This window comes from Gymnoscopelus microlampas, assembly GCF_963454915.1.
Source record: "Gymnoscopelus microlampas genome assembly, chromosome: 2".
NCBI classification, from domain to species: Eukaryota; Metazoa; Chordata; class Actinopteri; order Myctophiformes; family Myctophidae; genus Gymnoscopelus; species Gymnoscopelus microlampas.
Genome location: NC_139939.1, coordinates 41019845 through 41075371, shown reverse-complemented (window position 1 = coordinate 41075371; position 55527 = coordinate 41019845). Strand labels below are relative to the sequence as shown.

At 43.1% G+C, this 55527-nt stretch overlaps 2 protein-coding genes and 1 long non-coding RNA gene across 11 annotated transcripts in view; 2 read left to right on the top strand and 1 right to left on the bottom strand.

The window, feature by feature from the left end:
- The window catches only part of LOC311060530 (calcium uptake protein 3, mitochondrial-like), a gene marked incomplete at its 3' end in the record, with an annotated part of 48748 nt that extends 46585 nt beyond the window's left edge, over positions 1 to 2163 (top strand). For 3 of the 5 annotated variants that reach the window (XM_084078762.1, XM_084078761.1, XM_084078759.1), the window contains one exon: positions 432 to 2163. In XM_084078762.1, the coding sequence (XP_083934888.1) occupies positions 432 to 524 (93 nt within the window). Of the gene's footprint in view, positions 59 to 428 lie in introns of those variants that run through there. The other 2 variants (XM_084078760.1, XM_084078763.1) reach the window with 2 other exon arrangements.
- Positions 2164 to 12664: 10501 nt separating this feature from the next.
- On the top strand, positions 12665 to 50949 carry herc3 (HECT and RLD domain containing E3 ubiquitin protein ligase 3). 5 transcript variants are annotated; one of them, XM_084041866.1, is made up of 25 exons: positions 12665 to 12743; positions 14038 to 14381; positions 17029 to 17188; positions 18891 to 18967; positions 19438 to 19659; positions 20531 to 20622; positions 20940 to 21070; positions 28475 to 28626; positions 28927 to 28994; positions 29920 to 30044; positions 30355 to 30414; positions 34251 to 34362; positions 37232 to 37421; positions 38420 to 38583; positions 40376 to 40489; positions 41857 to 41880; positions 41986 to 42075; positions 42262 to 42432; positions 42960 to 43103; positions 44058 to 44224; positions 46571 to 46637; positions 47197 to 47279; positions 48549 to 48732; positions 49121 to 49223; positions 49808 to 50949. In XM_084041866.1, exons 2-25 carry the CDS (start codon positions 14159 to 14161, stop codon positions 50014 to 50016), a joined length of 3132 nt encoding a protein of 1043 aa, XP_083897992.1. In that variant the 5' UTR covers positions 12665 to 12743; positions 14038 to 14158; the 3' UTR covers positions 50017 to 50949. The 5 variants fall into 5 exon arrangements, with proteins under 5 accessions (XP_083897992.1, XP_083897993.1, XP_083897995.1 ...); XM_084041867.1 differs by lacking the exon at positions 12665 to 12743 and adding an exon at positions 12814 to 12970; XM_084041868.1 differs by lacking the exons at positions 12665 to 12743; positions 14038 to 14381 and adding an exon at positions 16592 to 16682.
- Positions 50950 to 51088: 139 nt separating this feature from the next.
- LOC311034155 lies at positions 51089 to 54898 on the bottom strand. The gene is made up of 2 exons (XR_014599565.1): positions 54653 to 54898; positions 51089 to 54614 (listed from the first exon to the last, which is right to left on the bottom strand). It is a non-coding gene; the product is annotated as an uncharacterized lncRNA (long non-coding RNA).
- Positions 54899 to 55527: the final 629 nt, after the last annotated feature.

Sequence of the window (55527 nt, the reverse complement as noted above, 5' to 3'; positions counted from 1 at the left end):
TGTGGAGCGCTTCACTTCCTTTAGGTCCTGTCTGAAGAAGGAGCTGGCTAGCAGATAAGTACAAACATGAACAACACCAGCAGCGGTTCCGGTAGGAGACACAAAGAGTCTCCTTTGTGTATCCTACCGGAACCGCTGCCTACCAGTCCTCAAATTATTTGCTTAGGAATGTGACAAAAACAAAAACAAATCCATGACTTCAAGTCTCTATGGGGTGACTAATTGATAGAAACAATTATATTTATTTGGGTGAACTATCCCTTTAAGCCAATTTCTTTTATTTGGTGTGAAGAATGATCGCATAAAAGAACAGGAGAATGAGACATTAGAGTTGAGGACTGAGGTACACAAATGTTTTCCCAGGACCTCTGAAAAATTAAGTTTATTGGTTCCCAGCATAACTTTGCTTGTCTTTGCTCTTTTTTTACCAGGTGAACGAGCGCCACCATGCCTCCTTCTCCGGCTGTGTTCGCACTGAGGCTGGGAGACATGTCCGCAAGCTCTGGAGAAGGTTCAAGGAGTAGGCCTAGAGAACCGGAAGAGAGAGACAACAGCAGTGGAGATGGAGAGCCAGGGGTGATGATGATGGAAAAAGAAGAAGCAGAATGGAAAGGGATGGGGAAATTAAGTCTGATGAAGTGTAAACTTGGACTATTTACTAGTCCTGAGCCCTGGCCAGAGCCCTCTGTTTTCAAGATTCAAGAGTTTATGTTTGTTTCACTAGTCATCATCGTCTAATTCAGTTTCACCCTGTACTTAAGCTCACATGACATACTGTGTATTCTTTGCCTCATCAGAATATAATACAATAACTTGGAAATGAACTTTGCAATCCTCACCACCTTGTTTACTTCAGCCACAGCACAGGTCCATAACACAAACTAAAACCAATGCAAATACCATATCAGTGAAACATGTTTAAAATAATATCTTTGATGTTATGATCTTCACATTATCTTAATCATCTCAGACATTTATTTTGTATCACTGCAATTTACTCTGTACAGTTTTGTAAAGATGTCAGATTATATGAACTTAAAACTGCTTGTTTGGTCGTGGCAGATTACATTGGAACATTACATTATACCAAATTTTATACATTTTGCATACTATTGCGGGGAGAGCAATAATAGAGAAAGCGGGAGGGAGGGAAAGACAGAGAGAAAGGGAAAAATGTAAATATGTTTTATAATTTCAATATTTTTTATAATAAGATGGAATCCTTAATATCTTATCTCTGTTTTGTGTGTGAGTGTTTGACATTGTTAGTTGCATGAGAGAATCTGAATGACATGAATATTCTGTTCCGCCTTCCGTAGCAACCAAAATTGTTTTTCAGCACTGTGGATTGAGACAACTACAATTATTTTATTTGTGTATTAATACCTAAAAACTATAGTTGATAATCCTACAACACTACAATATATTATAATATATAATGGAATATATAATGTATAGTGTTGCTTACACTATTATATGTAATTATATTATATACAGGATGAAATCTTTTTTTATAAGCTGCCTCAAAACTGGTTCTAGCTTATATTAAAGTATTTACTGAACATGGGCAAAGATGGCAGTCCTGAAGATTAATCACAAACAATCAAAATGATTATTGACTTTTGATAGGAAAATAACTTGTTTTCTCATCACTACGTTTTATAGCCTATATATGACATATATGTAATGAATGACAATAAGGTAATTCGTCTTCATAAAAAGATACATTTCAAACTGTTGTAATGATTGTGTGAGTGAGTGAATAGACTGCTTTGGGGTTGTGGTGAATGGTAATGGGAATACATTTGATCACTATCCTGTTAACAAGCATGAACCCTAGTGAGCCTATTCTGACCTGGGTGTGTCTTAATTGGCAAAAATTCTGCGCAAATCGGCGAACATTCCACGAAAATAACAGATCTACAAGCTCACAACAGGAAACGCTGTGAGCTTGTCAATCGTCTATTTTTGTTGAAGGGATTTGGTTTAGAGGGAAAACATTTGCCGGCCAACGATAGACGTCTGGGGGACACCAAGGTCCCCCAAAGTATAGGGTTTAGTGGTTAAGTGACTCTTTTTACTTTGTACATTATAATGTTTCTTTTGCACTCATGTGGAATTATGTAAAGCAATACCAATGCATGAATAAACTAATTTGGAAAACTTTAAATGTTTTGGTGCTGATGTGACCATGTACGGTGCATGTAGCTAAAAGGGGTTGTTGTCAGGGCATTTGTCCCTAGTCAAAAAATCCTATAGGATTAACAAATGACAAATGAAACCGATTTACAATTTAGGCATTTAGCAGATGCTCTTAATCCAGAGCGATTTACAGTAATCAAGGTAAACACAAGGTAATACGTCAAATGCATAGACATAGTAATCTAGGATCATAGCGGTAAATCAAGAACAAACAGTATAATATAAAAGAATGTGTACGTTGAAACTATACGCACTATAGGATGCCAGGTCTACAAATGAATATGTCTACATAACATGCTATCTAAATTACATTTTAGCCTTTGCATAAGCCTGCAAGGTTGTCAAGGCTAGGGCAGGTGCTACGCTTGTTCAACAACTCTTATGAACGTGTAGTGTGGTGAGGTAAGTAGGTATGTGCATTTTATTTGTATGGCACTTCTCAGAGAGAACTCAAAAAGTGCTTTACAACAGAAATAAGGACACAGCACGAAGCATTCAAATGATTAAAAACAACAATAACAAAATCTAAGACATTCCACAAATGTTTGTTTAAATAGTAGTGTTCTTAAAAATGTCCACAAAAATGTCCTGCAGCTCTCAAGACCTGTGGAAGGACTTTCCATACCTTTTTGTTTTTGGGAGCAGTTAGGGGTTAAGTATCTTGCTCAGGGACACTTCGAACCTTAGGCTTCCCAGGCGGGCCCACTAACCATTCAACTTACAACAACAAAATCTAAGACATTCTACAAATGCTTATTTAAACAGTAGTGTTTTTAAGCGGTTCTTATAAATGTCCACAGAGGCTGCAGCTCTCAAAACCTGTGGAAGGGCATTCCACCTTTTTGTTTTTGGGAGCAGTTGGGGCAAGTATCTTGCTCAGGGACACTTCGAACCTCAGGCTTCCCAGGCGGGCTCACTAACCATTCAACTATTGTATCCCAACCTGGTAAGAGGAATGACCAATAGACCCTGGTCAGCTGACCTTAGGGTCCTGCTGGGCATGTATCGTTGTAGCAGGTCAGTGAAGGGTCCTGGACATCACTATATGCTTCAAAGTGAGGCTCTACTCGCAACACTGGTGGACCGTAAGTACTCTACCCCAGTACTTGAATCAAAGTATATAATAGATACTCCGGGTGAAACATTACTCAACTACAAATGAAAGTTGCTCAGTCAAATGTGTTTCCAGTTAAAGTATTAACTGGAAGTAGGTGCTTTAAAAAAAGTACATTTTCTTTTTAATATCAAAGCATGCTGTATTAAAATGTAGACACTTTCCAAAACTTTTTCAGAAATTTGAATAAAATATAAATAATAGTGAAGATAGCAGCTCTGCAAGCTTAACTATGATGCGTTGTGAGTTTGTAGATCTTCCATTTTCACATTTAAAAAAAAATAGGGCTTAAGAGTCGAAATGTCCCTGAGCAAACACTTAACCCCTAACCTCCGTGCTCCTCTGTGGGCAGCACTCAGCTGGGTGAAGCTGAAAACTGAAGTTCCCCCGTGGGACAAAAAAAAAGGTCAAAAACAAAAAGGTATGGAATGCCCTTCCACAGGTCTTGAGAGCTGCAGCCTCAGTGGATTTCTTTTAGAACCACTTAAAAACACATACTGTTTAAACAAGCATTTGTGGAATGTTTTTAATCATTTTAATGCTTGGTGCTGTGTCTTTATTTCTGTATGTAAAGCACTGTGAGTCCTCTCTGTGAGAAGTGCCATACAAATACTGTAAACATACTTACTTCACCACACTACACGTTCGTAAGAGTTGTTGAATGTGTTTCACCAGGCAGGTCATGTCATTTGTTAATGAGTAATCAAATAAATGTGACACTGCACTAGCTTTGACAACATCAAAGATGATGGTGCTGTTGTTCCCCAAATGGAAGGAAAGTTTTAAGCCTAAATACACACTCCAAGGATTATGAGAAAATAGTAGGCAAGAAAACAATCAACAACAAATATTTAGTAAAAAAGAGAAATATAGATGTTATCTGAATGTAATCTGAATAGTTTTTTGCTATTTTTGCCCTGACATAGAGTCAAGATATGCTTGAATCTTAATAATACCAATTTTACTGAAGTCAGTGAGTCTAAATTGTATGGAAAATGTATGTTGTATACTTCCAAAGATTTGCTATAATGCTATTGTTTCCATTTTGGGGTTTGGGTACGATATGTGTAACATAGGGTTATTTCAGTCTGGTACCTGGCATAATCTTAAAATACACTTCAAGGTTTAAGAAAATTCAGTTGGTGAGAAAAAGTATTTAGTAAAAGCTGAACTATATATATGTGATATGAACATTTTATTTTGTGCTGTTTTTGTCCTGTAATGAGTCAAGATGTGCTTGAATTTGAATAATAACCACTTTAATGAGTGATTCGTTTTTTTGTCTCTATAGGTTGTTATGCTCTTTTTATTTAGCGGCGCTAGCCGCTCTATACCTTTAGGATCCTGCTCTATACCTGACTTTGTCCGTGTTCACTGTCAACGCTCTGATTGGTCAGACCCGTCAACGTTCTGATTGGTCAGACCCGTCAACGCTCTGATTGGTCAGACCCGTCAACGCTCTGATTGGTCAGACCCGTCAACGCTCTGATTGGTCAGACCCGTCAACAAAGTGATTGGTCAAGCTTCACGTGACACATGGCTATAAACACATTATAAACACATATCGATGACAAAATGTATCAAGGCGCCGCTACCTTCACACAGGGTGTGATTTTTAATCCATTTTCGGGTTTAAATTCAGGATATGTGTAATAAAGGATTCAAAATGAACCCCGTGGGACATCATTTCAGCCTGTTACCTGGCAGAATCTTAAAATACACATTTCAAGGATTAAGAAAAAATCACACCCTGTGTGAAGAGAGTGGTGCCTTTGATGAGCCCCGTATTGATGTTGTCATCAATATTTGTTTATTGGACATACACCCGGACACACAGACAAAGTCAGATATAGGAGTGGTTGGCACCACTCAAAAACAGATGGTGGGAAAAAAATCCACCCTATGCGCGTGGACCCCACTTTCATTACATTACATTACAGTCATTTAGCAGACGCTTTTATCCAAAGTGACTTACAATAAGTGCATTCAACATACAGTAGGTAGGCAAGAAAACTACTAATCACCAGAAGTCTTAAGTGCATTCTCTTCTAAAACAAGCAACTAAGAGTATACCTAGCACTATGGTAAAAGTGCAATACCGGTATATCAGCTACCTACTTTCTTTAAACAGATGAGACAAATAGGAAAATCAAATGAGCAACTTTCCATCTAGACTACTGCCAGACAGACTAATAGGATAGGATATACTGTATATAATATATACATTGAAGATACTTACAGAGTACAGACGTACTGTATAGATCTCTGATGCGTCTGGCCATTTAAGACTTTCCTACAATTACATAACAAAGAGTTCTACAAGCAACCTATGAGTCAGACAAAACATATAAAAAAAAATCTCAATCATACCGTCCCCACAGCCCCACCTCACCCAGCTCAGGTGACAAAAAAAAGGGGAAAAAAAGAAAAGACAGGGTTAAAAAAAGACAGGGTTGAAAAGTGAATTAAGAATATTTTTTTTAAAGAGTGTTAAATAAAGACAGGATTAAGAAAAAAAAACATGCTGTGGCATCTGATTGCTCAGCATACTGATCTGGTGCCGCACAGTTCATTTTCATTAGAATTTCACAAAATGTGAAAAATATTCACACAAAGACTATTCACAATATGTGAAAAATATTCAGCTGATCGTTTACTTCCTTGGCCCTAATGGCAGCATGTACAAGAAATTTGATGGGGATCTCAGACATCATGTGGCCAGTCTATGACGTCAGTCACCTACGTATCTATGACATATGACTCCATTATGGACTTCCATTATCCAACTATAAATGCACGCCCCAGAACCGACATTATAAACTGGCCTCCAAGTAGCACTCCAAGCACTGTGATGAGCTTTGTTCACAAATATCTAAGGCATGAGCTTCTTTTCCATTCTCACTCATGGGTCTGGTTGGGGGAAAAAATACGGGGTATAATAACGCTGTGGCTTCTCTGTGAATCTGACGTAAGGATGGATCAAGTCATGGTAATGGCTATTACATCTTTTCGGGTTAAAAGTAACATGTGTTTATTCTGGTTTTCCTGAGGCATTGCAGCAATAAAAACAAGCAACAGTCAATAATAAGAGATAAAAAAGAAAAGAGAAAACAGTCTGTGTGTATATATACAGGATATACTAAACATTACATCATCTATATACTATATAATATAAATATTTCTATAAATCTATAAATGCAGAACCCCAAATCTCTGTCAGTGTCCCACTTATGCCCATATATGGAGATACCTGAAGTCATCTATATGACATCATAGAACTGACATGATAACCTGGCCTCCAAGTACTAAGTATTCTGACATTGGGGCAATGGGTACTGTAGAATCGGAGGGGAATGTGTTCCAATGGTCATTCTTCTAGTCATAAATAAATAAACAGCAGCATTTAAAAGTTCTAAAGAGATAGAAAGATAGATTGTCATTCAACAATACATGAAATGCATAATTGAACAAAATTCTGTTCCACTGGCTTACTCTAATCTAAAACTACTGCTAGTTAAAAGAATACTAAAATACTACAATAATAAAATCAATCAGTTCATAATAAGACAGAAATATTGCACAGCAAGGAGTCCTCGGCACCATTTGTCCTGCAGCATTGTTCGACCCCTCAGCATCTTTCGACAAGTGAAAAATATTCACACAAAAAAATCACATAATGTGAGCCTACTTGGCAAGTGTGCACAAGGCATGAATGGACAGACGGACGGATGGGCGCAAAAAGTGCTTTAGGTGTTCTTTGGTGTGGTAGTTTTCTTATTTCCCTTGGGACCAGCCTGCTGCCATGAATTTGGTGATCTCCGATTCCTTTTTGGGGAAGTTCATTCTCTTGTCTTGGCGTTCTGTGTCAATCAGTAGCGTGGTTAAACTGCCTATCCTATGGCTCGCTAACTGTGGGTATTCGTATTTCGGAAGACTTTCAGGCACGACAAAACCGAGACCTGATATATCAACATCAACAGCAGTACGATCGGCCCTTTCAACCTTTTTCCTTTCACCTTTCTCAAAGACAGGTTCATAAAATACAGGTATTCCACCAAGAATGGGTCCATGCCCATCAATTCCTTCACCTGCTGCTCTGATTAGTGGAAGGAGATTCAGCTTGGATTCCGCTGCTGAGCTGATCACACTCTCTGTATATTTTTGGAATTCTTTTTGTGCAGCCCCTTCACGATTCCTTTGCAACTCTTCCTTTTCCAGAAAGTCACTTTCAACGTCGTTTATTTTTTGCTTCATTTCAAGCTGTGCTTCCCTCTCCTTCAGAACTTCAGCCAACATGAGTGCACTATGAAATCTTCGGACGCTTTCAGTTTCACAAAATAGCTGATTCTTTGCAGTGGCTATATACTGTGATTCCAGCTGGTTTCTTGCTTTTTTCTCATCAGCCTTTTCTTTCTTTTGTAGTTGTTCTGCACTGGTCCCCTCTGACCTCTTTGCCTTGCCTTTAATTCTCTCCCAATCGGCATTGGATAAAATGGTGACCTGAGGAAGATATTGTACTTCCTTTTCCCTTACTCCTTTACGTGAACCTTCTGTTCTCATGCCAGAGAAACGCCTTAACGATGCCATAATGGCTCTTATTATATCCTGCTGTATTACTTTCTCACGTATATACATGTTGTTATCTACAGTAAGCCTTTATAAAATGCCACAATGACGTCACCGTGTGACGTCACCATCCTTGCCCAAATCCGGTGTCAACCAAGCCCCCAGCACTGCGGGGGATCGCAAAATAGACACTACTGTGCACGCCTGAAACCATAGTGCTTCAGTGCTCAAGTCTTCAGTGTCCCATGAGGTCTTGCATGAATTATGGGCATCACTTCCTGTTGTCAGTCATTCAATTCATTTTAGTGATCCGTGTCAGTCAATAATGAAGTGGGAACACAACCTGACATAAATCACTCAGAAAGGGTCATATTAGTCTGCCTACAAGATCTCCCTCCTAACACCTGATTCAAATTAATGATCAATGGCTCTTGACACTTGCTCTTAGCTGTAGCCTATCATAGGTTTCTTACTGTCTGCTGTTACTGCTGTAACACCTGAATCTCTGCATGGGGATTAAATGGTGCTTGTTAAGTGACTTCAGCGCTTGATAATAATCATTGATCATTAATTTGAATCAGCTGTGTGGAGGGAGATCTTGTAGTGTAGGTAGCAGTAGATTACGACTCTCATAGATGTATTTTATCGATTCTGACATTTTCAATCTACGAGAGTCGTAGCGACCATCCCCCCATATCGCACTGGATTGTAAGCTCCAAAGCCCGTAGTTCTCCAAACATGTACAAATGCATTATATAAGGTGCTTACTCTTGTGCCCCAAATGTTAACTCACTCTATGACGTATAGTAGTGCAATGTAATAATCAATATTTTTCAATAAATTTCATAGCCCTGTTGAAACCCAACAAACCCCCGGATGACCCCAAGTCCTACAGGCCAATCTCGCTGCTCTGCGTCCCTTTTAAAATCTTGGAGAGGATGATCCACAGCCGCATTGAACCTGTAGTAGACCCACAGCTTCCGAGGGAACAGGCTGGTTTCCGTCGGGGCAGGTCAACGGTGGACCAAGTAACCCTGCTCACGCAAGACCTTGAGGAAAGCTTCCAGGCCAAAGCAAAAGCAGGGGTTGTCCTACTGGACCTGACCGCCGCCTATGACACCGTGTGGCACCGCGGACTCCACTTGAAGCTGTTGAGAACCATCCCGGACCGTCATATGGTCAATTTCATCATGGAGACGCTGTTAAACCGCAGCTTCATCCTCCAGACCAGTGACGGCCAGCGTAGCAGGCTCAGGAGGCTGAGAAACGGGGTGCCACAAGGGTCTGTTCTTTCACCAATGCTCTTCAATATATACATCCTTGACCTACCTGCAACAACATCCAGAAGGTACGGGTACGCAGACGACCTAGCCATCATGCTGCAACAACCAACATGGAAGGCGGTGGAAGAGGGCCTAAACCAGGACATGGGCATCTTGGCTGCCTACCTTCGCAGCTGGCGCCTGCAGCTCAGCATTGGGAAGACGGTGTCCGCAGCATTCCACCTCTGCAACAAGGAAGCGACAAGGGAGTTGGAGATTTCCGTGAACAGCAAACCCCTGGAGTTCCAACAGGCCCCAAAGTACCTTGGCGTACGCCTGGACAGGACTCTGTCATATAAACAACACCTCGAGGAAGTGAGGGCCAAAGTAACCTCAAGGGTCTCACTCATCCGTCGCCTCGCTGGTACGACCTGGGGTGCCTCCGCAAAGGTACTACGTATCTCCACACAAGCCCTCGTCTTTTCTGCTGCAGAGTACTGTGCCCCAACATGGAGCAGAAGCCCACACACCAAGAAGGTGGATGCGGCCATTAACAACGCCCTGAGGATTATAACTGGCTGCCTGAAACCCACCCCTGTGGTCTACCTGCCAGTCCTAGCAGGAATTGCGCCAGCCAGCCTACGGCGAGAGGCTGCCACCCTCGCCCTAGCAAGGAAAGCCCAGGAACACGATTGGCACCTCCTCCATGACACCACAACCATGGCAACACCTCCAAGCAGACTCAAGTCCCGCCACCCATACAACTTGGCGGCCCAAGAGATGCTCACTTCCATCCCGGAGGACCTGTCAACTAAAGCCTGGCTGTCGGCGGCATGGAAGCAGGAGTGGGAGTCGGCAGGACAGACACGCATACACCACTATATCCGGGACCCTGGAGATGGCGCTGAAGGAGAAGACCTACCTCGCCGGCAATGGACCCTCCTGAACCGCCTACGCACCGGGGTTGGCTGCTTCAAAGCACCTATGAAGAAGTGGGGCCTAACAGACAGTGCAGCATGTGAGTGCGGGGAGCCTGAGCAGACTGCCAACCACATCATCACCGCTTGTCCCCTACATAGACCACCTTCAGAGGAGGGCCTCTTCAGAGTGGGACCTGAGACGAGGACATGGCTACACGACACAAAGCTGGACATATGATGACGATACACGAAAGAAGAAGAAGAATAAATAAATGTTTTAATCCCGTTTTAGTGTAATTCCGGATGCGCTTCGTCCCTACCGCCCGTTGGGAATTTCCGACAGAATCGGCCACAGACGGGATTGAAACACTTATTTATAGAAAAATATGGATTATTACATTGCACTACCACGCCGTAGAGTGAGTTAACATTTGGGGCACAAGGGTAAACACCTTATATTTTGCATTTGTACATGTTTGGAGTACTACAGGCTTTGGAGCTGACAATCCAGTGGGAAATGGGGGGATGGTCGCTACGACTCATGTAGATTGAAAATGTCAGAATCTACTCTGTGTGGAGTTTGCATGTTCACCCCGTGTCTCACAGGGTAGTTAATACCCTCACAAAAACATGTAGTAATCCTGGTCGCTATACCGCCTCCCCCATGACAGCCGGGGCGCCTGATGGAGGGGAAGGGAACTGGTTGGAATAACGTGTTCCTTCCACGCGCTACGTCCTACCAGGGAAACTCCCCCCTGTCAGGTGACAAGAAGGTCCGTTGGCTCTCATGCACTGAAGGAAGCATGAGCTCGGCCCTGGCCTCCCCAGGCTGTGGGGGACTGGTGTAGCGCTGGTGTAGGGCTGGTGTAGCACCCAGCATCAATTAGGAAATTGGCACCGGGTGAAAAAAATTGCGAGATAAAAATTTAGTTAAAAAAAAAAAAAAAATGTCAGAATCGATAAAATATATATACGAGAGTCGTAATCTACGTCTATAGGGTATAGGCAGACTAATATGACCCTTTCTGATTTCTGTCAGGATGTGTTCCAGGATGTGTTTCCACCTGATTGTTGATCCCTCAAATTAATTGAATGACTCACAACAGGACATGATGCCCCTTTTCCCTAGTAAGCTCTGTGGATAGAGCACATGGGCTAAAGCACTTTCACTTCTGCCCATAGGGGGTGCCACAAATGTGAAAAGTTGCACTGTATGTTATTTCCCCCTGTAGTTTCTTGGGTCCTGATGGACAAATTAGTGGAAATAAGCATGTCATAAATTAAATTTACTACATTTTGAATGTTAATGTTTTACTTTACGATGGCCAGTTTATTAACCTCTCTCTATTTTGTAACCCATTTTTTCACTCAGTGCCAATTGCCTATGTAATCCTGGGCGCTACTCTCCCTCTGCCAGCCTAGGGAGAGCCCAGAACTGAGCATGAGGAGCTAGCAAGCCGCTTCTTATCACCTGCCAGGGGGGAGTTTCCACGGTAGGACGTAGCGTGGAAGGAACACGTTATTCCAACCAGTTCCTTTCCCCTCCATCAGGCGCCCCGGCTGACCAGGGGGAGACGGTAGAGACCAGGATTACAGCATGTTTTTTGTGAGGGTACCTACCCGCTAGGGGTCGGGGAGAACATGCACACTCCACAGGAAGGCCCTTTCGCCAACCCCACCTAGGGTATGGGCACTGATGACGTGGAGGAGAGAACACGCCCCCAGTTTCAATCAATTTTTGCTTCGGATATATTTTTGTATTGTGTATATTTAATTGGATAATTTGCATATTAGAACACATTTGTGGAAATGGGTGTATATATATATATATATATATATATATATATATATATATATATATATATATATATATATACATACATACATACATACATACACACACACACACACACACACACACACACACACACACACACACACACACACACACACACACATTTTTCCCCCTTTCAGATGAGATATCAATTAGGAAAATTAGGAAAATCTTTACATGTATATCATTAATGGATGACTACGGTAGTTGTATTTCTTTGGGAAGGTGTTGTTTTATGTCTTATCACGTATTCAACGTTGTCACGTGTCAAGTGTGTCACGTAACTTAAACACATGTTAAATGACGTTGCCATCTGAACCAGTGTTGCCGTATTTAGTGAGAGAAATAAGCAACCAGGTCTAGGAAAACAAGTCCAAGAGAAGGCCACATGAGCACATTAAACTTAAATGCATCAGCCGATCTACAATTAAGCTCACAACGCGTCGTGATGCGAAGCGTTGTGAGCTTGTAGATCTGCTCTTTTTGAAAAACTCTTGCAATGTTTTGAAACATTCTAACAACAACACAAATGCTCCCTATACCACAACACATTTTCAAGAAAATATTTGAAACCCACCGGTTTAAATAACAATTAAAACATTTGAAGCAATTAAGCCTAAAAAAAAGCAAGTACACTTTAGAAACAACTCACTTTAGATCAAGCCCCAAAAAAAACGCAAACCCGAAAAAAAGCCCAAATTCGCTTATAATAAGCCGCCATGGCAACGCTGATCTGAATCACTTCCTTGTTATTGCCAAGGCTCTACTCTGTTGTTAGCGGACGAGTCCTTTAACGGAGGAACGCCCCTCGGTTGGAAGAAGAAGCTCGAAATGCACTTCCTCAGGTAAAAAAAAAGTGCTTTTCAATGCAGCGAAAACAAAACGTCAACAGCTAACATTCCTCTTTTTGCAATAAAGAAAAACAGTGGCTTGATTTGCGGCTGTATTAGGTTTGTGAAGACCGTGGGCAACTGGCTAACGTTAGCTATACTGGTGGTGGCCGTCGAGCAGAATGCATTTGTGTGTGTGTGGCTAGCTAAGTGAGATCGGTAACAACACTGACTATACTGGGGTACGTTTTACTTCCGCACGATGAATTGAGTGCAAAGGCTTTCTCGGGGTTTAAAATCCTCTTGGCAGATCTTGTATTGACCTGTACTTTCCTGTGTGTTTTTTTTGTGTTGGAAACTGTTAGTAAAGTATTCAATCGACTAATCAATGCTTCTAGCAACACCTCAGTGGTGGAAAAAGTACTACATTTCGAAAGTATTAATACTGCAATGTAGATATACTCTCTTACAAGAAGTCCAGTTCTCAAAATGTACTTGAGTAAAGAATGGTACAAATGTAAAAGTACTCTTGTGCAGAATGTCCCATTTCACAAGTTCAAAATGTATGATGTAAAACAAATGTATGTATTTGTAGATTTGCTATTTTCAAACGGCCGAAATCTATATAGGGCTGAAGTGGTTACTGTGTTTTGTAATAATAATAGACATCTTCAAAGTAACTACTAACTATTGTTTTCAAATAATTGTAGTGTAGTAAAAGTACAATATTTGCCTTGTAGATGTAGTGGAGTAGAAGTAAAACTACAGAAAACTGGAAATACTCCAGTAAAGTAAAAAAAATACCTTCAAATTGGCAGGACTGCTGTGCCCCCCATCTCTTTCGATATGGTCCATGTCTCCTCTTATCTATCTTTTGTTATTATATTATTGTTTGTCTTTAAATGTTTTGATGAATTGAATATGCAGGACCCCAATGGAAACAAGCCATAGTGCTTTCTTGTTTAACCTTTTAGCATCCTTTTGTATGGAACTGTACCTCTGTGCTTTTCTTGCAAACTGTCAATAAAGTATTCAATCAATCAATCAATTGTTGATGTAACCATCACCTTGGCCAGCTGTCAAGTGGCACACACAGGGTGAGAGTGGGCCGTCTCTACCCTGCTTAAGCAGGGATTACTGTGACAGGGTTTAACATGTTCCTTATCACCACACGTAGCTTACGTCACTCTCATACATACACCTGAAACACAACCCGTTATCCCAGGGTTTGTAAACACAGTGCTTCACAATGCGCTCTCCTTTCTGTGAAGATGGTGATGTTTTCTCTTTGCTTCCGTGTCTCTTCTAGGTTTGGAATTTACGCAGAGGGGAGAAAGCAGGGCTTGTCTCAAGCCTAAACATTCCTCTGTTCCTCTCTCTCCATTTGGCTCTCTCTCTTTTCGACTTCTCTCCCCCTCCCTGTTGCCATCATGCTATGCTGGGGAAACGCAGTGGATGGACAGTTGGGGATCGGTGCGGTGCCAAACCCAGTGTTTGAGCCAAGGAACTATAAGGTGTTCAATAGTAGGGAACTTAAAGAAGTATCCTGTGGAGGGCAACACACACTGTTTCTGCTTCACAATGGGAGCGTGTACACGTGTGGCTCCAACAGCTGTGGGCAGCTGGGACACGACAAGGCAGGCACTTATCCAGGTAGGTAAGCTTTCAGTCTCCCTATCTTGGAAAACATGTTAAAATAGTGAAAATAACCGATCTACATCGACACGTTGCGAGCTTGTAGAACGGCTATTTGAACCATTTTAAAATATTTTTCAAAATAGTAAAAAATGCCAAGGCATATGGGGTAAGTTGGTGCGGAAGATAGGGCCCTTGGTCTCTACCCCCTAATAGTCACTGGACATCCGCGCGCAAAGCCCATACTTCTCTGTGCATGTACAAAAAAAAATCTTCGGCGCCTGTGTGCACTGTATTAGTCCTTATTTTTCAATTAAATAGATATGCGTTTTAATCCCTTTGTTGAAAGCGAATGTCTAGCCATATTTTTAGCACCACACTAGTAGCCTGTCTGTGCGGTGTGGATGGAGCTGCATTCAGCAACTTTTTCACACCTTTCAACAGACTTGTCTCCCGACTAAATTCGACTTAAAGTCCGTAGTAGTCAGGAAAACAAAGTTTGGCATGTAATGTCAACAACACTTTGACACGCAGCCAGGAGAAGCCAGGGATTAAACCAGGGAGTTCCAGGAACCTTACGATTCCAAGAGGAATCGTAACTCCTGAGCAACTACCCCAATAGAACATGGTTTCTCTGAACCTCTGTCTTTGCGATCAGCCTGTCTGCCAAGCAGACATATGAGCCATACAAACAAATGCAACAATTTCTTTTTTTGAATTGCACAAGGTATACAGGAATTACATGGATGTAATGTAACAACACAATGTAAGCAAGGTGTTCAAACATAAGCCAACTGTTACAAACTGGTTATTACTGTAAGGACATTATGTATTAGGGAAAGTTTAAACCTTTTTTTATTGGATACACAAGGGGAATCTGCTGTACCTGCCAGAAAGTACCATGATCTGGTCTTATGTTCATATTGTCACTGTGTCGGGTAGAACCTTGTATCTCCACATTTAAACTTTTATTTTTTTCATAAATGAATGCCTTATTTTATTCTTCACTGTATGACAGTGTCTCGCAAAAGTACAGAATGTAGCCGATCCACAAGCTCTCAATGCGTGCACAGGGAGCTTGTAGATCTGCTGTTTTCACAATTTATGAAAAACTACAAATACTTAACCAATGAAACATATTAACAGGATCTTGTGCTGTGACTAAATAAATAATAATTACATTGGATCCATTGGAACACAGTTTCTTTTTTTCTATTTGCTGAAAAGTAACAGTTTTGGACAATGGACATACAAGGTCCCCGCCCAACAGCGATGATATCTTGCATGTGAAATTGTGCATTTAGCTGAAGGTCCTGCAGGCTAATCTGTGGAAAGTTAAGTCAAGAGACTGAAGGTCCAGCGTTGCTGTAGCTATTTCAAGGAGAGTGGAGGCTCTCTTATAGCTGCTAATGAGATTCCAGACACCGTTGATGGTCTGTTTGTATCACGTGGGTGGGCAGAGGTTTTAATGTATTTGTTACCTTGTACAGCAAAGTAGGAGAATCAGAAACTAAAAGGACCATGCAATTAGGCCTTTGGAAATGTATGGATGATAATATTTTGGTGCATTTTGTTTTAGAAATGAAAAGTTTCAACTACCAACACAATAATATTCCTGACCTATGATTACACCTATGACCCGATATTATTATAATAATAATAATAATGTGTCAGTTGAAAAATGCACAGGAAAGATGAATCATTATGCTGCTTTATTTGCCAAAGCCGCAAGCTACTGTGAACAGGAAACCAGTTGGAGCAGAAGTTCACACTGTGGCTGTGGCTTTACCGTGCATTGCCCTCTTTCTTATGCAGCTGACAGCTGTACAATGCTACAATGAGTTTCACAGCCAAATCATTTCACCATGTCTGAAGCAGAGCAGAAAATATAGCGGAGTTGTCTTTCTTTTTTATATTCCATGTGTTTTTGTTTAGTTTTGATCTCACCTGAACATCATTGTCTCCGCCAGGCCGAAGGCTTGGCCGAGACTGTTTTGTAAACGGTGACCCCATGGCCTTTCCTCTAGTGCCACCCTCAGGCCAACTGTCAACTTGGCATACAAGATTTTTCATTATAATGTGATGAACCATAACAAGCTACACAGCGTCTCTGGGATGCTAGCGGGGCTTTTAAATTAGTCTTGTTTAAACATAATTCATCTCGTTCTGCATATTAATCTCAGGTATTTTGTTTTCTACAATTACAATTCTGACCCAGTTTCCATGTCTTCCCATCACATTCCTGGCTGAGAGAATGAAAGAGAAAGTATTTATTTCCATGAAGTCACTGAACTTGCCAAAAAGATTGTTGACCAGATAGTAAGTACATACTAAATAGCTAATGTGGGTTTGGTTTGTGAGGACTGTGTCCATGAGATGATTTTAATGTTTTGTTGATGCATTATATTTGAGTTTTGGGTATCATGCTGGGTGGATTGTTAAGGCATTGTTGTAGGATAAAATGGAAAACAACAAGCCACTCCTCCCCCCAAAAAGACACAAAACGGATGTTAACTTACAATGACATGAAAAAGTAAACATTTGAGCCTTCTCAGTGTAAGATGAAGACTGTACTAACTTGATGTAACTTTCCATTATGATGTTAGTGTGCATGGAGTACTTTTTGATGCACTCTGAGAAGCCTTTTCCGCATCTTATCTTACAGAGCTAGTTCAGGCTCTGGACACTCAGAAGATGGCGGTGGTGTCATGTGGTAGGGCCCACTCCATGGCGGTGAATGAGCAGGGCCAGGTGTTCGCTTGGGGGGCCGGTGAAGGGGGCCAGCTGGGCCTTGGGACCGCAGAGGAGGCTGTTCGAGTTCCCAGGTGAGCCAGTAGCACACTGCTCAGACAAAGGAGAGGGACACAGTTTTTGAATGGAAAAGTGAAAATGACCAGAGAAGACCATTGTCTGTCTTTGCTTTAACTGGAAATGTGTGGAAATAAATGTCAAACTCTCATTTAAAGCTTTGACATGTAATGTTTCATATGGAAACATGTACTTTATGTACATGTACTGTATCTCATCAACACTACAGCCTAGTGGAATAGTGGAGCTGGATGCAAAGAGTACTGTACTGTAGTGTAGTTGTGCGCTTGCAAAACTATGGTCTGTCTAAGGAATGGGAAGTAAACAGTAGGTTGAAGATAATTGGAGTATGCAAATTTTCCCTGATTTTTTTCAAGATTTCAAGATCTATTTTTTCCTTCCAATATGACCCCTTTTAACCCATTAAGACCTGAGGCCGATTAAAAAAATGTTTTCTAAATCCTAACGCTTTGAAAAAAATATATATATTCAAAGATTTGCACAAATGTTCACGATTTTACAAAAATAGCAGATCTACAAGCTCGTAGCGTGGCACTCGGTGCCGAGCTATGAGCTTGTAGATCCGCTATTTTTGAATATCCTAAAGAAATCTAAAAAGTGACACAGATGCGTTCCCGGTCTTAATGGGTTAAGGTTTTGGAATTGTCAGGCAATGTAGATTTAACAATACTATGAGTCCTATTGTATTGTTTAGCCTTGCCGGGCCCATGGCCAACTAGGCCCTTGAGGTAAAAACAAACCTTGAAATGCAATTGTGACCCCAGAGAGAATCATATTTTGGCTTTAGAGAAAACCATTTTGTCACCACAAAGTACTGGTCTTAACCATGTGACATCACAAAATGATTACTTCGCTTAGAACCTTTAGACTTTAAATAGTAACCAGTACGGCAGCTTGAGATACAGTTGTGTTCGGGTAGCTCAGTTAGTAGAGCACTTGCCTTTGGAGTTTGGACCACATGGTTCTGGGTTCCATATGATTATCACAGCTTGGGTAAACTAAGACATGTGGTAAGTACTGGGAACTGATGGTAGGTGTAGAGCAGGTAGCTGCTCTAGCTCAGCAATCCATCTCCCAGGGATCTAGCACATTGTGAAGGGGATAGATGCCATGGTTGCTTGGCTGATGCCGACATAAGCCACGTACTTACTTACTGACACTGTCATCTGCCGCAGGGTGGTAATTGTGGCTCTGACTTGTCAAAAGAGAGCTTCTGTTCTTTCTTATCTCCCTTATTTTTCTCACAATGTAGGACAGGTGGGATGTGATTGCTACTGTAGATTGCTTTTGCTTATCACACACACAAACAATTCTCTTATAATCCCAGTACAAAATACCTTCACTCACAGATAATGTTGACAATGATTGCCTTTAACCACTTAAGCCCTTTATACTTTGTTGTACAATGAATAGCGGAAATAGGCGATTTACAAGCCTACAATGCCTGTGACTACGAAAAGTATTTACTGTTAAACAGCATTTTAGTTTATGAATTGGAACTTACAATGAATTGGGTCTTGTTATTGATCACGAACAGCAATCAAAAACAGCGGTGTGTTCACCGCGTGACCCTGTCGTACGAAGATGCATAAATCAGCCATTATACTGATCTTGATCAACACAAAAACAAATCCCTTTTATAAAGAGGTTTTTGGTAATGCTCTACCCTCATGAGATAATGTATGTTGTTCTGCCCAGGTTGATTAAAAAGCTGTGTGAGCATCGCATCTCTCAAGTTATGTGTGGAAATGAGCACTGCATCGCACTTTCTCGAGGTGAGAAAGGCACAAGCCTTCTATAACTCAACACAAGCCTGGGTATTGACTTAGAGACTAGTGGGACATAATCGGTGTTGATGAGTGGTACCATACGGCACAGAGTGCCAGAGGCTTTCAGTCTTTGGAACAAATATTGTTTGCAACATTCTTTTATGTATATGTATATGTATATGTATATGTATATGTATATATATATATATGTATATGTATATATATGTCTATATGTATATATATATATATATGTATTTATGTATATATATGTATTTATGTATATATGTATATGTTTGTGAACAAACCATGGCTCAAAGTTACTAAAATAACTTCTGATATTGGGTTTGTTTACTTTAAACGTTTAACCTCTTAATAATTCTTTGTTTAAACCTAGATTTTTCTAACAGTATGAATAGTCCACGGTCTATTGTCTACTATCTACTCATATCAATGCATTGTCCCTGCTTTCCTCTCAGATGGCCAACTGTTCACATGGGGCCAGAACTCAAACGGCCAGCTGGGTCTGGGGAAGGGAGAACCCAGCACGCTGACCCCTCAGCCCCTTAAATCCCTATCAGGAATCCCCCTGGCTCAGATCACTGCTGGAGGAGACCACAGCTTCGCCGTCTCCTTGTCTGGAGCTGTGTTTGGTTGGGGCAAGAACAGTGCTGGGCAGCTGGGGCTAAATGATGACCAAGGTATAATAGAATGATGATAAAGTGAAGTTGAACTTGTAACAAGTTGGAGGCTTGTTTCATGTGGAACAGTGGTCCTAATTACAAAATGTTGGAGCTAATGATTTTTTATGCTGATGTTTTGACGAGATTAGTGGGGGCTCCCTGTTAAAATTTGCCACAGATACTGAAGACAACAGGTTACCGCTGCCACTGCTGCTCTTTGCAGACGTTTCAGTGTACAGTATGTGAATTACATGATTGGTTAAACTGACCTTGTATTAAGTAGCTCGGTAGTAACCACAGCATTTATCCTTTAAGTTTTCCTGATTAATTCTCGGAGTATATACACACAAAAAAAGTGCATTGCAAATGCCTACTGAACACATGGGTTTAAGTTCTCAGTCGCCGTAGAATTCAGCATGACTTCTATGGAAGCATGTCAAACACCGAAAATAGCTCACAAAAAGCTCACAACCCGCCGCAGCTCACGGCTTGTGAGCTTGTAGATTGGCTATTTTAGGGTATTAATTATCTAACGTTTATAGAGTATTTGAATTGTTCAAACTAGCAATAGAATATATTTACAGAAGCATCTTCGATAAAACCCTAATGGTCTGGGATATTTCTAAAAAGGTTAAAGCCTCAATCTGCAATTTCTTCAACTGGTTGGCCGTATGTAGAACAGCAAGATGGGTTTTGGAGCAATATTACTGAAACATCATGATCTTACATATTTGTGCTAATTGTTTAGGAACTGGAGTGCAGCGCTCCTTTCACACTGTTTCACAAATCACAGATTAGGACTTGGCCTAACAAAAATTTCCAGTCGTGAAATTTCATTTTGCTTCCAAAATCCATCTGAACACTGCTGTTTTGCGCTGCCTTTCACCAGATCGTGCTGTGCCATGCCACATCAAGTTTCTAAGATCCCAAAAAGTTGTTTACATCAGCTGTGGGGATGAACACACCGCTGCCCTCACAAAGGTATGTATAAGAGAAATGTACACAGCAGCTGCTCACCACAAACTTAACAAAATATTCAGTGATATTTTACCGACATTCAATCGTGTCTTGTATATAACATTGTGCATGTAAACACATCACTGACTAGCCAACCTCACCACACAAAAACAACCAGTCATGAACCAGTGATTTATGTCATTAGGACTGAGCCCTAGTGCATGACAAGCGTTTATTTTATTTGTTTCTAATGGCAAAGCTATGCTACAACCTTTTGTCTTGAAGATCTACACCCAAAACAAAACAAAAAATGAATCAGCACTGTATTGCTTGTCTGACAGGATGGCGGCTTGTTTACGTTTGGGAATGGCTCGCAGGGTCAGCTGGGTCATGACACGACTAACAACGAGCCTTTGCCTAGACGGGTGCTGGAGCTGATGGGGAGTGAGGTGTCCCAAATCGCATGTGGCAGGTAATTTCTAGGCAGCATAATGTCTAGGAAATATTGACATGAATACATGGAATCAGTTAACCTACAGTTTTACCTACCATGCTTCCTTGCATACACCTAGGAGAGCAACAGTTAATCGAACTAACCAATAAAATATTCGATTAATAATTACTCCTTATTTTGGGCATGTTGTAGTAGGAGAACATTTCCCCCCCAAAATGTAAATCTAGTGAAAATAGCCGATCCACAAGCACAAATATGCCAATATGCATTCTAGTCACCAAGTGGGTGGAGTAGGTTGATCTGTCATAAATAAAGTACTTGCATAAGAGTTATGAGCCGGCTATTCATGTCATCAAGATCAAGACAGTTAAACTTTGAGCGCAGTAGTGGGAAAATGTACACTCTGCATTTGACCCAACCTAAGGAGCTGTGAGCAGCCACGGTTCTCTGGGACCAACACCATTTGTAATGCTAGTACCTTGGTCAGAGGGGCACTGGCAAGAGTATGTACCTAGCATGCATGTCTTTTTGGAGGAAACTTCAGGAGTACCTGAAGGGAACCCAACGCAAACGCAACGCAATGCAACAAAAATAAATCCCGCTATGGTTTGAACCTGGGATGTTCTTGCTGTGAGGTGACACTGATAACTATGGGTTACTTCCGTAACCCCGGTTTTGTAAGTTGCGAACGAGTTGTTCACATATGGGAAACAGCGCCCCCTGGCGCGATGACAGAAGCTTCACATTCACTCCCTCAGGGCAAAAACCCTTTTTGGCCCTGTGGGCCTTCCCTCGCTTCCCAAGGTCCCTCCCCCGAGGGCATAAAAAGACCTGGCAAGCGGAAGTCATTCTCTTACACACCAGCTTCCTTCTGCCAAGCAAAAAAGAAGGGTGTTTTTGTGAACAACTCGTTCGCAACTTACAAAACCGGGGTTACGGAAGTAACCCATAGTTTTGTTTCATTGCTCTCTCGTTGTTCACATATGGGAGATATAAACCCCCGGAATGTATCTACAACCAAGATACCACAATACCTGTCCCAGCATCTGGGCGCCAGGGCCCCGCCCCCCTCCGGGACGTGGCCCCCTGGCACCCCGGTGCCCCAAGACCCACCGGGTCCAGGGTACGCCCCCAGACCCACCGGGTCCAGGGTACGCCCCCCAGACCCACCGGGTCTGGGGTACGGAACAAGAAAAAGTGGGGCCCTGACAGACCTAAGTCTGCCTTATAAACTAAAGAAAACAGGCAAAGCCCGTCTAAGTTTAAAGAGGGGAAGGGCCCTGACAGACCGAAGTCCGCCTTATGAATCTAAGGCCCAGAAATCGGCCTGCCATACACTAAGATGTAGGGGCATGGACGGAACCTACAGCCGTTCCATGCACCCGTCCACCCTCAGGTGGAAGCTACGCCCAAGACTGCGTGCGCCATGGAAGACGCCGCCACGTCCAAGCTGTAGAAAGCTGCGAAAGTTGATGGAGACGCCCAACTCGCCGCTGTGCAGACGTCCTGAATAGACACCCCTCTGAAGAGGGCCCAGGACGTCGATACACTCCTAGTAGAATGCGCTCTCAGGCCTTCCGGCACTGGAGCCCCCCTACTAGTGTACGCCAGGCGAATAGCCTCCACAATCCAGCGGGAAAGCGTGGACTTAGTCACTGCCTTCCCCCCTGGTCCAGGGCCCAAGGAAACGAACAACTGACTGGGTCGGTTCGGGGCCGCAGTCCGCCGGACATACAGCCGCAGGGCTCTTACTGGACAAAGACAGTGCAGCCTCTGATCCTCCTCTGAGGTAAAAGGAGGCGGGTGAAAAGCCACCAGCTCGGTCGGTGTCACCACCGCCAGATGGTTCTTGGGGATGAACGCCGGGTTGGGTTTAAGGACCACCCTACTGCCATCACCAGCGAACCTCATGCACTCCGGAGCTACCGACAGGGCATGAATGTCGCTCACCCGTTTCGCTGTTGTCAGCGCAACCAAAAGCACCGTCTTGAGCGTGAGGAACTTTAATTCCACCGTCTCCAAAGGTTCAAAAGGAGGACGAGAGAGTGAGTCGAGCACCAGGACCAAGTCCCACGTGGGGAACAAGGACCGTGAAACAGGATGTTCACGCAACGCGCCCTTCATGAACTGGCACACCAGGGGCTGTCTTCCCACGGTTTTCCCATCATCGAAACCAACATGGTTGGCAGAGATGGCCGCCAGATACACTTTGATCGTAGAGAAAGCATTTCCCAGATCCAACCTATCCTGTAGGAAGGTCAGGACGTCCGCTACTGATGCCTGGAACGGGACCACGACCGGGGACCGTTCCACACACCACTCCTCGAACACACCCCACTTCGCTCCGTAGACGGACCTAGTGGAGTGTGCCCTAGCGGCCTGAATAGTAGCCACTACTCTAGGTGGAAGACCAGACGCAGTCAAATTCTCCCTTTCACGGGCCAGACCCACAGGTCTAGGTCTGCGGGTCTGTGATGACGGATTTCGCCCCCCGCCTGCTGCACCAGGTCCTCTCGCAGCGGGAGGGGCCAGGGCCGATCGTAAAGGAGGGGAGCTATCTCCGACCTCCACGTGCCCCATGCTGGAGCCACCAGCAGTACCGTCAGGTCCCGGAGCCTGATCCGTTCCAGGGTGGGATGGATCAGCTCCAGCGGCGGGAACGCGTAGAGCAGTCCCCTCGGCCACTCGTGCGCCAGGGCGTCCCCACCCAGCGGAGCCTGGCCTTTCACTGAGAAAAACAGCGAGCACTTCGCGTTCTCCTCTGATGCAAACAGGTCCACTCGGGGCCGTCCGAACCTGGCCCAGATCTGGTTTGCGACCGCGGGGTGCAGAGACCATTCCGAAAAATGGATCTTGCCTCTGGACAGAAGATCGGCTCCCCTGTTCAGAACCCCTGGTACATGAGAGGCGCTGATTGACTCCAGGTGCGTGTCGCACCACAGTATCAGCCTCCGCGCCAAATCGTCCAAGGTACGAGACTTCAAGCCTCCTTGCTTGTTGATGTAGGCCATGGTCGTGGTATTGTCCGTCTTGACCAGAACGTGACAGCCACTGATGTGGGGCTTGAAGCGTTTCAACGCCAAAAAGACCGCCATCAACTCCAAGTAGTTGATGTGGGCCCTCCTCAAACTGAGGTCCCACACACCCCTGGCCGTCCTGCCCTCGAAGGTAGCGCCCCAACCGGTCAGACTGGCATCTGTGGTTATCATCTTCCTGGAGATGATCCTTCCCATTGGGACGCCTTCTGACAGGAAAGAGGCTATTTTCCATTGACGAAGAGACTGCATGCACGCTGCGGTCACCGTTACCCGGCGAAAACCCTGAGTGACCGGGATCCCTAGGGAGCCCACCCATCTCTGAAAAGGGCGCATGTGCAATCTGCCCAGACGTACCAGGGAAATGGCTGAAGCCATGAGCCCTGCCGCCCTCATGCAGGTCGTGTACTGGACCTTGCGTTCCAGTTGAAACATGGCCAGACACTTCAGAAAAGAGACTATCCTCTCCTGAGATAAGCGAGCCCTGAGAGTAATAGCGTCCAGCTCGATACCTATGAAAGTAGCGTGTTGGGACGGGGTGAGCATGCACTTCTCGAGGTTCAGTGTGAAACCTAGGGAGGTCAGATGCGACACCACTGTATGGGTGTGGTGAACCACCTCCTGATACGAGTCCCCGCTCAGTAGCCAGTCGTCTATGTAACTCGCGATGCGAATGCCCCTCTGCCTCAGAGGAGCTATCGCTGCCTGAGTGCATTTCACAAACACCCTGGGACTCAACGACATTCCGAACGGGAGGACCAGGTATTCGTACACACGACCCTCGAATTCGAAGCGCAGGAATTTCCTGTGCGGCGGGTAGATGGGAACGTGAAAATATGCGTCCTTTAGATCTATCGAGCTCCACCAGTCGCCCTGTCGGACTGAACGTAGCAAAGCCGCTGCCGTCAACATTTTGAACTGAAAAGTTTTCAAATACCTGTTGAGAGCTCTGAGATCCATGATGGGACGTAAACCTCCTCCTTTCTTCTTGACTAGGAAGTATCTCGAGTAGAAACCGAGCCGGCTTTCTCCTGGTAATACTTCCCGCACGGCGTTCTTGCGTAACAGGGAGGCTATCTCCTCTCGTAACGTCGCAGCCGCTTGACCACTCGCTCGTGACAACAGTACTTTGTTGGACATGGGTGGTTTGGTGGAAAATTGCAGTTTGTACCCCCGTGCTATCGTACGGAGCACCCAGGCGTTGGGGTTGCATTGTTTCCATTTCTCGATGCGCATCGACAACGGATTGGGAGGGGTTGTTATCGTAGTCGAGCAAACCCAAGCCGCCCTCTTGGCTGCACTCGTTGGTCTGGCGAGAGTGCTTCCTACTACTTCCGGGTTCACGTGCGTGGCCATCGTTGTAGTTCTGGCTAACCGCGTGGGCCTTGCCAATGTGTTTGTCGACACGTGTCCGCGAGCAACGGCGGCCATCTTGTCCAGCGACACGTGTCGCTGGGTGGGGGCGGCCATTTTGGCTGCCCCCCCCCGTCTCCCAAACACATTGGCTTATCTTTACCTTGTGGCGCATCTTGGACCAGGAAAAATTTTGGCGTGACCCGTGTAGCAAGTGACGGTTTTGGCCCGCCACAAAGCCCTCGTTCTGTCCAGCGACCGCCATGGACCCCCTTGTGGGGGTCCGTAGCGGTCGCTGGCTCATTTTCATTTCGACTGTTTGTTGGGATTTTTTGTTGTTTTTTCTTTTGTTTTTTATTGCACAAGCATTTATTGCCATATAAAAAACATTTTTGGTAACATTTGCAGTAACAACAGGTGACACATAGGCATGCACATTTAGTCCTTTGGTATGTGTAAGTGTGCTTTGAAACTTGGAGCCCGGGGCGCAATATTCTGTCGCCGCCGTAAACTCCGGAGAGAATCTCCTCCTCTTCCTCGCCGTCCTGGGACTGAGGCCCGAGGCCACTAGACCCAGACATGAAACCACCGTCTCTGGGGGGAGGGAACCGGGGGAGATATCTTCCCTGCTCTCTTGGCAGGAAAACACAGTGTCACCTAGTCCGCTTGGAGCCGCGGCCCCGGTAGGCGCCTCTCTGGGGCTTGTTAGGTGGGGGTCGTGTGCGGTCGTCCTCCCTCCGGTCTCGCTGTTCGCCTCTGGCGGCGGGCGGGGCGGAGAAGGACTGGGTGTGACGAGACGGGGCGTCCTGCCGGGTGGGTGGCCTGCCTCTCTCCGGTCGTGCAGGACGGGGATGTGGCTTGGGGAGAGGGGGTCTGGCTGGAGCTTGAATACAAGACAGAGCGGCTTCGTCCTGCGCCTTACGTACCGCATGGCTGTCCTGTAGATATTCCATGCCCCCGTGGAAAAGGTTATCTGCGGTCACTTTTAGGTTGAGCAGTTTCTTTTTGTCGTCCACACCCCTGAAGTTAACGTGGTCGAGCCACCGAGCCCTCTCGTGGGTCACACACAATCCTAGGCCCCTGCCGGTCCACTCGGTTGAGTATTTGTTGAGCGAGATTATTTCTTGAGTGAGGCGTCGCATCTCCGTCAGCTGCAGAGGTGTGGCGGCGTCTCCTGCCTCGCTCAGGAGTACCGCCAGGGACCCCTGCAGCAGAGCGGCGGCATTAAGGGCTCTGGCGCCCGACGCAAACGCCTTGTAAACAGCCTTGGTGGCCACGGAGCCAGCGATGTCCTTTTCGTTTGTCAGACAGGGAGGTTCTTTCGCTGTGGAGAACGGAGCCTTCTGTCCGCGGTGGCTGTGGAGAAGAGACATGGCCAAGGTGCGATTCATGGGGGGGACGACAACGAGGCCGAGTTCGCCCGCCCCCGCACAATCTATGTTGAAACGTAGTCTCTTTGGCTCAGCATCGGGGCCCAGTGGATTGTCCCATGACTTGGAAAGAGCTGTACTGAAACCCTTAGCCAGGGGAAGCTTGGATTTCTTTACGACTTTTTCGTCTACTGATTCGAGACCTTGCCATTCTGAAAGGCTCTTGGCGGGAGTTTCCTCGACATCATCGCCCGGCCATCTGAGCCCGCAACGAACGGTGGCTGTTCTGTAGAGCTCCAGTGTTGTAGCCACGTCTTTTTCCGCCGGTGGAGGAGGCTGGTCCGCGGTAGCCTCCACAGGTAAAGTAGCAGGGGGGAGGGGTCCCCCTTCGGGTGGGCCGAGGGCCGGGGGGCCGCGGTCCGTGGTCTCGGTGTCGTGCAGCACGACCTGCTCGGTGTTGTGCAGTACGTCCTCCTCGACTTCGTCGACAACGTGGTAGTTGTTCCCGTCGTCGTCTTGGTGTCGCTGTAAGGCGGTGACGGCCCCGTTGTCCTCGTCGGAGGCAACGCTCTCCGGTGGAGAGTAGTAGCGAGAGGCTACCTGTTGTCTTTCGCCACCTCTGCGGCCCCCAGGCGGGGAGGAAGGGGAATCTATGCGGGGCTCGGCGCTGTCGTAGGTCCCCCTCACAGTAGGAGAGCGAGAGCGCGGGGTTGCTGCCCCACCCTCTCTGTGAGAGGAACGAAGCTGCTCTGGAGGCTCCAGAGCACGTGCAGAGCCGGCTGCTGCCGAAGAGCGGGGCCGTCGAGTGCGGTCTTCCCATCCGGCGGCTAGGCTAGATGGCCCGCGGTCCATTGAACGACGGGAGGCGAAGTAGCGTCGGTCCCCGTCGAACTCGTCCTCGTAGTCGTAGTCGTCGTGGAAACGAGGTGGTGGGAAGGACCTTTGGGCCCTGGAGAACCGGTCCCGAAGATCGGAGGTGTGCAGGCTTGCACAATCGAAGTACCTCGGGTCACCGTAGAGAGCGTCCTCAGCATGCGCGAGACCCAGGCAGGTCACGCAGTGCTCGTGTGTGTCCCAGTCGTCGAGGAAAAGGCGACAGGAACGAGAGCCGCATCGTCGCGGGGGAGGCTCCAGGCTGGCCTCCCGGAGTTGGCGATCGGCGACGGCTTGACGATCCCGTCGAGCCATGAGAAGAAGGGTTGGCTAGGCTAGGCTAGCTTGTAGTTTCGTGGTGTTTTCCCACCGGGAAAACGAAGAGGGAGAAGAGGTCGGGGAACTCGGTGGACAGGGATCCAACCCGTCGCTTTAGAGCTTGTAGTTACCCGCGACCTTGTTTGTTGTAGAGTGAAGCTCCTTCACCGGCTTGGCAGAAGGAACAAAGAGAATGACTTCCGCTTGCCAGGTCTTTTTATGCCCTCGGGGGAGGGACCTTGGGAGCGAGGGAAGGCCCACAGGGCCAAAAAGGGTTTTTGCCCTGAGGGAGTGAATGTGAAGCTTCTGTCATCGCGCCAGGGGGCGCTGTTTCCCATATGTGAACAACGAGAGAGCAATGAAACAAAACCACTGCGCACCATGACGGCACCACCATACAAACTTTGAATAAGTCCTCTCGTGTTTTCTTATTCTCTCTCTCTCTTCTCGTCTTATTTCCCTCTCTCTGTCAGGCACCACACCCTGGCGTTCGTGCCTTCCTCTGGTATGATGTATTCATTTGGTTGTAACATTCATGGGCAGCTGGGAACAGGGATGCGGGCAGACACCAGAAGCCCATTTCCTGTCAAGAGCAGCAACCTCACAGGAAATTCTCAGAGAACAGGTGAACTATATGGCTAGTGGCTTTTTAAAATCTCATTAAAATAAAGAGCACAGGCAGTTGTACAAAAGGCTTAGGGGCTATATTTCCCCTCAAGCACATTTAGAGAGTATTGTGTGTGAGTTTCATTTGTCTTTTTACATAAAAGGAAGAAAATAAAACGATCTTGAACTAAATTATTCATGAAAGAAATGCACATTGAACATCTTCTGAAGGAATGGAAACCTGAGTGTAGTCTCAACCATTTATAGTGAAAATTCAGCTAACACTTTTCTTGTATTCCTCTCTTCTTTTTCGGAATAGATTGTTGCACCATAACCAAAATCAACTGTGGTGGAGACCATAATTTTGTATTGTGCTCTGATGAGCAGGTAAGACCAATGTTGGTTTTCCTTTTGCTAAAAAAAATAAAACAAAACAAAAACCAGTCACATCAACAATTTAAACTTGATTCCAAGTACTAGTATGTGTTATTACCATAGCTTATCATTTACAAATTTGTATGGCGTAATAATAATAAATAATTTATTATTATTAGGGGTAAAGTAGTAAATGGTTAAACAGAAAGATGATACATTAATTAGTAGTTTGTACAGGAGACATTTATTTTACCACATATCAACGATTAGAAACAGAAATGCTTGAGTCTGTGAATTCAGTTTCCATATTACGCCACAGGGAGGCAGTGGTGCCTTAGGTTTTGCCTAGTCTAGTTTGTAAAGTCAAGTACACTTAAATGTGTTGTCCTGGCTATTTCTGTGGATAGAGCAAGGTACTAGCACTCTACCCAGCTTATGGGTTCCATTCCCTGTGTCTGTCATTAGCTATTGAAAGGCACTAATGGAAAACTAAAGATTTAAATGTTGGTTCCATTCCTTGTGTTGCCCTTTGGCTAGAACCTCCACACACCAGCACTGCTGTGGTGTTATGTTGCGCACAATGGAAGTGGCACTTTTTTTTTTCTCCATATAGATATCTGCTACCAGAGGGGAAAATAACTGCTATATATTCAGTAAATGTTTTCTGCCAACTTGTATGTTTTGAAACCTTCTTCCTCAAGACGTATAGTAATAAAATCAATGTGTATTTGTTCGCTTGACAAATCATGGTGGTAGCAGACACATCTGTGCCAGTCTGTGGGGCTTCATAAGAGACAATGGGAACGCCATCATGGAACTGTCGTGGCATAGTGTTTGTGTGGCCACCTTAAAGGAGTAGTTCACCCAAGAATTATTTTCTATCAATTTGTGAAATGACTCTTTATCTTGTTTCTACTCTTTACCTTCCTCTATACAGACTTCTGTCCCTCCAGAAGACTTCAGGGTGAACAACATCAGTAAAGGCATCTCTCTAATCAACTATGAGAGCTTAAATTCATGGAGAATTAAACTAATAGACAACACAGACTCTAGTGTCACAAAGTAAGTCACTGATAAAATATCATCATTGGAGATACTACAATTATGTATATACAAAAACTAATGTTTGGATTTGTATTTTTGTGTGTATATTTGACCATAATGTCATTATTGTATTATCATTTGCACATACACCTAACCCAATTCTAGCCTTACATGCTGCCAGTCTATGTACGTCAGAAGGATGTTGTGCCAATCTTTGGAGAGAAATCGGTCTAATTAAAGCTCTTTAATGTAGCATTGCTGATCAGCAGCCTATACTTACCTGGTACAAAATGAGTTTCGTAACAAATGTCCTGATCTGTTTCCACAGTGACATCATACTTCTGCTCTCCTCCACGGCCTGCTGGAATGCCAGCTTTCTGGACCAAAGGTACCCAAAGCCTCTCCATTCTGATCTATGCCTGATGTAAATGTTGCTAAACCTTCTCTAACATCTACAGTACTGAATGTTCAATTAAAATAGCAATGCTGAGGTTTTGAATGGTATCTCATGCTAGCTGACGAGAATAATGCCAGGTGTAATTTGTTGTACTCCACTTGTCATATATGCATTTTCTGTCCCGAAAAGAAAAAAAAATGTTTTTTTAGGTAGCTTTTCCCTCTGGGCAAAAAGGGGGGGGGGGGAGGATGACACATCTTTGCACTTAATTGGGTTCCAATGAAATATTTGTATTGCATCATTATTGAATTATTATGTCCTGCCCCATTTATATAAACTATCTGTGGAAACATCAACCCTCCTGGCAGTGAGAAACATTGTCCCCCTGCCTGCATCAAGATGATCTTTTGCAGTTCAAACCAGGCATCAGAATGGGAAAGAAAGGTGATTTAAGTGATGCTGAACATGGCATGCCAAACAGGCTGGTCTGAGTATTTCAGAAAATGGTGATCTATTCACCTCAGCCCTAGCTTACTGTTTTTACAGGAATCGCATGATAATGTATAATCAAATATGAGGATTCTGTCCGTGTCATAGGATCTTTAAGACATCCTGGCTTTTAATGCTATGCCATAGCTCAACTCAAGTGTTAGTTTCAAAATATTCTAAAACCTGGAATTAAGAGACCAAGACCTAAGTACATTTTTTCAAATTGGTGCACAACTTTACAATGGCCAGAATTATTGTCTTGTAAGTAAACAACAATAGCCTGCTGTGTAACTATTTTATGTACACATAATGTCTAATGTTCTTCCAGGGGTACAAACAACATAATGTGCAAACAAAGTGTACCAACATAATTGTTTGTGCATTGTGCTGTGTGTTTCCCCTACCATTGTATTGGGGGGACACTCAAGAGAACAGCAGGAGACTGTCTCATTAACTGCTATAAAAGCCAAGAGAGTTAAATAGAGATAGACAGACTTCGAACCCAAACATCTGAAAATCAGGCGACAATATTGGCGTTTATTTTTTTTTATTCAAACAAACAAGCACTGGTTATTTATCATTCATTAATTCATTTACAACGACCCTCAGTGCTTGCTGCTGTGGCGTTCCAGCAGTGCTGCCGTGTGTGGAGAGATGACTGCTTGCATGAGAGCACTGCGGAATGTGCAGAGCTTAAATGGCTTGCACTTTGGCCTAGTTTATTGTAAACACTTGTGTTGCGCATCCACAGTTTTCAGAGCTGCACAACACAAATCTTAAAACTTATAAAGAAATCAGAATTGTCACGTGGAGACATATAAGTAAGGATAGCTTGTTTTCTATTATGGATTGAATCTGTCATCAGGCATCCGGTTCATTATTAGTCTCTCAAAGCAATGCTACACAGTACAATCCTCAGTGTTTAACTCTGAAGATTATTTTGTGTACCTATTTGCTCATGCGCCTGTTTTTCTGTGACTCCTGGGAATGGGTTTACATGTGACATCACAGGGTCTGCATGACTTTGTTCTGTCACATACTCAAATGTACACACACACACACACACACACACACACACACACACACACACACACACACACACACATGCACACACATGCACATACTTACTCATTACACACACACACACACACACACACACACACACATACACACACATACACACACACACACACACACACACACACACACGCACACGCACACGCACACGCACACACACAAGTACAAATGTGTACATGCACACAGTATCTCATGCTATCAAGTACAAAGTGCTGATAATGTTAGCTTGGAAAAGATGACTATCTAGATGGGCAGTGAGATCCATGGAGGAGGTCAGACCACATTAAACTCCAATGCAGGTGTGAGTGTTGCTGGATGCTGAATCATCACTAGATGCCTATCGTGTCATGGGAATGAGGACTGAATCCCTGTACTAGCATCCTAAAGGACCCGAAAGTACTGGGTTGGGGTTGTGTAGTTGGTTACCTTGCCATAAGTTTGGGTTGTGTAGTTAGTTACCGTGCCAAGATATAACTCCAAATATTGGTGAGATATCTTCAGTAGATATCTTAGTAGTACAGTTGCTCCTTGATTAGACATTGAAATAGACTCGTCATTGACTTACTGCACATTGCACAGTGAAACAGGTCTCAAAGCCACTCTCCTAAAATGGATCATTATGGTGAAAATACTCGATACACACACAGCTGGACTGCATGTATCGGTATCACTGGGCCAACGTCTTTTTACCATATTTAACGTTCCGTGGATGTATTACCTTTCACAATTTAGTTCTTCCTATGGCAAGGTAAGGGGAGTGCTCCTTTTTATCCTGTGTATGTATGTGCAAAGTTTAACAAATCACTTACAAATGTGAGGTTACAACTATAACCACGGTTCTATGAAACATGAGTGCTTTACTCATTATGGGTACATTTCTTAATCAGTTGTCGTGTTGTCTGACTTGACCAGGTATGCGTATGGGAGAAACACTTGGAACGTCAAGTGCACTGCCAGGAGCTCTAAGAAGTTTATGTGCTCTGACCCCACAGTGGAGCCCCAGAGACCACTTGCTGTTCTGCTGCTGTTTGTGGCACCCCAACCACTCTGACTGGCATGGTGGTGGCTACCTACCCAGTTGTACTTCCCGGGAGAAAATGTGGGAATCTATTTATATCGGTGACTGGGAACAGTTCAGGAGTGTATGGAGTGCCCAAACAAGGATGGCTTGTGACATATTCAGATTAATTTGCTTGATTTATGGCTTTCAGAGAGCAGTGCCTTTTAATTACTTTGTATAGCTCAGCTGGGAGGCACAGTAAATGCAAAGACTGTAAATGCCCTCTGTGGCAGCCTTGTGGTGTTTTTTTGTTTAGCAAACAGTCTCCACCAGACTTAGTCTAGTGCATACAGTATTATGACTGGATACAACATGCAATATAAATATCCGAGGACGTATACTGTAAATACGTTCCATCCTTGGACCTTGGAACCTTGATGGGTATAAGATATCTCATGTTGATCAGTAATGAGAGGCTTCAACCACTGGCTCTTCTTTATCAGCAATGGTCATGCCACTACGATGCCTCACATCTTGGTTGTTGATGTTATTAAGAATAGCCTAGTTACCATCAGGTTTAGAATTGTGTTTTAAATATGTTACGTTTTAAATGCTTGATTTTACAATGGACAGAGTTATTTTGTTGTAAATAAACGGTACTGTGGTTTTGCTGTTTTGTTTGTCTTTAAATGGAGGCAATAGTCACTATTCCCGGCTCGTTCTCAGATAGGATTTGATGCCCTGACATAGCACATGTTGTGTACATGACAGCTGATGTGGATAAAACATTTTCAAAGGATCAGAATCCTTGATGAGGTGTAAAATAGACAATCGCAAAACTTGATGTATGCTTTGATTGGAGTCGGACCTGATTCCCATCTTGGGAGATCGGATTGGGGCAACATATGTGTGTAAATGTGTCTACCTTTTCTGTGAGCTCAACCCACAGTTGCCCTGCCACATGTCAGGTTAGAATAGGCTTCAACACGTATCTAATCCAAAGCGTCACAGGTCCTTACATTAATAGCTCGCCACAACATCCAAGAGTCTATTTATATCATATTAGTGACCACATGTGTACAACAAAAATGGAGCTTATTAAAAAACATCTGTTTTTTTTTAATACAAAACGACAGAACGTTCATGTAGGATTTCGATCCTAGGCCACAATGTCCCAAATGTGTCTCCAGAGATGGGGAGGGGGGGCATCTTGACGGCTATGTCTTATGTACAACAATCATGTTTTTGTTTGCTTCGTCAGTGATGATGGTCACTTCAAGACCAACCCAAAGATCCCAGGCATTGACTTCAACTCCATCAGACTGCTGTTTGAGACACTCTGCAAACCATCTTTCTCAGGACTTCTGGAGCAGGTAACTGAGAGTGATGTATTTAGAAGTCTGTGTATAAGGCAATGCACTACAGTTTACAGTTTCTGCATTTAGCAGACGCTCTTATTCCAGAGGGATTTACAGTAAGCAAAGGACACCAGATTATACATCATAATACATTATGTACTACTCCCTTGTTCCAAGTAGCTTGGTCTGCATTGTAGTTGTAATTGTTCTCATCTTCATCTTCAATTTATAATTTGGGACATTAGCAGATGCTCTTTTCCAGAGCACATTACAAGTGCAAGATCAGAGTATTCCATATCACTAATTTGAACGGAAATTATTTGATGTTCCATTTACATCCAAAATACTGTGCAGTGTTTTTTTTTGTTTTTTGTTTTTACACTGAGCAGTGTGTGCTGAATGGTTTACATCAGTGATGATGACACTGGGATACAATCTGAATGTGAAAACTACAACTATTACTTCCTATATTTTAGCCGCTACACTTGTCACCACCCCATGTTGTGTTAAGAGAGGTGAGAAACTGAAAACGGATTAAGTCCTAACATCTGTCCAGCCAGCTATTTTCACAGCAAATGGTGTGAAAGTACTTTGGAAGAAGTTTTCAATTGAATTATTATTATTACTAGACCACCATACCCGTCGGGGGATATGAGCACCCAAAGTGCGTCATGGTCCGCTTGTTTCACGAATGTGGCAACACCGGCGCTTGTTGCACGCACATGATTTGGCAACCCGGGAGCCAGCGTACACAAAAACGCTAAACAGCTGACATTCGGGGAAATTGAAAAACGGGCTTCGCTGTTCCGTGCACATGGTAAGGGTCAATGGCTGTGTGCAAATTGCAGATCAATTGCTCCAGCCACTGAGGAGAACCGGGCAGAAGAGATTTTGGGGACAAACACACAGACGGGGACAGACAGAGCTTTGTAGAATTATAGGATGATGATAATTCCACTCCATGATAGCACAAATCATGGAGTGGTTTAATCGAAAGGTTTAATTAAAGAAGTGATTTTTGTTAGCCAGACTGTCTGTAACTAACATATTCCCATACTGTTTCTGGCGGGGGCACAGTGACATTAAACTTACTGTATGTTATGACTCGGATGAGATATTCAGAGCCAAGGACACAAAACCAGCACCTGTTTGGGTGTACAACCTTCCATATCCGTGACAAATTTCAGCCTTTGGGGTGTTAAGTATGTAATATTACTGGGGATCTTGACCCATTTAGGTTGCCCTGTAAGTTTGGGAGAACAATTAAGTGACACCTATTCGTAGTGTCTGCTAAGTTTCTAACGTGTAATCGTACATAATAGTTTCACCAAGATAACATGATCCGGATTTGAACCTAGGATGTAGTGGTTAAGTTTGCTGATGTGGTGCATGCACTAACTGGATCGGTGTTCGGGGCATCCCTACTTGTATATTGAGTAATTTCCCCACAGATCCCTGACACCAGATGAAGGAGTGAGCCATGAGCTCTAACATTAGCTCACTAATGTCATGTTATGTTTTTGATGGCTTACCTCAAACCAACTTGAAATATTACGTCCTGTAAAGACCACAGGCCCCATTCCAAACCACTAAAGGCCTCTCCCAGAATTTTGTTGATAATATTGTTCCTGTTGCCTAGTTAATCCATGCCCTTTTCTAGGGATGTCCGATATTATCGGCCTCCCGATATTATCGGCCGATATTAGCATAAAAATTGATATCGGGAAAATATCGGTATCGGTTTTTGAAAAAAAAAAAAAACATTTTTTTTTTTTTTGCTTTATAAATAAGTTACAGGAGTTCTTACTGTATATGGTGTGTGTGATATGAAATTTGAGCTTACCCTAATCACAATAATCCCCGCATATATCGGTATCGGTTGATATCGGTATCGGTAATTAAGAGTTGGACAATATCGGTATATCACACAAAAAAGCCAATATCGGACAACCCTACCCTTTTCATGTATTCAGAAATATCTCTGTTATCCTTGCAAGGGTGTACTTGCTGTACGCAGCCAGTCACATGTGCAAACATGTACAAAGAACACACATTAACACACTTTGTACTTACACTGTTGCTCCCTTTGTGGACTATGTGGTTGAACCTGACACAAGCTGATACTCTGCACCTTAATCTCATGTACAACGTGCTGATATTCATCTTGCACCTTCATTTCTATATCATGTAAAGTATATACCAGCTGCTATGCTCATGCATCTTATGTCTAACCTTACGTACATACTGTATGAATTGATTTCTGATTCCTTGGCCAGGGCTCCCTTGTAAATGAGATATTCGTCTCAAAGGGACTGACTTGGTTAAATAAAATGATTGTCTCCTTTGATTATTATTCCATAGGTCAAATACATAAGTTAACACATTGGGTGCCAAAACCGTATATATACGGTTTTGGAAATGCAACTATGGAGTGCCAAAACCGTATATATACGTTTTTTTTCCCTTCACAGCACCAGGAGATATCATTTTTCGAAGATTTAGACTTGAATCCACTTCCTGGTTAACTTATGACTTCAAAAGCCTGTATCTCTGCTCCTGTGTACTTTTTTTTTTTACAATGTATTTTTGACTATTTTCAACTGGCTGCAACTATGGAACGGATTACCGAATGTTTTTAATTTTTCCCCCCGATTGTACGAGACCTCTATGTGTGTAATGAGGGGATCACCGTGAGGACGGTGATCACTGAAAATATTTTGTGACTACTTGAAAAAGGTTCAAAAATGGTTACAAATCCAGGCACGTACATTTTTTTTAATAAACCTCTGGCACCCCAAGTGTTAATAAACCTGCCATCGTAAAGTAAAACATTACATTTTTTTGTATTCATTCGTTTGAACATTTTATAAACATCCCCACACAGGCCACCAAGAGTTTTGAGAGCCTCCTCATCCCCCAGCTGCCCTGCTCTCCTCCTGATGTGGAGGCCATGAGGATCTACCTGATCCTGTCTGAGTGTCCCGCTCTGCAGGACTCCAAGAACTACATCAGCCTCACCATCCCCCTGGCTATGGCCATCCTCCGACTAGAAGCCAACCCCAGCAAAGTGCTGGGTAGGGAACTGGCCGACACACACACACACACACACACACACACACACACACACACACACACACACACACACACACACACACACACACACACACACACACACACACACACACACACACACACACACACACACACACACACACACACACACGTACTCAAACCTTTTTTATTTCAAGGACCCCCATAACTCTCAGTGTAAAAATGGAACGGGTAATGGACCCATAAGTGTCCATTTGTACACTCTCAGGTCCAGACCTGTAATGGTCCATTTGGAACTCCCTCAAGGAACCCTGAGGTTCCATGGACCCCACCCCACTTTGAGAACCACTGATAGTTATTTATTTGTAGTCATTGACTTGGTTGTCATGCGCTTGGATAGCTTGATGTGTGTTGGAAAGATTTCCAGTGATAAATGTATGGAAAATCACCCTCAGCATTCCACACAGATGCATCACTAATAATGAAATGGAATAAACATAGCACATTATATATACTGCACAGTATATGTAGTGTATATTCAGACAGCCACCCACCCACGTGGATGTATACGTGCAGCACCATGTGCAGAAATGCAGCTTACTAACAGATGCTACTGTACCAAGCACATGCACAAACATGTTCATACCTACAGGCATTAAACACATTCTGTTCATGGCTATACGCAAACACCTAGACAGACGTCACTTATGATGAAAGGGCTGACCATAATCCAACCACTTACATAAATCAAGTGCAGTCAAACTATGTATATAACGCAGGCCAACCGAATGTGCTATACAGGACAAACTGAATGTGCTTTACATGCCAAAAGAAGCAAATACATAAAATATGTATAAGAATACAGTTGCATAATATATTTTTCCGAAATAGTGCAAAAGTGCACCAAAATCGTTCCACTCTAGAAACCACCACTTCTAATCATAGCCTTTATTCTCATTATACATCTTATTGAATAATCCACTGTGAGGGAGATGTCATTTGCCTGCTTTTCTGTTCGCAGACAACTGGTGGTCTTTGTTGGACAGCGGTGTCTTCTCTAGATTAGTGGACATGTACAAGAGCATTGTAGTGTTTCTCCTGACCGGAGGCAAGACTCTTCTCATCCCTGTCTTCCAGGACAGCTACATTAGTGCCACGCTAAAGCTGTTGGAGAAACTGCATAAGGTACCAACCCAAGATGACCCTCTGCCCATGTACTGTAAAGGATTCAGATGGCCAAAAAAGACTGTGTGGTTTCTCTTTGAATATTAATGGTATACATGATGGCAGCAGTGTGCCTGATAATTGGTGTTGAGCTGATTCGGGTCAGGGGTTGATGCTGTAATCCCTACTCCAGGTTTAGCTTTAGTGTTTGACCTTTACGTTTGTTTGCACATTAATAAAACTTACGTTTGGTTCATTTGGATATATCCCGATACGATACTAAAGCAATTTATTTTTAATTGAATAATAACAATATTATCAATATTGCTATGTGTAAGATTACACAATGCTGTAATACACTCCCTTAATAAATTGCCCAAAAATATATATAAAATGCATTACGTTTAAATTGCCATTTATTGTTGAACTGTAGGTTAGTAGGCTCTGTCTCTGTCTCTGTGTCTAACAACCCAATTCGTAGAATTCTGGGAGAAAAGAATGTTAAATTACTAATTATAAACTAAAACGTTTTTGCTATTATCTTAACATTTCGTGATTATATCCTGGAACTATATACCACTCCCACAATACGGCATACAGTTTTTAAAAAATGTAAAAAAAAAACGTTTTGTGAAAGTGGCATACCACATACCCACCGGCTTCGAATGCTATCAATGCATTGAATGGGAGATTATCACGTTTTATCAGACCATTGAATGGGCGAAGTAGGCGAGCTACCGTCTACCCCGCGATTTGTCAAACCATTCATTGGGCGTAATCAGGAGCTACTGACCTACCGACGGAGGCGGAGCAGTCCCCACAACAATATTTACGATTCTGTCCATATCGGTACATAACTCGAACGGCGCTGAGTAGGCACAGGCGAGGGTCGCACCGCTCCGGACGGCAACTCAGTCGCCTTAGCTCCTTCGGTGGCCCGTCGCGGGGCTCCACCTCGCCTGAGACTGCGCGCCTCCGTCATGGTCCGAAACCGAAACAACCAAAACCAAAACCGAAACTAAAGTATTTAAGTCATCTCCGTCGGTAGGTCAGTAGCTCCTGATTACGCCCACTGAATGGTCTGATAAATCGCGGGGTAGACGGTAGGTCGCCTACTTCGCCCATTCAATGGTCTGATAGAACGTGATAATCTCCCATTCTATGCATTGATAGCATCCGAATCAGGTGACATACCAGCCTTGTAGCTCGCCAGAACGGGTCATTCCGTTTTGTAAAAGTGGCAAACCACCTACCACTTATGGAGCTTGTAGCGAGCTGCTCGCTGTCTCTCCCAGAGAGAATGGCAGCAGAGAGAGAGAAATATGCATCAACGTCTGTAGTTAATAAAGCACAGAAGCGTTAATTACAAAACAAACTCAACTGTTGGCAAGAATCCCCCCCAGTGGTGGTTTAGTACACAGCCATTCTGTGAGGCATCAATCATCGCTAGCTGTTTTCCACTCTGTTTTTGTGTTGCTTTGCACCTGGGTAAACTCCAGTGTCTCCTCAACATTGTGCCACACCATCCGTAGCAACCGTGTATGGCGGCTGATCTTCACTTTAGCTTGCACTGATTGGTCAGCTATTGCCCTAGGTCTGATAACGGCTATCAATCCTAGAGCTGATAACGGTTATCAAGACTAGGGCTGAGAACATGTATCAGCCCCTCAGGCTGCTACAGCTTATCAGCCTCTCGTTCCCCCTTTATCACTCCCCTCACCCATGAGGCAAGGTATGGGATGAATACATGATTGCATGCTGTTCCGAGTTCCTGAAAGCTGAATTGAAACAGCAGTTTGCCCTGTGTTTCCAGGTTAACCTGAAGGCTAATCATGTGGAGTACAACCACTTCTACATCACTGACATCACCACTCTAGTGGACATCCAGGAAGATTACCTTAAGTGGTTTTTGAGTAAAGCAGAGATTGTGAGTGCCCCCCAACCTTTTCTCTTACTAATTTACTAGTTTGTCATTTATTTATTCAAGCTCATTATGTAGGCCTACTATTCCAAAAGTGTTTTTCTTAGAAGTCTATGTAAATAAAATTGAGAAGAAGTAAAGATTGAAAACGGGACCGCTAACTAAATTTCCATAGATCTTGACTGAGCTGTGATCTATCTCCATGGATGGAATCAATAATAATAATACTTTTATTTGTTTCTGTAGTCTAGTCTAGAGGTAAATGCATGGGCAAGCTTCTCTGCATCTGACAGGGTTAAAAGGGGCCGAGTTTGGAGATGTTTTTGAGATGATAGAAGGCGGTTTTGCACAGATGCTTTATATGGTCATTGAAAGTCAGGTGATCATATTGCTTGGGAGAAAGCACTCACTCATAGTTGTTTTTCCCCGGGCTTCCAGTCTTTCTTTATCTAATCTACGAGTCTTTGCTCTTCACCAATGCTTAGCCTTTCCAGTGGTGGCAAACAGTATCATAGTGTGAAATCTTGTGCGTGTTTGCTTGTACGTAATAGGTTGTTGCTTTCTGCAAGGTCCTGTTCTTAAGGGTTTCTAGCCTCACAGACAAGCACTTCTCTATCACTCAGTGGACCCAACCACCCCAACCACTGGATGTATCACACTTCCACAATGGAATGTGATACTCAAGAAGTTCTTTCTAAGAACTTGTTTACAATAATAATTCCCATTACTTTTCAGCAGTTTCTTGTCTTGGTTTTAGCGTTGTCTAAACTCCTACCTCATCCTCCAGCTAGTGTCTTAAGTCAACTGGTGGAATTACACTAAGGCTTTGTTCAGACTGCAGGCAATCCGATTTGTTTCTCAAATCTGAACTTCAGGGCCGGCTGTCCACAATATTATTTGCAAGTGATCACATTGGATTTGTGTACTCTGACATCATCGACCTATCTGCATTGGTTGCTGTGTCACTCGCCGAAAATGGCATAACTACAAGCTTGTGCTTGGCTCGGCTATTTTCTCACGAGTGACACTGTCGTTCGATGAAGTATAAACCAGGCATCAGTGTGTGTCCAGCCATCTGTGTCAGTCAGTGTTGAGGGTCTAGGTTTAGGGTTAGTAAAGCTCTGTATCCATTCTGTTAAATATTGCGTTGCCAATGTTTCTCTTACATGATTGTTCCTAGCATCACAGGAATCAGAGCACTATGGCTCTGAACCTTGCACACTTTACTTACTGTTGGGTTCAGTTATCTTTGATAAAAGTATCAGCTAATTGCTAGAATATGGGTGTAATCATAGCACACTCCTGTGATTTTTTTTTCACTTGCAAGATGATAATTTAGCTGTTTTCTCTTTCTTCTTGTCTGTGTTTCTCAGAAAATGCGAACACCTCCAGTCCAGGTACATTTAATTGGTCAATAAACATTCATAACCTTAATGTTATTAAATGATATGCAATGTCCCAGGTATCATAAGCATGTTTACAACCATCTTTTTCTCCTGCAGAACTCAGTGACCCTATGTGCCTATCCATTCGTATTGAATGCTAAAGCTAAGACAACCATGCTGCAAACAGATGCTGAACTGCAGATGCAGGTACCTGTGATCCCTTTTATGAAAGTTGTTTTATTGATATGTGATTGATGTGATTAACATAACTCAACAGTGTTATGTTTCCTCATGACATCAGTCTCATTCTGCATTTGTGAAAATGGAAAATGTATACAATTTGAATTAGCACCTCACACATTGCCTCGTTTTTTTCCTACCTGTGCTTCCAAGATGGCAGTGAGTGGTGCAAACCTCCACAATGTCTTCATGCTGCTCACACTGGAACCCCTGTTGGCTAGGAACCCTTTCCTGGTGCTTCATGTACGCAGGGACCACTTAGTGAGTGACGCGCTGCGTGAGCTTACCATTTACTCTGATGTGGATCTCAAGAAACCACTCAAGGTCAGAGTTATGCCTCAGCCATTTTTCATCGAGAAAAGGACACTTTCTGGTCACTAGATTTAAGCCTCTGTCCTTTAACTGTAATCTTCTTCTCCTCTTCTTCCTCCTCCTTCTGCTGTTGTGCAATCTCTGTTAGATTGTGAAATGAGAGTGAGCAGCCCATTTATCCTACAGAGTACAACTTGACATTTAGGGACCACACAAGTTAGGAACGATGCAAGTTGGGAATGCAGGTTTATGCAATACCCGTTGTATTGCATAAACTGAGATAGGCTCCTGACCTATGGGCCACATGGCTCAGGAACCGTTAGTTCCCAATGCGTCTTACCCCAAAATAACTTTGAAAAGATATTTTGAAGGAACAGCTTCTACAGAGAAACATTGTTTTCTGAAATACTACGTCTTCATTTTGCATTTCTTCATGAGTAATGCAAAATGTGTGTGCCCCAATGGAAAACCAGCTAAGCCTCAGCATCACATGACACTTCCCTCTCTCTCTCTCACCCATCCCCCTCCCCTCCCTGCAGGTGATCTTTGACGGTGAGGAGGCGGTGGATGCAGGCGGTGTAACTAAAGAGTTCTTTCTGCTGCTGCTGAAAGAGCTGATGGATCCTGTGTATGGGATGTTCACCCACTACACAGAGTCCAACCTGTTGTGGTTCTCTGACAAAGTAAGTTCCACAGAAACACCATATGTATGGTAAGATACTAGTGACAGAGCATGTGAGCGGAGCGCGAGCGGAGCGACGCGATTTTGACGTGAGCGCGGAGCTGGTTATAAAAAGGTTGGAGCGCTACTCAGAGCGAGGACCGCCTCCCGCTCCAGGCCGCCCTCGCGGGGGCCGCGCACCGAATGTTTGAGCATGCTCGGTCGCACGGACTCAGAGACACACAGACATCCGCAGTGCACAGCGCACCGAGATTTCATTAGAATTTCTACTTTCTTTTTCCTTTCTTTTTTTTTTTACTGTTGAGCGACCCGGTTTGAGCGGAGCGTGGAGCAAGATTTGCGCAAATCAACGTGAGCGAGGAGCGACGGGGAGCGGAGCGCGGAGGGAGTTGACGTGAGCGAATAGCGAGCGTGAAACCGGCCCCCTGGAGCGCCGAGCGGCATTTCCACCCGCTCCGCTCCGCTCACGTGCTCTGACTAGTGATGAGGTGTTTCTTTCCATTCCAAGCATGGATAGACGGCACTAATGTGGATGTATATGCTGCTGATGATAGCATTATTGTGGTGGGTGGGAAATGGAGCAGGAGCGAGCTTCCCTGTCAGAAAGGAAAGGAAAGCACTGGTATAGAGAAGTTAGATGTTTGGGTTGGAATTCTGCTCGACTTAAACATTTTGCTCACATGAGTATGATGAAACGGCTGGGAAAAGTTAAATTTAATAGTAGGCTTTTCCTGTTTCAATATGTTAAAATCAAAATGTATCTATGTAGAGCGGAGATTATAATGATTAACATTTTCCTACCCTGACAACTGTCAAGGTAAAGGGGATTAAATTCCTCTTATAATTACTCCAGAGTTCAGGTGGTAACTGCCATTTTGTTAGTTTGAGTTTGTCATTGCTATTGAACAAAGTGTGAGTGTCTTAGAGTTGATTCATTGTCGCTGTGTGTACACAGTGTTTTGTGGAGCACAACTGGTTCCATCTGATTGGTATCATCTGTGGGCTGGCCATCTATAACTCCACAGTGGTGGACCTCCACTTCCCTCTGGTGCTCTATAAGAAGCTGTTGGATGTAGTACCAACCCTGGAAGACCTCAAGGAGCTCTCCCCAACCGAGGGCAGGTAACGTATCTCTCGTTTGCAATGAGTAGCCGCCCCAATTCACGTGGCTGGATTGTTTTCACAATTTATTTATTTTGTATTGATTGATTGATACTTTATTAAAACGATTATCATCCATTGTACTCAATTCATCAGTAATACATATAATACCTACAATACAAATGCAATACAAAAACCTATTGGAATAGAACTCAGGGGTCAGAGGATTCTTCTATGAAGGTGTTCAAGGAGTTAAACTATGTTGACTTGTATTTTGAGGACAGGAATTCTTTTCATGTCTCAGTGCCGATTAAGACAAAGTGCACGTCTGTGAACACACACACACACACACACACACACACACACACACACACACACACACACACACACACACACACACACACACACACACACACACTACATATACAGTTTGTTGACAAGGAGCATCAAAACAGGTATACTTAATTATCCCACTGAATCACCTTGACCCATCTCCTCTCCCAGCTGCATCTTGAGTCAGCCCTCAACAATAAAGTAATTGTACAAGTGCGCTCTGTTACATGCACATTAACTGCCTTAGCTGCATCGCCTAAAACAATGAATGTTGTTTTCCCTTGAATTGGGTGTATTGACTCACCATGTTATGTAGTTTGTTTGGGTGGCCAAAGATGGGGGATACACATTGGATTTCGTTTAACTTTTCTCCTCTTAAAGAGAAAGCCACAAGAAACACGTTGTACCTCTTGTCAGTGCTGAAACAAAATCAATACAACATATTATTACCCATTCAACTGTCTGAAGCACAACAGAGCACCATTCCTAAATCCTGTTAAGAACCAAATTGACTCAAAATCGCTTAGCAAGTGTTTACTAAATTCATATAATGTTTGGAATTCAAACCAAACAATGTGCCATTGTCTTACATAACCAAGGCTGGTTTATGTAATGTTGACTCTGGGAAATGTCTTTATTTAATTTTGGGACAGGAAGTACCACCGTTTAACTAGCGCCTAATTGTCTGCAGCTTGCCAGAGGGAAGTGCAGTGGTCTATTGATCTGTAGATTAGCTCTGTGAGAGATACAAGTCACACAGCACAGCCACCGCCTAGAGAGGGTTGCCATTAGAAACGACACATCCACCCAGGAGATGGTAAAAAAAAACATGTAGGATATAATGCCCTTCTGTACGGAACAGTGACCTTTGTTATTTTCAACAGCACTCTTATTACCGCATACCTCCCACAAAAAAAGTGTAATTCATTAATTTCATTAGTCTTAATTCATTTAGTTTGATTTCTGTAGAATTTTACCCTACTGACCTGTTTGCCAGTGCAAAGTCTGCATTCAAAATGTGAAGCTCACATTATTGAGACATTCCTGCTTTAATTACCTATTAATGATGAGAAACAGCACTGAGAGAGCAGAGAGAAAGGGGTATGACATGTAAAAGGTCACACTGAATTCAAACATCAAGCAGCTTAGTTCATCAGTCCTCTAATAATTTCAAGATGGCTTTTGTGTTCCATTCAATTAATGAACTCATTCATTGGGAATTGTTTAGTTAATGATTTATTCCATTCCATACATTCAGTACGCCTGATGGTATCCTTCTTTCCCTAACTTCATTATCTGCCTCCAGCACGCAAGATTAACACCTTTTATCCGTGCTTACATCCTACTTTGTACTTCCTGTGTTTTGGAAGTAATGTCAACCGTCTCCTTAGCAGCCAACATAGCATAGCTTCCTTACTCATAATCATTTTCTATTATTAGCCTATAATGCTGTTACCTCTCTGCAGCTAATGTTATAGTGCTCCATTGTTCCACATTCTAGTATATGCACATGCTTAAACTGTAGCTAGGCAGCCAACGGCTGATTGGCAAGCTGAGCTCTAAAATGAGCAGTAAGTGATAGGGCAAGATGCTACAGAGGGCAGAGGCTGCTAAAATAGAGAGGGTGTGATCCTTAGCCAACGAGAAAGCCCTCAGCTGTGCCTTTTTGTTGGCAGAGATGCAAGAGAGAGCCAGAGATTAAATGTGCTCTTTTACCTACAAATGCTGCTATGCAAGAAGAATTTTGATGATCTGGCTTTAGTTTCTTCTCTGTCATCCTCTCACCCTCCCTCCCCGTGTCCTCACACATGTGCAAGTGGCTGCAAGAGATCTTGCATTGTAGTTAGAGGTTTTCATTTGTATTGTGAGAACATTTATGCCCATCGATTGTCATTGACGCCTTCACATCCAGACCTACATGTACTCTTAGCTGGCCTACAAGTGAATACCATCTGAGTATGTGTCTTCTTTATATTTGATCATGTATACAGAAACATCCTCTTAACACCCCATGCCTCTTCTCTCTGTCTGCAGGAGTCTCCAGCAACTTGTAGACTATGACAAGGACGATGTGGAGGAGACATTTTGTCTCAACTTTGCAGTAAGTGTTACTTTCCAGACATGTAATAAACTGTTTATACAGTACTGTGGATACTCTTGGAGAAACAGTAATGATATCAATAATCTGTTTGTTTTCACTCTTCTTCTGCAAGCCACACCCATTCAACATGATGATGTAACCACTGGCAAACCATTCCCCAAACATTCCTTGACAAGCCTGTGTTACTTGAATTCCAAATACTTGTGAACTGTACAGACTACTAGACCAAAGCACCACCTTTATTCTCTGTTAGACATGTGAACTGTATGTTTTTCCTCAGCTTTCAGAGGAATTGCCTGTCTAAAAAGGTCTTCGTTACAGCCAGTAGGAATTAAAAACAATCTTGTTTTCATTACAGTTCCCTTCAAATCCTGATTTATTGGGCCAATTCAATGTACCAAACTTAAAGTCTGTTTTTCTCCCAAGAGTATTAATTATCAAACCAAGTAAATAAGTGGAAAAAACTCTGTTTATAGCCGTGCTATCTATTTGAGATTGTGTATATAATTAATCAGCTGTGTTTTTGATGAACTGCCTCCTTGTTTTTCTCCCCTTTCAGATCACCAGGGAGTACTACGGGATGACTGAAGTGAAGGAGCTCATCCCCGGAGGAGAGGCCATCACGGTGGACAAGAAGAACAGGTAACATGTCTTTCTCATCATCTATCATGAGAAGCATGTAGTAATGTTTATGAAACAAATTACTCACCAGGTGAGTATTGAATTCATGGAATTCATTTTTTGTTTGTGTCACATTCCTTCCCAATGAATGAAGAATCCAAAACCAAAAAATACTTTATGAATTAAATGGGGCCAGGATTAACAACAGCAAAATGACTATATTAAAAAAAGAAAAATGTATTTACAGTTTAAACTCCACAGATCTCACAGTATAATCCAAGTATCCATTCTGTGTTCTCATTTCTTCCAAAACACTGCATTTTCTCTGAAACATTATTATTTAAAACACTTAAAGGAGAGTGCCGGTCATTTTAGGTTGTATGTTTGATGTGTCGCTAATCACTCACCAACATACAAAGGAACGTTGAATATTTCCAGATCTGCCCCTGTTGTCCATTCTGCCGTGTGTTGGATTGAGTGTGTACGGTCGCAGCCAGGGGCTTGCCAAATTTGTGGGCGTACCTCGCTGTTGCGCTAGCATATTTTGTATTTCCTGGGGCGTGATGCGTGCGAGGGCATGTGCATGTGTTTTTTATGTACGTAGGATTCCAACCCAGGCCTCCCGCGTGGGATGCCAAACATCTACTGCTCACCCAAATTTGCCAGGGAAGATATTGGGCTTATGAGCTTCAGGCAGGGTTACTCCATTACACATACTGTACACCAGTGGTTCTCAAACTTTTTCGTGCCAAGGACCCCCAAATAGACACTTATTAGCCCGCGGACCCCCATTTGAAAAGATAAGCCAGGGACCCCCATAATAGAAGATTTTTACGGCTCTCTAGCAGGGATTTCAACCATTTTAATTTCAAGGACCCCCAGTTTGACATGCATTAGGCTACGGACCCCCATTTAATGGCATGTATGTCTCTGGGACCCCAATTCATATTGTAAAATCAATGTTAATTTAACTTTGAGAGTGTACAAATGGAACCAAATGGACCCTAACGGGTCCATTTGGTTCCATTTGTACACTCTCAGAGTTACAGACCCATAAGGGTCCATTTGGTTCCTGTCCATCATTTAGCTGGGGACCCCCTGGAACCCTCTCAAGTACCCCTGGGGGTCCTCGGACCCCACTTTGAGAACCAATGCTGTACACACACATGCCCGTGTGTGTGTGTGTGTGTGTGTGTGTGTGTGTGTGTGTGTGGGCGCGTATTATTATTGTGCCCATGTGTAACTCTTGTGATGTGTGTGTGTGTGTGTATGTGTATCTGTCTGATTCAGGGTGGAGTTTGTGGAGGCCTACTTGTGCTACGTGTTCAAAGATTCGGTGAGCGAGCTGTACTCTGCCTTCTCCTCTGGCTTCCTGAAGGTGTGCGGGGGGAAGATCTTGTCTCTGTTTCAGCCCTCGGAGCTCATGGCCATGGTGGTGGGCAACAACGACTATAACTGGGAGGAGATGGAGAAGGTCAGTAATGCTATGCTTTGGGGCATGCTTGGCCATTCAGACGGTGAATGGCCAAGAGATAAGGCACCACAGACCAGCTGTATATTGCATTATTGTCTTTCATTACTTGAATTTGGTAGATTGACGACTAGTAGTTGAGATACGGAAGGCATTGCTATTGGTTAATAACAGAGGATTGCTGGTGGCAGAAACTATGGCAGGAACTGTCAAAAGCTTCCTGACTTATGTAAGAGATGCTGTGAAAATGGGTCATGTGAATGTTAGGAATATTCAAGTCCACACACATACACTTAGAATATTTTTAAACTGCCACAGTGAGCAGTCTGAGCACTAAAACGGCTATAATTCCATCACACCATCTTTTTTCTCTTTACTTTTTCTTGTGCAGAATGCCGTTTACAAAGGGGAGTATTCAGCCACTCACTCGACTGTTCGAATGTTTTGGGAGGTCTTCCACGAGTTTTCTCTGGAGAAAAAGAAACAGTTTTTATGTAAGTGTTTAATCTCCTCATTACCTTACTACTTTGTATTAACTAATCTCCATCTTCTTTGTCCCCCTTTCTGAGGCACTGCTGAGCAGTGTATCTCAGCCAGTGGGTTTGTGACCCACATGCATTTTTCAAGAGTTATTCTGGGGATCTTAACCCATTGAGACCTGAAGCCGATTCTACATGTCTCCTAAATCCCAACAGTTTTCTGAAAAACGAATGTTTCTATATCAGTGGTGCTCAATCTTTTTCATGTCAAGGACCCCCAAAATTATATGTATTTGGCTGCGGACCCCCATCAAAATATTTTGTTCCAGGGACCCCCAGAAACAAAGATTTGAGTTCAAAATGTTCGCTTTAAAAATATATATATTCAAAGATTTGCACACATTTTCACGATTTTTCAAAAATAGCAGATCTACAAGCTCGTAGCGCGGCACTCGGTGCCGCGCTATGAGCTTGTATATCTGCTATTTTTGAATAGCCCAAAGTGTAAAATAATAATAATTTTTAGCTCAAATTTAAAAATGACTGCAGTTCCAGGTCTTAATGGGTTAATCACCACACTTGTCTCACCTCCTCACCAGTATTCCTCACGGGCAGCGACCGGATCCCCATCCACGGCATGGAGAGCCTGCGCATCGTCATCCAGTCCACCACAGCAGAGGAAGCGTACCTGCCTGTGGCCCACACCTGCTACAACCTGCTGGACCTGCCCCGCTACCAGACCAAAGAGACTCTCCGATGCCGCCTCACGCAGGCTGTGGAGCAGTATGAGGGGTTCAGTCTGGTCTGAGTCCACGAGCCCCATGCTACTGCTGCTGTTGCTGCTGCTGCTACTGCTACCCTGAGTGAGAGATGGACCTGTAGGCCTGTGGGTAAAAAGCATGCTGTATTGTGTGGTGTGTCTCAGCCATGCGGTACAGATACAGCTCCCTGCAAAGGGTCAGTTTCTTCAGTTTGCTGAACCTCTGCTGTCTGCCCTCCAAAGGCAAACGGTAGTAAATTAGTTTGTGTTGTAAATGTCGAAAGATCACGTCTAGAGTTTAGATTTTTTTAATAGACAAAAATGATACCTTTATAAATGACAAAACAACATACTCAACACTATTGTACCAATGATACTTTTGTTGGGACCGGAGATGAACTCTGCAGTTATTTTTCTCAGTTACTGCCCTTTGGGTTTGTAGGGCTAGTGCTGCCCCGGGGGACCCCCTACAGGTCTGGACGACCACCCGTTTGTGGTTGCTGGCTTCTCTCACCAATGCTAAAATGCACTTTATTTTGTAAAACCCTGTGTGAATGCCAGAGAAGTTGCCTGGGTGTTGGGTTTGTGTTTGGGATGTAGGGTTCCTTTATATGTTGTTTACTAATCGTGTGTGTAGGGGGACTCTCACATACTAATACATTTTAATAAGAGATGCTGTTTCAGGACTCATTGATCTTCATTGGAAATGAAAGAATGAGAAAGGAGACGAGACCGAGACGTTAGGCATTTTATTTCAATGTTATAATTGCAACTGTCAGTGTGTGAGGGCCTTTTTGCACACGTTTGGTTAGGCAGCCACATTTACTCCTGCAGTACATACCTGTCACCCTCTATACCTGTGTGTAAAATACAAACTGTTTCAATGTTATGCATTTTATTATAAAACGATCATTAGATGTGAGTGGGACGAGACAGTGTGAGCACATGTAAATCTTTGAGATTATTACTATATTTGCTTCGGGGAATGATGTAGTTACAGTAGGAGCCTTTCTGCAATTCTGGGGTTATTGTTTTTAGTTCCTTGCATTCCAATAGCACACCTGCTATTTGTTACATTCAACTAATTTATTGATTTTCTTTCTTCTTCTTAAAACAGATAAAGATAAAGATACATATATGTATGTATGTGAATGGACATTGGACAGTGTAATTGCTGTCCTTTACTGTTGGTCATGGATGTCTTAACCCTTTCTGAAGTTTAAACCTAATCTGCATCCCCAGTTTTTCTGACTTGCAATGGATCAGTTGTGATTTTTCTGACTGGTACTGGATCAGTTGTGATCTTTAGGACTGGTACTGGTGCTGGATCAGTTGTGATCCTTCTGACTGGTACTGGATCAGTTGTGATCTTTAGGACTGGTACTGGTGCTGGATCAGTTGTGATCCTTCTGACTGGTACTGGATCAGTTGTGATCTTTAGGACTGGTACTGGATCAGTTGTGATCCTTCTGACTGGTACTGGATCAGTTGTGATCTTCAGGACTGGTACTGGACTGGTTGAAGAAGGGATAGATGACAAAGGAAAAGAAAGTACGGTACACAAGAGTGTGTTGACAGTTCTAGTCAGGATCAGAACCATACTGGGATGTTATTCATAAAAACCTACTAACGGCAACCTGCACAAAATCTTCTGCCCATTTATAGTTTCAGACCTTTGTTTTTGGCAATTATATTCAACATTCATATCATTTTAGTATGGACCATAATTCTGACAATAACTAAAGGAATTTACTTATTACTCACTGTGTTTGTGATCTATGTGATGGAGTAACTTTACCATTGCCATATTCTGTGCAGTGGCATAGTCAGTCAATGAAAGTCTTATCAATACGTCAGGTTGAAGATATTTTAGTCTGAGCCTGTTTGTGACTTTTATGAATAACCCCCATTGTTTCTTAATCATATTATTAGCAATTCCTTGTTGATTTTTCCACTATGGGTTAACGGATTGTTCGGCTTTGTGACTTATGTCCACATTTGTATTGCCTTCGATAGCAAATCGTTTTGAACTGACTAAGTGCTTGGAAGGTTCTTTATTTTTGAATAGTTCATAATGAAAGGTGTGTGCATGTTCTTGAGTGACAGCAAAAATCTGATTGTAATTAAAGACGAGATATAAAACGTGAAACAAATTCTATTAATCAAAATAAAATTAATCCCCAAACACCAGATTAAGAATAATCAACCTGAATCTGTGATGCTTTGTGCCAGAAGGACATAATCATTATTGATCAGATAAGATGTCAGAAAAACTACATAATTATACTTACATACCTTATTGGGGACTGCCAAAGAACTGTTGGTTTACGGGGGACATGATGCCACTATGTTCGAGGACTCCCAATAGCGGGAAAAGTTCAGGGTCCCCACGGTCATGAAATTCCTGGAAATATTTTGAAATAAAAATAAAAAAAATCCAGTACTGGAAAAGGTTTGAAATTGATCAAACATCATCAAAGGTCCTGGAATTTATCAAGGGTCCTGGAAAAATATTTGGCTATGCATTGTTTTTGGCTATTGATTTTGTTAAAACAAAACATTTTCATAAACATGAATAATATTACACGAAATATGTAACATAAGTAGTTTTTCGCCGAACGGGCTGTGTGACGGCAGCCTAATGTATGTCTCAAACTTTATTTTTGCTACACTGCCTATCTTTGGGCATTCTACATAGGAGTAAGAGACACATTATTGCGCCGAATGATTGTTATATAGGCCTGGAAATTGGGCTAAATATTCTGGAAAAGTTTTGGAAAAGTTTTGGAAATTCATTGCTAAAAATGTGTGGGGACCCTGAAAGTTGTAATGTTATTATCACCGCTTACTCCTGGGTAAAGTAAAAATGCATAATTTTGTATCGACCATTTAAATCCTACATACTTAGTTGACCCAGGGCTCTATTACTTGGTCTGCAGATAGTTTTTCCCCTCTACACCATATCTCTTTACAAAAATAGTGCATCTATAGGCTCACAACACAAGCTTGTAGATTGGCTATTCTTTGCTGAATGTTCGCCCCCAGAATAGGGACACTAGGGTTTGTGTGGTTAAGCCAAATTGTAAACTTTGTCCTCCAACATGGCGGCTTGTCCATTGTAAATAACTCCAGACATCTACTACTGTCACTACTACTCTGACATGTGGTCTAAGTCCTTTAGTCAAAGTGAATTAAATCTCTGATTTGCTAGCATGTTCAAGTGAACCATGTGAACATTTTCACCCATGCTTATTGTATGTCTTTGTCTGGTGGAAACCTCATATATCCAAAACTGTTACTTTTCAGAATTCATATTAGAGCTTGCAGATCTGCTACTTTTGTGGCGCTGTAGTACGATCAAGTAGGGCGTTAATTTACGGGGGGGGGGGGGGGGTGGACACACAAAATGTTAGAATATGGAGATGGGGAAAAAACACAAAATGTTAGAAGTCTGGTTTCTGCCAGACAGCAACGATATTTCTATAAACGGTTCTTTTTAAAATTTGTGTCCATTATGGGAAATGGTGGCAGGCTGGCCCAGTAGAGGAGTGACTGCTTTGCATTGACTTGCTTATTCATGACAAGTTGCACTGGATAATGGCATCAGCAACAAAACTGACAAAACAACTAAATGTAAAAACAGCAGAGGTGGAACAAGATGATGTAAAGGTTGCACTGAAGCAACCATTTTGCAATAATCACTTCTACAGCCCATCCTATAGGCATGCAGTGATGAACCGGGGTCATGTCTTCTAAAGCAGTGGTTTCCAACCATGGGCCTCGGTGAACTGAACAAGACTCTTAACCCTTAATTATTTAGTAGTTATAAGATGGGTAAATGCAGAGGACAAATGTCACGTATGTGCAAATATAAACGAGCACTCCTTTTTCAATCTGACTTTGAATTTGGGGATCTGCAAAAGGTATTCCATCAAATTAAAATCAAAATATGAAGTACAAATTTCAAACAATTGTGCGCTTAGGTACTCTTTGCCAGCACAGGCAAATATTTTAATTTCTTTGTAACAAGTTTCTCAAACTTAATTTAAATTTACAATTAGGGTTGTTAGCCATTATATTCCAATCCTCTATCCTCAGTGGTATTTTAAGTTGTAGACTGAACTGTAATACAGAAAAGGAGCATTGTGTCATACTGTATGTGTGGTTCTGGAGTTCATTTCTCATGGGTTCTATTGATTTTTAAATCGATATCATTGTGCAGTTTACCCCAAATGATGCAAGGCGTGTGAATACTGCACAGTATATTTTGTGAGTACTTTTATGTAAACACCCAGACCAAAAAAAACTAGCATTTTAAATTATATTGTAGCATAATAAAATGTGCAAAACTCAAGAGTTGCATACGATTGCATGTGGCTGAACATAATTTACACTTTTGCTATTCATTAACAGAAACTGCAAGTGTTCTTACCACTTTGCTAATGTAACCTTTGCCTCAGGTTTTCTTCACCCTTTGTTATTTCGCTGTTTAATTTCACTTCTGCCATCATTACAATGTTATAACCTGAACCACAGCATGAACAAATGACCCCAACATCCTTGGCGGTTGATGTACATTTAAGTTCCAAGGCTGTTCAGAAAGTGCAACCCTGAGTGACTGTTAAGCTCAACCTGCTGCCCCCCCCCTGCCCCCCCCCCCCCCCCCCCCCCCCCCCCCCCCCACACACACACTTTGGAGAGAAACACTTCTACAGTGTTTAATTAGTACATCATGTAAAGAATGATCAACCTAAATTCTTTGGACAATATTTCTTGTCCAGTGTATGCAAAAAAAGGGCTTAGCAGTTGCGATAACTGTATTGTTTTAAGTACATACAAATTTTACTTTTGTACCTTTTTCAAATGGATGACATTATTTTTATTTATAGGTATTCTTTTTCCCCCCTGAATGAATAAAACTTTATTTCACCTCATGGTATTTTTTCTGTGTGGTTTTTATTTTCCTTTCAGCTCTCTACCTAGTCATCTCTCTACCTAATAATAGTGTCACAATCAGTGGTGGAAGAAGTACTCTGTTTTTACTTATGTAAAAGTATCAATATAGAAATGCTGTTACAAGTAAAAATGTAAGTAAAAGTACAAAAGTATTGGCATCAAAATATACACAAGTACCAAAAGTAAAAGTACTCATTACGCAGCAGTTATATGTATACATTTTTTGTTGTTGAAAATAGCAGATCTACAAGCTCAGTGTTAGGAACTTGTAGATCTGCTATTTTCAAATAGCCAAAGTTGAAATAGGGCAGCAGGGGTTATGTTAATAAGTGTAGTGGAGTAGAAGTCAAAGTATGATGCCAATACTTTTGTACTTTTACTCAAGTACATTTTGTACACAGGATTTTTACTTAAACCACGTTACGGAGTCTTTCTACATTGTGGTATTGACACTTTTACTTAAGTAAAAAAAATGTGAGTACTTCCACCATCACTTTACTTCTTCTGTTACCTTCTGTTATCCAAATTGACATAATTCATTGAACTAAGGGGGGGGGGTGGGGGGTACTTGGGGAAAATCTCGGGGAAACAAGTTAACAACAC

Excerpts from the sequence above, each read along its gene's own strand:
- herc3 (XM_084041866.1), top strand. The coding sequence starts at position 14,159 with ATGCTATGCTGGGGAAACGCAGTGGATGGACAGTTGGGGATCGGTGCG. Across the intron at positions 28,627-28,926 it reads AGGAAATTCTCAGAGAACAG|ATTGTTGCACCATAACCAAA; the intron begins GTGAACTATATG and ends TTTTCGGAATAG. Across the intron at positions 47,280-48,548 it reads ACGGTGGACAAGAAGAACAG|GGTGGAGTTTGTGGAGGCCT; the intron begins GTAACATGTCTT and ends TGTCTGATTCAG.